This window comes from Ceratotherium simum, chromosome 38 (assembly GCF_057802395.1).
Source record: "Ceratotherium simum simum isolate JZ-2026a chromosome 38, ASM5780239v1, whole genome shotgun sequence".
Taxonomy (NCBI): domain Eukaryota; kingdom Metazoa; phylum Chordata; class Mammalia; order Perissodactyla; family Rhinocerotidae; genus Ceratotherium; species Ceratotherium simum.
In genome coordinates this window covers 1,996,169-2,059,316 of record NC_141937.1, presented here as the reverse complement: position 1 = coordinate 2,059,316, position 63,148 = coordinate 1,996,169, and the positions used below count along the sequence as shown (strand labels likewise).

The following is a 63,148-nucleotide window of genomic DNA, read 5'->3' as shown; positions in this document are numbered from 1 at the left end:
TGGAGGTTTTGGCCAGAGCAATTAGGCAAGAAAAAGGAATAAAAGGAATCCAAATAGGTAACAAAGAAGTGAAACTCTCACTATTTGCAGATGACATGATTGTATATATAGAAAACCCTAAAGAATCTGTTGGAAAACTATTAGAAACAATCAACAACTACAGCAAAGTTGCAGGGTACAAAATCAATCTACAAAAATCAGTTGCATTTCTGTATGCTAATAATGAACTAACAGAAAGAGAGCTCAAAAAGATAATACCATTTACAATTGCTTCAAAAAGAATAAAATACCTAGGAATAAATCTTACCAAGGAGGTAAAGGACCTATACAATGAGAACTACAAGACATTATTGAAAGAAATCCATGATGACATAAAGAAATGGAAAGATATCCCATGCACATGGATTGGAAGAAGAAACATAGTTAAAATGTCTATATTACCTAAAGCAATCTACGGATTCAATGCAATCCCATCAAAATCCCAATGACATTCTTCACAGAAATAGAAAAAAGAATACTAAAATTTATATGGGGCAACAAAAGACCCTGACTAGCTAAAGAAATCCTAAGAAAAAAGAACAAAGCAGGAGGCATCACAGTCCTTGACTTCAAAACATACTACAAAGCAATAGTAATCAAAACAGCATGGCACTGGTACAAAAACAGACACACAGATCAATGGAACAGAATTGAAAGCCCAGAAATAAAACCACACATATACGGACAGCTGATTTTTGACAAAAGTGCTAAGAACATACAATGGAGAAGGGAAAGTCTCTTCAATAAATGGTGTTGGGAAAACTGGACAGCCACATGCAAAAGAATGAAAGTGGATCATCTGCTATCGCCATTTACAAAAATTAACTCAAAATGGATCAAAGACCTGAAGGTGAGACCTGAAACTATAAAACTCATAGAAGAAAATATAGGCAACACACTATTTGACATTGGTTATAAAGGAATCTTTTCGGATGACATGCCTACCCAGACTAGGGAAACTAAAGAAAAAATAAACAAGTGGGACTTTATCAGATTAAAGAGCTTCTATAAGACAAACGAAACCAGAATCAAGATGAACAGACAACCCACCAGCTGGGAGAGAATATTTGCAAAACATACATCTGACAAGGGGTTGATCTCCATAATATATAAAGAACACACACAACTGAACAACAAAAAAACAAACAACCCGATCAAAAAATGGGCAGAGGAAATGAACAGACACTTCTCCAAAGACGATATACAGATGGCCAATAGGCACATGAAAAGATGTTCAACATCATTAATCATCAGGGAAATGCAAATCAAAACAACACTTAGATATCACCTCACGCCCGTTAGAATGGCTATAATCACCAAGACAAAAAACAACAAATGTTGGAGAGGATGTGGAGAAACAGGAACCCTCATACACAGCTGGTGGGAATGCAAATTGGTGCAGCCTCTATGGAAAATGGTATGGAGATTCCTCAAAGACTTAAAAATAGAGATGCCCTATGACCCAGCCATCCCATTACTGGGAATCTATCCAACGAACCTGAAATCAACAATCCAAAGAAGCTTATGCACCCCTATGTTCATTGCAGCATTATTCACCATAGCCAAGAAGTGGAAGCAACCTAAGTGTCCCTCGACTGACGATTGGATTAAGAAAATGTGGTATATATACAATGGAATACTACTCAGCCATAAAAAAAGACAAAATCGTCCCATTTGCAACAACATGGATGAGCCTGGAGCGTATTATGTTAAGTGAAATAAGCCAGAAAGAGAAAGACAAACACTGTATGATCTCACTCATATGTGGAATATAAACCAACACATGGACAGAGAAAACTGGACTGTGGTTACCAGGGGCAGTGGGGGTGGGAGATGGGCACAAGGGGTGAAGGGAGTCATATATATGGTGATGGACAAACAAAAATGCACAACCCAAAATTTCACAATGTTAAAAACCATTAAAACATCAATTAAAAAAAAAAACTGTCAAACACACCTTTTAAAAACCTGCCGATAGCACAAATAATCACAACAGTCCGAGGGGCACTGTCATCGTTGACCCCACTGGGTCCTCCGTGATCAGTCGTCACGTGACTCCGTAAGACACTCCCGCTCTCTCCACACGGCCGCCTGGAGTCTGTGTCCTGATTCTGGCAGTTTAAAGGCATTTTCCCTCACAGCTTGTTCTGCAACACGAAGAGGCCCAGGGCTGAGCCGCGGGAGCTGCAGACTGGGAGGTGGTCCTGCGGGTCCCGCCTCGGCGTCGCCAGCCTTGTTTCTCTTCAATCCCCACATGCCTCTGGCACCGGGGGATGTGGTCCCAACATGATGTGACCTCTGGCCCAGGACAGGGTGAGCTGGCAGCCGCAGGGGTCCTCCTGGAAGCGGCTGCTGTCCCCATCTGGCTGGCGGTAACCTGACTGTGACCCTGTGGACCTCTCTCACCAAACCCGCCTACATGCGTCTCCAAGGCTGCTTCCCCTTGGCTGTATCCCAACATGCCCGCAGGCTCCTGGCTCCACCCGTGACCACAGGAGGGTGATGGAACGAACGCTGGTGGAGAGACAGCAGGCCTTAACCATTTACGGTTAAAAAGTCTTAGTTTTGCAAATTTTACAAAACTATGTAACAGTGTGAACACACTGATGGGGCCCAAAGCTTAATCTTCACTGGCCCTGCGGTCAGTTTGCCCCTGCCTGGTGGAACAGAGAGGCCAGCCTCCTCAGAGTCCCTGGCCCTTGTGGGCACCCCCTGGCTGCTCGGCTTGGGAGTGGTCTCCACTGTAAGAGCCCGAGGGTGAGGCATGCCCCAGGGTCTCCTGGGTGCAGCTGGAGGACGGCCTCCCCATCCTCAGTCAACCCGCTCTCTCCTCTGCCCAGTCCAAAAGCCTACACAGCAGTTTTTGGGTGCCCCGGCCATGGAGCAAGCGGGATTTTCTGGAAAAAGGGCGTCCAGTACCCTGGATTCTGTCTCCCAAGTGGGTGGTTGAGCTGGGTGATCCGGGGCCCACAGGGCATAGGAGAGGAGGTCACAGAATGAAGGTGGCTGGTTGGACATGCACTCTGGACTCCTGGGCCCGTGACTTCAGCGTGCTGGGGGTCTCCCGAAGGCAACGGGCCCCCCTGCACCAGGGCTGCCCTGGTAGCCCCCCAAACAAAACTGCCACCGGGTTCAATGTTATGTCCCACATCCCAGCAGGGCAGCAGCCGGTGCTTCTCCAGCTCACACCCCAGAGTGGACGGGGTGGGGACTGTCAAAGATGAGGTTCCCAGGTCCCAGCAAGACCTGCTGGTCAGCCCAGGAGTCGGCTCTGAACGAGCCCTGGGGGGTTCTCATGAACATAGACCTGCTGGTTTGACCTCGGGGCTCCACCAAACCTGGCAGGGCCAGGCTGGGGAGGCTTGTGGTCATTTCCAGCCCGCACTTTCCTGAGCCAGCTGCCCATTCCTCTGGGCCCAGGGGGAACCTGACTGACAAGTGTGGAGGGAGACACACCCACCCCCCGGGGGTCCACACCCCCCCCCCTGCTGAGTGGTCCCCCCATGCCTCAGGGTGCAGGTGAGTCCGTCCACTCAGTAGTCCCCGCCGGCCCTGACCTGCCTTCTCACGCACCATCGTTCCCTGTTACTCAAGACCCAATTTCCTGGAAAATGACTTTCGCCTAAAAGACCATTGGTCTTAATCTACACAAAAGGAAAAGGTGGTTTTTCCGACTTTCCAAAGAAGCCTCCTTCCTCTCCTGGGAGGCGTGGCTGTCACTTCCCGGGGTGGGGGTGGGGGGCGACAGGGAGGGGGTGGAACCAGGAGGGAGGCATGGGGGCAGGGGGGCAGAGGTCAGAGGTCACGGCCAGCCCCTCTCAGCCTTTAATTGTCCTCCCCACTTAACCCAACAAGCAGATTACCTGGCTGCTAAGGGACATTTGGCATATTTTCCACGTGTCCACAAGGCCCGGAGGAAGGACAGAAACAGGAACTCCCAGGAGGGTTCCCAGGGTTTCTCAGGGTCAGCCAGCGGTCCCTGCTGCCTCACGTCTGCCAAGGACACAGGCGCTGGTCCCGGCCTCCCTCAGCCCTCGGTGCTGGCCACCGCTGAGTTAGGAATGGGGGTCAGAGGTGACAGGAGAGGGCAGCCTGGACGTGAGGCTCCTACCTCCACTGAGAGAGGCTGGTCAGAAACCCCACATGTGCAGTCCCACAGCCAGGCCCCCTCAAGTCCAGGCCTGTCCTCGGCACGCCCAGGTCCATTCCTGCACGCCCAGGCCTGTCTCCAGAAATGTCCCCGGAAATGTCCAATCCCACGGCCATGTCCCTGCACGTCCAGGCCCCTCCTGGCATGTCCAGGCCCCAGGGCAGTCACCACTCCAGGAGCCACGGTGTGCCGCCAGCGCCCTCTTGTGCCAGCAGAGCACAGGTGCAGCCAGGCTCCAAGCAGACACCCAGTGAAGGCCTCCCTCCACCGCTCCGTGTCAACTCGCCACATCTACCCACGTTCTGCGTGCCTGTGTGCTCGCCTGTGCCTGTGGGTGTGTGTGTGCGTGGGTCCTGGCCCCACCAGCTCATGCCTGCCCCACCCTGATGCTCAGCTCCCCTGACTGCTGCCTTCTCTGTGCAACAGCAAATGGGTCCGTCGGGCTGGGCTCTCGTGCCCCAAGTTTCTTTAGCAGAAAGAGAGCCACAGAGCTTAGATCAGGGAAGACCCAGCCCTCTGTCTACTGTGGGGACCCGTCTTAGCACGACTTCAGAAACGCACAGGACGGCAGGACTCAGGCCCCAACAGGTCTGGATGCTCTTCCTCCATCCTCAGGGCCTGACCACACGCTCGGCTGCCCCTCCTTCACCTTCTTGCTCTTGTGGCCCCCAGGCTCGGTGACCTCGGTGGCCCTTTGCCTGGGGCGGCCCAGCTGGGCATGTGGGTACCTCCGGCACAGGGCACTGACGGGCAGCCCAGGAAACCCGCGACACCACCGCTGACTCTGGTCCTCACCGTGCACCACGTCAGGGGCGCTGTCCCCGCCTGGCATCTGCCCAGGGCTGGTGCATGACCTGCCTCGGCGACGTCTGTTTAACGAGGAGAGGGCTGCGCAGATGAGGCCACCTCGACCCCTGGCCACCTCTGCCTGGCCTGTCCCCCAGGACAGAGCTGCCCTTCAGCAACTCCAGACCACAGATGGAGGTGGGTTTTTTTGCCACGCTTCTTTAAGAAACGAGTTAGATAAATATTTGCTCCACGGAGTGTGGGCTAGTAGCCCCTCCATGTCTCTCTGTCCATGCAGTGGTAGGACACGGTGGTTGTTCACAGAGTGAAGCCCTCAGTGGGCAGCGAATGTTCCTCAGGCCCAGCCCCCTGGCCCGCCCAGCGCAGGCTGGCTCAGGTACCAACACGGCGTGTTTGGGTTCTTTATTACGGGTGCCGGTATGTACACACAAGGCTTCCTTTCACAGCAAGGACCGAGAGTCCAGCCTGGGCGACATCCACCTTGTTACGCACCCCTGCCCCCTCCCCAGCTCAAGCTTGGCCCTCCATCTCCAGAATGAGTGTGAGATGGACACGGCCCCGCGGGGGCTTCACAGCACGAGCAGAACAGTGAGGACGATGACGTCCCAGGCACAGGGCTGTGCAGGGACATTGAGTGCTTGGAGCTGACAGCAAACTACAGGTCAGTCCGTGTAGATGAGGATGACAGCAGGTATGTGTGTGTGCGGATCCCCTGCGAGGGGAGACGGCCGAGGGGTCCACAGGTGAATTAGGTCACACCACACCCTGGTGCCCGTCACGAGCCTCAGGCTGGGAGGGCGCTGTCACCCGTCGAGTGCCACCTGCTCCACAGTGGCCCTCCCTGGAGCCTGTGGAAGGAACACAGGCCCACCTGGGGTCAGGAGGCGGGCAAGGTGCAGCACAAGCCCCGCCTTCCACCTGGGGACACAGACGCCAGTCTGCTAGCGCCGGCTCCCTCCACCCGCTGACTTCAGCACCAGCAGCTGCCCTTGCTTCCAGGAAGGCCACCTGCAGACAGGGCCCTGGGGGCGGGGAGGGGAGCTGCCTCAGCCCTGGGGAAGGTGCCCTGACTGAAAGGAAAGCACAGCCATTAACGACGGCCAACCCTCCAGGCCTGCCGACACTGCCGCGTGTGTCCGAGCCCAAATAGGACCCTGGGGCTGGGCCACGTGTGTGCTGTCACGCATGCACAGCCTGCTCTTACCGCACCCACGGTCAGGCCTTGACTGAAGGTCAACAGGCCCTCAAAGCACAATTTTCCAGGAATCGCTCTCGGCATAAACTATAAAGCTCCACCCCGCTGTGAAGGCAGCTGTGGAGCCGCCAACCAGAGACATGGTGGAAGTGAGGAAGAACGTCTCCCACCCAGACTCCTCGGGGAGGGAGGGGCGGGGTCAGGGCCCCTCTAGCCCCATCTGTGCCCCCACCTCCTATCCAATCTTCTGACACCAGGTGGGGGTGCAGTGGCAATGACCCCTAAAGGGTGACCAGCGCTGACCCGGGCTGGGAGCCCTGCACGCCCCTGCTGCCGGCAGGTCACAGCTCTTTGGACTGGATGGATATTTAGGGGAGGAGGTGGGAAAAGGACACGGCGTTATCTCCTCGTTTCAAAGCCTGACTCGTGATGGAAAGAAGGAAGACACTGAGGCTCTGTGCAGGTCTCCATCCTGTCTTGGGGCGCCTTCTTCGGCAGAGAATGAGGTGTATCCAGGATACAGATGGCTGCTTCGCTTGTTAGCCCAGCCACCTTTCTGGCTTCCTGCTGCGGGACTTTATGAGCTCCACAGGGACCAGGTGTCCATGTGGCTGTGCGGTTCAGGGCCTGGTGCCTCCTGTGATGTTGGCACTCTGTGGATGGTGGACACCGCCACGTCTGAAGTGGCAGAGCTGGGCCCACACCTCACAGAGGGGCCTCTGTCCATGGGCCCAGGACTGTGAGCAGCAGGGATCGCAGAGAGGGTGGTCCAGTGGGAGCCCGTGGCCAGCGTAGTGACAGTGACTATGACCTTGAGCTCAAGGACTCCCAAAAGGCTTTCACACTTGGTCTGACCATCCAGCAGGGAGTCAGCGACAGAGGGAAGCCCCAGGGGTCTCACCAACAGCTGGGGGCAGCTAGGACACCTTCCCTCCCAGATTAGAATGGGTGAAGGACTGCCCCAGGGGCCAGCACTGCCCACCCCCTACTCCTCTGGAGACCGGCCGACCGTGGCTTCGCCTCCCAGAGACCTGGATAGAAGGAGCATGGACCTGCCATGGTCGGCACAAGAAGTGGGACCTACTGGTCACCTCCAGTCCTGAAGTCAGAGCGGGCTCCACACCTCTGACAGGAGGCGATGCAGGAGAAGTGGGCCGGGAGTTGAGAGGGCGGTGCCTGAAGCGTCGGTCACCAGGCGGTGGGTGGCGGAGCCTCCAGGGCAGAAAGGACGAGGGCCAGAGGCTCTCCTGAAGTAGGAGGCTGGTGAGGCGCGGATGGAGCCGCACCGCGTTGACGGATGGACAAGGCCGTTCTGCGTGGATGGAGTCGTGCAGTGTAGACGAGCTGTGCCATGTGGACGGAGCCCCGCGTGGGCGGGACTCTGCAGTGTGGACCGAGCCCCTAGTGGGCGGAGCCGTGCACTGTAGATGCAGCCCCTCGTGGGTGGAGCCGCGCGGCGAGGCGCCTACACCACGAACTCCTGCGGGAGCTGGTCGTGCCCGAGCAGGTGCAGGGAGAGGCAGTTCGTGGACGTCCATCCGCGCGGCGTCGCGGGCCCCAAGGGGCGGCTGCGCGGGGCGGGCGTGGGGCGCTGGTCGCCGAGCGGGCGCGCGTCGTCCACACTGCGGCGGGGCCGGTCCTCCGCCTTAGGGACCTGCGGGAGAGACCTGTCTGCAGCCGCCTTCCTCCCCTCTCCGGCCAGTCTAGGCCGGCCCCTCGGATCCCGTCCCGCAGCGCCCTTGACCTGACCTCCCGCCCGCGCGCAGGCCTGGGGCCCTGGCACGTGCTGTTCCGGCTGGGGATGCCTATAGGCTTCCTCGCGGTCCTCTAGGCCGCCCCCCGAGTCGCCTCTCCCAGAAGATCCCTGACCCCTGTCCTTACTCAACCGCCTCGTTCCAGCCATAACACGGCTGAGCCGACCCTCTACTCTGTCTTTCTCTCCAGCCCTCCCCCTCCTGTCCCCTCTCGGAGGCCACTTCCATGGCAGGGAGGGTGCTCTTGTGTCTGCGGGCCACCTGACCCATTCGGGGAGGCACCCCCACGGCAGAGCCCACCCCCTGTTCCGAGGAGACTGGGGCCACATGTCCCTAGGTCGTTGTTTTATTTTGAACTCATCCGGATTATTACTACTTGATAGATTTCAGGAATAAGATCTGGAAGTATCGTTGGAGTCAGGAACAGCCCCCATCCCACCATTTCCTGTGTGAGGAAACTTGTCCAGAGCCCCAGCTTGGAGGGGCCGTTGATCATCCAGGTTAGGGTCCAGCTGAGCGCCCACTACACAGAAGTGAACTAACTGGGCTTCTGTGCCACAGGGCCTGAGATCTGAGACCACCCACAACCCGCAGGGAGCTCAGCCCCTGCCGCAGAGCAGGCAGCAAGGGTCACGGGGGCTGCCCCTCACCCCCCCACAGAGGCTCTGGGGCCAGAGCGCCAGCCGCTGGGGGCTGACCCTGCCCAGGCTCCTACCGGCTCCCCTCTCCCTCCCCGCGTCTACTTCCGTCCCTCTCTGTGAGTCAAATCAGATCCTAATATTCTCTCTCTTGCCAGGGGCTCCACCCCCAGGTCAGCTCCAAGCCAGGCCGGGAACCCCCAGTCCACCCCGTCCTCTCCCTGGCACCCCAGAACCACTGGCTATGGCCCCTCCTTCTGCACCTGGAGTAGTCCCCAGAGCCCCACACACGTGCCCACCACCCTGGATGGTGGATGGTGGAGGGGGACATGGCCACGCAGTGAGTGGGCAGCCAGGAAGGAGCCCCACACACAAGCCGGCTCACTCAGGTGCTGAGGCGAGGAGAACCAGCCCCCGAGCTGCCTTGTTCTTTGAAAGCCCCGTTCCCCTACTGCCCGTTCCAGGGGTTGATGCCCAGGGACCCTCGGGTGGCCTAGGTAGGCTGTGGGTCCCTGATGGGGCTGGCCGGGAGAACAGGGAGTAGGAGCCGGGCCTGGGGCTGCCTGGCCCACAGCGGGGTGGGTGGGGGTCGTACCTGGTGCAGGGCCTCGGTGCTCCGGCCCCTCATCCTGAGCAGGGTTACCTGCACCACCGACAGGGGCTCCTGGCAAGAGGCTGCGAGGAGGCAAGTGGGCATAAGCAGGGTGGAGGACAACCTCCTGCACCTCTCTGATGGCAGCCCACCCCTCACTGTGCTTCTCCCCTGGGGACCCTCACTCTGAGATGGGGCCCGGAACCTCTGTGGCCCCTGCCTCCCCTCCTCCCAGGGCTGTCAGAGCCGCAGAGAGGTGGGCCTCCCACCCGAGGGCGGTGGTGGGCAGAAGGACATCTGTGATCACAGACGTGATCAGCATGTTCCCCACGCAAGGGGTCTGAGTCCCCTTTGACCGTGGTTTCCATGGGGCACACTGTGGGTCACCAGGTTCCTCCTCGCTCAGGTGGTCCCCGCCCATGGAAGTGAGAGCTTGGCCCAGCCGCATCCTTGCAGGGACCCCTGCCCGTGGGCTCACACTGCCCTGTCCTTCCGCACATGGCTGCTTTGGTTGACCAGATGCCCTGATGCCTAATCAAAACGGGCTTGGACTGGGCAAATATGGTATTGCGATTATTGTTCACACTGGAGTGCAGACCACACGCTTGGACAGAAGCTCAGAGTGAGGCCAATCCATCCTTTACCTGTGACCAGACACTCAGAATGTGAAAGTGGATGCAGCAGGTGAGTGACCAAAACCATCTGATCCTGGGTGGCCCCAGTGGCTGAGTGATGCTGAGTGACACTGGGTGACCTGAATGGCCTGGGTGGCCCTGGGTGGCTGGGCCTTGAGGTCACCATGTTCACTCATCACGTCCACTGTCAAGGTGGGTGCTGCAGACGCTCAGGGAGCAGCAGAGCCGAGGTAACCCTCCTGGGGTGGCAACGGAGCTACTTCAGGGCCCTACACGCCTGGACCGAGTGTGGAAGCGTCCCTGAGGACAAGGAGCTCACGCTAACGGTCCCAGGACTCCTAGGAGTGGCTGACTGATGACTGCTCTCTCGTCGTGTGACTTCTACTGAATCCGACTGTAACACGAGAAACCCGGCTGAGGCACTTTCTGATGGCTGGACCATAAATGGGACGTGTCCAGGGGCCTCCTGTGACCAGCTGCAGAGAAGGCTGGAGGACGTCCACCTCACCACACCTTCAGGGAGGACCCCGTCCTGCCATCTCTGACCCCAGGCCTCAAGGCTGCCCGTGGTGGTGGGGACCCCCGTGTCACAAGGTCCCCAGGAGTCACAGTCACATGCACCTGTCCTCTCTCAGGGGAGGCCCCTGTTACCTCTGCGCCCACAGTGATGGCTGAGCCGGGGACTGGCCGGGCCGCACACTCACCGTCCCCCTGGTCCCGGGTGTCGCCCTTGGGCCCGCCACCGTCCGTGCCGCTGCTGCTGTGGCTGGCGCTGGAGCTGCAGGACAGCACCTCCCCGCCCAACGCCTCGACCACCAGGGGCTCGTCCACCGACATCTCCCGGGGCTCCACAGGCCGCGATTCGGCCTCCATGCCCGACGTGTGGGAGCTGCCGTGGCTGTTGGCCCAGAGGAGCGAGAGGCGGTGGGGGGGACGCTGCCTACTGTTCCCGCTGTCCCCGCTGCCAAGGGATCCAGGGGGGCCCCCGCCAGCTGGGTCCAGCTCCGTCTCCATCTCCAGCGAGTCACTGATGTAGGACTCCCGGTAGCACTTCTTCTCTGCGCAGGGAGAGGAGGGGCCGCAGACGTGAGCGGGCGTTGGAGACAGACAGAGGTGCCGCCGTGTTCCTGGAGCCCCAAGTGGCCAACGGTGGCCCTGGGGTCCTACCGACTGCCCATGCCCTGAGCGGGCACTGAGGCCCAGGAGATGCAGCGTGAGGGGAGGGAAGCATCGCCCAGAGATCAGGGCCCGAAGTGTCCACGGTTACAGCCCAGGCCACCAAGGTGGAACCTGTCACCCGCAGCTGGCATACTCCTAAGATGTGCCCTTGTCATAATTCTCCCCAGGCTCTCACGTCATTCTCAATTTGAGGGCCCCTAAGTGGCCCCCACATACCAGCAGACATGCACACATGCACACAGTCACACACGCCCTCACACGTGCACACACACACACACACACTTGTGCATGCACAGCGGGACTTCCAGGAACCGCGGGGGGTTACTGCAGCCCTTGCATCGCCCACCCCTGGGCCCGCCTGTCGGCACCTGTCGACTTGGACAGTGCCCACCTTCGGCCTCCTCCAGCTGCCGCAGCCGTCGCAGAACAGGCTGCAGGGTGAGGTGCAGCTGATGGCTGGTGCTGAGCAGCTGAAGCAGGTGGCGGGAGCGCGAGGCGCAGCCCGTGTAGTACACAAGCTTCCGGGCCGAGGGCAGGCCGTCCAGCCGGATCTCGAACTTCTTCCCCTGAATGAAGAAAAGACAAGATGTAATTTTACAAGCAAGCCCTAGGACGACAGGAGAGAGTGTCTTAAACATCAGCCATAACCCAAACTGGGAAGCTGCCTTTGTTTCTGTTTTGCAGGTAGGTTTTTAGGGTTCCTGTAAGGCGGGGTGCACACCATTCTGCACTCAGTTATGAGAGGGCTGGGCACCTCCCCTCGGCCGACAGCTGTGTGGGGGTGCACGTGATCCAGGACGGGACGCCAGGCCTCAGTTCCACCATCCAGAGAAAGGGCCGGCAGTGAGCCTGCATCCAGGGCCCTCACTGCCCCTCCCTCCACCCCGAGTGCCAAGCCTGGCCCAGGGTGACCACGTGGGGCCGGGACTACAGGAACGGGGCGTCTGGAAGCCGAGGCCAGAGCAGTGCATTTCTGGGACTGCTCCTCATTTCCTGTTATCTTCTTCACACGGGAGCCAGAAAGTGGGTGCAAAGTGCCAGGCCTGGGTCACCCACTGCCAGGGTCTTGGCTGTGCCTGCACCTCACGGAGGACAGAGGGCCCAGTAAAATCCCCGAAGGACAAGCGTCCACCGGGCTGCCCCGCTACCACCTCAGCCCCATCAGACACGCACCAGGAAGGCCAGCTTCCCTACGTGGGACCAGGGGAAGTCGCAGAGCAGCTGCGGAGTGTGGTTCACCTCCTGCAGAACAGCAGGGCCGGCCGTGTCCAGAGGGTCAGCCAGACGAAGGCAGCCAGGCCAGCCCTGGAGCGGGAGCGGGCGGGGAGGGAAAGAGGGAGGGAGGAGGGCGAGGGGCTCCCGGGGCCCCGTCTGTCACCTGATAGACGTGCATTCCTTTCAGGGTCAGCCCCAGCACAATCGTAGGCCATTCTTCCTTCTTATCCTAGAAGGACACGACAGAGGGGAGAAGAGCCCTGTGCTGGGGGTGGGTGGGCCTCCTCACTGAGGGCAGGGTGTCGTCAGGCCAGGGGCGCCCGAGGTCCCCTGTGCCCCCGGCTGAGGCCCAGCTCCCCCGGCCCCTCCCATTTCCCCTCCAGATCCGGAGGCCTGTTACCTCCCCCCTGCTTGCCTCCTGCTCACACTTTCCCTCTGCCAGACCCCTGAGCGTCTCAGACCCCGACAAGCCATCATCCCAGCTCCCTCATGTGTCGGGCCTTCCCCAGAACCAAAGCCACGTCCTATGTGGACACTGGCAGGAAGACACCGGGGCCAACCCTCACAGACAGCCTCGCCTGTCCCAACACTAGCGGGGACAGCACTGGCCACAGGAATGCCGGGCGGGGTTGGTTCCAGGACACTCCCTACAAATTTAATTTAACCCGTCCACACTGTAGAACCACAGCAAACCACCACATAGACGCCACTTCCACACACTACATCAGCCATGTGTCAAGACAGCTGTTCCTCCTGTCCTGGCATCACAATGGTCACAGGTCAGGCATGGGGGCACCGTCCCTCCTGTCCTGGGGTCACATCTGGTCACAAGTCAGCCGTGGGGGCACCATCCCTACTGTCCTGGTGTCAGGGTGCTGGTCATCAGTCAGCCGTGGGGGCACTGTCCCTCCTGTCCTGGGGTCAGGGTCCTAGTCACAGGTCAGCCGTGGGGGCACCATCCCTCCTGTCCTGGGGTCAGGGTCTGGTCACAGGTCAGCTGTGGGGGCACCCTCCCTCCTGTCCTGGGGTCAGGTTCCTGGTCACAGGTTGGCCGTTGGGGCACCATCCTTCCTGTCCTGGGGGTCAGGGTCCTGGTCACAGGTCAGCCGTGGGGGCACTGTCTCTCCTGCCCTGGGGTCAGCATCTGGTCATAGGTCAACCATGGAGCTCTGTCCTGTCCAGGGTCAGCATCTGGTCACAGGTCAACCACGGGGTACTGTCCTGTCCAGGGGTCCGTGTCCTGGCCCGTGGGCTCCACTCATCTGGGGTGCGCCTGGACTCCCATCTCCCCCAGCGGCTGCCTGGTCTGACCTTGTATAGCCTGAAGAAGTGGACGGGCACGTCCTCGAGCCGGCAGGCCTCCCTGATGAAGCGCAGCACGGCCTCCTTGGGGCTCAGGCCCCGCTGCTCGCGGTGCATGGCGGGCGCGTGCCTGAGGATGTAGGCGCTGCCCCTCCTGCTGATGATCTGGGGAAGGAGCCACAGGCACGTCAGGCCTGCCTGCCCTTCCTCCTGCCCCTGCTCCCCGTGGCCTGCGCCCCACGGCCGGGCCGGAGAGGAGGCTCTCTCTGGGCAGGGGAGCCGCGGAGCCAGGGCGGCCTTACCCACTGCGGGAAGTAGGCGTGTGGCTCGAAGTACCTCCCGATGTGGGCCGGCTCCCGGTGGTTGCCCAGGTCGGCCTGCAGCCCGTAGGCGGCCAGCAGGAAGTAGGCCTCCTCCCGGTGGGCACACTGGGACCTCAGCACCCGCTCCTTCAGGTGGCAGTAGTACAGGTGCCTGGCCCTCTTGTCCCTGCAGGACGCAGGAGGTCTTGGTGAGGTCCCGCCACAGCCTGCGGCCCTCCTGCTGCCCCGCTCCCAGGCCCTCCCTGGGCTCCAGGTAGTCATGTCCTTGTCTTGTCACACCACGGGCCACACAGCCCTCCAGGGAAGCGCCCACGAGCAGGGCTATCTGAACCCGCTGGTACCAGGGCAGACCCAGTATACAGACGCTCATTCCCAACAGGCGAGCCCTTTCCTCTGTTCATTTCCCGACAGCCACAGGGAGCCGGGAGACTCAGCCCTGGGAAGGGCAAGTTCAAGGTCTTCTAACACTGCTGACCACAGTTGGCCCCAGGGCACAGAGTAGCTACCCTCCATCACCCCACACCTCCAGTTCTCCCTCCATGACTTCTCCCGAACCTTCCTCACAGCCACACACACCCTCACTCTCCAGAACCTGCCACACAACCACACACTCTCACATTCTAGAACCTTCCACACACCACACACCCTCACTTGCCAGAACCTTCGACACACCACACACCCTCACTTTCCAGAACCTTCCACACACCACACACCCTCACTTTCCAGAACCTTCCACACAACCACACACCCTCACTCTCCAGAATTTTCCACACAACCACACACCCTCATACTCCAGAACCTTCCACACAACCACACACCCTTATGCTCCAGAACTTTCCACACAACCATACACACCCTCACACTCCAGAACCTTCCACACAACCACACACCCCTTCCTCCCCGTCTCTTAACCTGAGAAGGCTTGTGGAGGCTGCCGGCCCACCTGTACCTACTCAGGGAATTCCTGGGGACACAGGGCCTCCTCACCTGCCCCTGGTCTGGGAGTAACTCAGGTCCCTGGAAAGTTCCAGGAAGCTCTGAGTGACCCTACAAGTTCTAGGGTGGATCTCTTGAGAAAGCAGCTCCCGTAACTCAGAAGGAAGCCCACCAGGTGTGCTTGCTGGAAACCTTTCCCACCCAGGCCCAGACACCAGCAGCTGTGCAGCTGAGAGCAGGAACACGCCACGTGGAAGGAGAGCTCCAGTGTAAAATGGAAATCTTCAAACCCTCCCAACACCCCTCACGTGAAAGTACCCACCCCAGAGAATGAAGACGCCTGCGCGTGAAGAAGCCTTATCTTTGTGACACAGCCTTCACATATTTCGGTTGAGCAGATTTACTGTGCCCCCCAGCCCCAAGGCAACAGCAGAGTCACGTTCTTCATATGACTTACAGTTCCCCTTGGCGGAGTTCCACCATTCAGAGAATGCCCTTTAAAATCAGTCAGCGATTACCTTATGAGCCTTCCATTTTCCACGTAGTATTGCACTCTGAGGAAGGCCACGAAGGGGGCACCGGATCTCCCATTTCCCTGTGGGGTGGAAGCGTAGAGAGAAGCAAGGCCATATAAGCCGCCCTCAGCGGACAGTGGACAGTTGGATGGTGTTCTCAACAAGGTAGACGCCTGACATCATTCATACCAGCTCTCAACTCACACTCGGGTCTTAGCAGCTGGGGCGGTGCATGATTCTATCTGAGTTTGTTAATAGGAAAAACCAAGTGGAAAGTTGTCTGTAGCATTCAAGAGCATTCACCTACACCACCGTTGGGCTGGCTGTGCACCATGGCCGACCCCACGAGAGGCAGCCCCAGGACTCCACAGGGCGGCAGGCATGCCATGCATCCGGACTGCCCATCTGTGCAGAGCAGGGACCACTGCACCACACGCCGTGTCCTGGCCCCAGCGCCAGTCCCAGACACGGGGTGCCCCTTCTTGGGGCTCCAGCAGGGGGCCCTCCTGAGGCGCCTCCACCCTACCCCCCACCTACAGTTTAACTTACTTGATGCATTTCTCTCTTCCAGTCCTTTGAGAAGTATTTGCTGAGCTTCTGCTCCAAATCCATAAATACATACTCGTTGTCTAGAAGGAGACGCAGGGCCTTCATCAGAGCATCCCCACCACCCTTGCGTCACCATTTAACAACGCAGTGTGGCTGAGAGCCGGCTGACGTCCGACCAGAGCAGCTTGTGGCTGCTGTCTCGAGGTAGCAGTCTGAGAGAGCGGGTCACTGTGTCCCAGTGTCAGACATGCTGGCTGCACAGGACGGTTCTCCCAAGCGGAGGAAAGTTAGACATTGAAACTAACACTTGCTACTGGGCACAACGTTCGGGAAGGCAGTTTGACAATCCATGTCCACACGACCTAACCCCCAACCCCATGCCCCTCTCCCAGCTCTGAACTAAGTCCTTTAAAAATAAAATGCCTGTAAATCTGGACCCAAATCCACCAGCTTCAGGTCAACAACGCATGTTAACCTGGCTGTGCTGGGAAGGGGATCACAGGAGACACTTCTTCCTAAACATAAGTTTCTGCATTTTTGGACTGTTACAACCATGTATTTCCTTTAGAAGCTGGAAAAATGAAACAATTATCCTAGAGAGGAACATAAACCCAGAGGGCCTCTCTCTGTTACTGTCAGGGCTGAGGGCCGGCACAAGATGACCCATGGGCCCGTACACGCTGACGAGGAAACTGTTACCAGGAAGGGCCAGGAGCAGCCGCTGCAGGGGTGGTGGGAGCCGTGGCCGAGCCTGACGGTGAGAGCGTGTCAACAAAGCTACCTTGCAGGGTTACTCTTTGCCCTTTTCTGTGGTCTGCGACCACCCCGAGTTCCAGCTGCCACCTTGCAGGCCCCTCCTTGGTGACAAGCAGAATAGTCTGACACGTGGGCCCTGGGCTCCGCAGGCGGCGTTCGCGCGTGTAGACACAGGGCAGGCCCAGTGTCCGGCTAGTCCTGGCTGTGACGGGGACATCTGGAGAGGCTTCCTGCAGTGTTGGGGAGTTGAGGGATGGGGCTCACCTTGTGGCCCAGTAGCCCTGGCCTCGGGAGGTGCTTCCGGGGTCACCGGGCACAGCGGTCCACCCAGTCCTTGCCCTGCATGTGGGGCCTTCTCTGACAGGTGGGTGAGACAGGAGGGAGGTTCGCTGTGTCTCCTCATTCTCATCAGGATTGGACATGTCTCCTGTTGTGGGCTGAACTGTGTCCCCCAAATTCACAACGTTGGAGCCCCAACCCCAGCACCTCTAAATGTGAATTTGGAGACAGGGCCTTTACAGAGGTGATTAAGGCAAAATGAGGCCACTAGGGTGGTCCCTAATCCCATATGACTGGTGTCCCTATAAGAGGAGGAGGTTGGGAACCAGATAAGCACAGAGGGATGACCATGTGAAGGCACAGGGAGAAGACGGCTGTCTGCACACCAGGAGAGAGGGTTCAGGAGAAACCAGCCCTGCCCACACCTGATCTGGGAGCTCCAGCCTCCAGGACCCTGAGACAGTGATTCCTGTCCTCTGAGCCGCCCCGTCTGAGGTGTTTGTCACGGCAGCCTGAGCTGACTAGCACAGGGGTCTGCTCCTCCCAGGACTCCAAGGACGTGACAGAGACCATCTCACACAGCTCAAGGGGCCCCAGGACATCAGTGCTCGAGCATCGTCCCTCCTGAGGGTCCTTGGGTTCCAAGCTCCCCGTTCACGACTTGGAACCTGGGGCTCTGAGATGCCACCCCTGCAGGGCCTCGTGCCGTCTCCTTCCCCTCCAATCTGACCACATCCGCTGGGTCCCTCACTCCCACCCCCTCCCTGCAGCTTCCAGTTGTTTCCTGACACTAAAAAATAAACAGAGCCCTGAACCAGGTGACAGGAAATACCACCCTCGAGTGCAGTCCCCAAAGAAAGCAGGAAGGAACCCAGCCCTCCACCCTGCCCAGGCCACCTCCTTGCTCCCCTGACAGTCCTGCTGGCAGGGGGCAGATGCTGGATCAGAGCTCTTAAATGCAAGGTGCCCTTAAGTGGGTGTTGGATAAATAAACTGTGGTCCCTCCAGACAATGGGGTGTTACTCAGTACTAAAAAGAATTGAGCAATCAAGCCATGAAAAGACATGAAGGAACCTGAAATGCATATTACTAAGTGAAAGAAGCCAATCTGAAAAGGCTGCAGACTGTATGATTCCAACTATATGACATGCTGGAAAAGGTAAAACTATGGAGACAGAAAAAAATATTAGTGGTTGCTGGGGTGTGGGAAGGGAGGGATGAATGGGCGGAGCACAGAGGATTTTTGGGGCAGTGAAATACTCTGCATATACCATGAGAGTGGATACATGTCATTATACATTTGTCCAAACCGATAGAGTGTACAGCACCAAGAGTGAACCGTAATGTAAATATGGACTCTGGGTGATCATGATGTGTCAGTGTTCGCTCGCCAATTGTAACCAGTGTCCCACTCTGGTGGGGAAGTTGTAATAGGGGAGGCTGTGCATATGTGGGAGAAGGGAGTATATGGGAAACCTCTCTACTTGCCACTCAATTCTGCTGTGAACCTAAAACTGCTCTAAAATAAAGTTTTTTAAAAAAAAATCTTAGCGTCTCTTCCAAGTCTAAGACTCAAAGCTCCCGAGGGAGAGGCCGGACTTGCAGCTCAGTCAGTCACAAAGATCCCAATTTGCTTTCAGATGCCTTCAGCACAGTGAGGACCCTGGTCCCTAAGACACTGGCTGTCCCCACAGTTTTAAAAATAATTCACATAGGAGAGAGGGCGTGGTTACTTCCAACTACCTGTCGCAGCCTCCAGGGCCTGGGCAGGGCCCGAAAAGCCCACCGAGGCTCCTCCTTGGAGTTCTGTGCGTGAGGCTGAGAGCAAGGGACCCCAGAGAGCCCCTGCCCCGTGGTGGGGGTATCACTGTCCACGCCCCACGCCCAGGGGACATCCTGCGGGGGAGGGCTCAGCCCCACCATCCAATCTGCCTGCCCCCTCCACCCTCCCCACCCTCCCCACCCCCGGAATGCAGCTGCATTCCAGACTTAATGAAATTTCGGGACGTGGGCCTTGTAATCCCAGGCCTGTGGGAACCAAGCAGCCCCCGTGTCCCCCCAGGAGTGGGGAGAAGAGGTATCTTTGCAGAGTCTGGGGTCTGCCAAGAGGCTGGCCCTCAGGAGCGGGAGCCCAGGGCCCTGCTCCTCCCCGCAGGTGGGGCAGAGGCCCCCACTGCCTGCCTGACCTTCTCAGACCCGCTCTTTCCTGGGTGAGGGTGTGGACTTCGAAGGGTCTAAGATGAGTCCTTCTGGAAGGACCTCCAACCCGCCGCAGGGTCCCCGGGAGGAGGGCGATGCAGTTTTCATTGAAGACCCACTTTTTGTACTGTTGACTCTTTACCATGCGGTGTCCTATGGTTCCAACACTCTAACTAGGTGATCACAAAAAGTTACATGGAAAGTCAGGTTGAACGAGGTCATAAGGAGAGCTGGAGAAGGAAAAGCAGGGGTGGACGCGGAGGGCAGAAGAGGTGCCAGGACTCCTCGAGGGCTGAGGGTGGAGGGACGACGCCCGCCCCCGCCCCATGCCAGGGGACCTTCCCAGGGGAGACGCTGCCTCTCGTGGATCCCTCCTCCACTCTGCTCAGTCTGCTGAGACCTAATCTTGCTTGAGATGCTCAACACACGAACGATAACTTTTGAAAAAGCATAAATGAAAGTGTAGATGTTGGTCAGACGCAACGACCAGTGCAAACAGGGTGGGGAGGCGCCCCCAGGCTGTGTACGCGGTACACGGTGGGGCGTGAGTCCACTGCCGTCAGGCAGCTGCCGCCCTCTGTTAAAACCTGAAACGTGTCTATGTTGGAACGTGTGAGCCCACTTCTAAGATTTTAATTTAAGGTCATAATCTCACAGTGTGAAAAGCTGTGTTCTATATAGGATGCCCATCACAGCACACCTGATCCTGGAAGAGGGGGACAACTCTCGTGGTCCTGTGGTCAGAGGTGGGACGTACATAAATGGAATTCTGGGCCGCCTGTAAGAACGAAGATGCATAAGCTCAGAGTTCTAGACCAGGCTGAGCATGCAGGGCTGTCTGTCCCGGAGATTCTATTGAGGTTACAGGGGTGGGTGACAATGGATATACAGCAGCCAAGATTTTGGAAAACAAGAGATAGAAGCCAGAGTGTTGGTGGCTGCAGTGAGACACGGGAAGGACAGCTGCAAACCCACGGCTTGCAGGTGCCAGTAGATCTGAGCATGAGCGGGGCTGGGGCTGCCAGCACCAGGTCCCGGAGGAATTCTAGGCAATTCTAAAATTGTGTGGACAGCAACCACGACTCACCTGCCACATTGCTAAGAGCCCCCCTGAAACACAGAAGGAAAGGCATTCTTTCTGGAAGGCTCCCAGGCAGCAGGTGGCAGAGAGACACCTGAGAGAGGCCAGCTCAATTCCCCTTGGTCAGGGCCCACTTCCCCCGCCGGGGGAAGCTCACCGTTCAGTGTAGGGGGACGCTTTGGGGCTTCCCCCGACTGAATGAGAGTAGTGTGGTCTCCGTGCAGAAAACCCAGAACACAGAAGGCAGAACGGAGCAGAGACCCAGCACACCACCATCCCAGGATGGCTGTTTCCACCATGTTGGTGACTGCCCTTCTACTGTTTATTTGATCCGCAACAAAATGGACCCCTCCTCCATTGCTCCAGGGTTTCCGGGGCATCCCCCAACTCCCTCTTGATTTCTTCTTTTGTTACAAGACACTTTAAACCGTCTACTAAATAAGAGAATAAAAGATCAAGGTGGAGACACTCGACTTTCTTCTCACTTTCCTCCAGACTGATTTTCTTTTCATTCTTAAACCCGTGGAGGGGTGACACCAGCCACAGACCCCAAGGACAGAACCGACTCCCTAAAGTAAGCATTGTCGTCTTTGTAGTGAATCTCACCACTATTGAAAAGCAGAGCACCCTGTGGCCCTTTGTTTATGGGAGAACAGCTAGAAGGAGAAGGGGCCATAGCTCCCACCCCAGAACAACCCCACGCCCCTCAGAGATGGTCCCGACGACAAGCCCTGGATGGGGGCCCTGCACGGCTGGCAAAGATGCCGCCCGCCCAAAGAAAGCGCCTACCCCAGGGCTTGGGGTATTTCTTCACTCCTGCGTCTGGAGCCACAACACACCCACCCACTGTACCCGAGCCCGGAACACTCCCCGCATGCCTGTCCACGCACGTCCCATGCCCAGAACCCCAGCGGGGCTGTGGCAGGGGCAGGCGAATGGGCTGGCAGCTGTGCAGAACGAGAGGGGCCCTCCTCTAAGCCCCTGAGGGGGCCCGAGCGACGCAGGCTCTCAAGTGACGAAGCTCAGGAAGAGGAGGGCACTCCGCCCCCCACGGCGTCCCAGAGGGGCAGGGCCCCAAGCCCGCACCCACCCCAGGGTCGGGTCTGCAGGGAGTTCCACCACGAATTCACCAAGTATTACTGCCCCCCCCCCACGCTTCCTCACTCAGGTGGGCTCAGTCCTGTCAGATGAGACCTGTGCCTGTGAAGCCAGTGGGGTCCCCAGCCCTCTGCCTCCAGGCCCCCCAACTCGGCCTCCTCCAGGGCCCACCAGCAAGTCGAGGGGCTTTCCACAGTGATGATGACCTCAGTCCCATGAACAGGACGATTCTAGAACAAGATGACAGGTACAAAGCACGAGACCCAACCACAGGCACACACCCTCCTCCCCAAATGAGTCAAGCTTCTATATAAACACGAGTTTCCTCTGATTTGTTGTCTGTGTGTCCCCAGACACAGAGCAGCTGGCGTCCAGCGGTTAAAACAGTGGTTGTGGACAAAAACGTTAAATTGGGGCAAAGCTACCCATTAACTCAGCTTTCCCTGCAAACTGGGAAAAGTCCACCAATATTAAAATTTAACAACAAAAGCGAAATCTGCTGCTCCCAGGTATGAACCACACGCTGGGTACCGAGCCCGCCTGTCTGTAATGTGTCTTTCTGTAGTTCCCATTCTGTCTGAGCCCCAAAGGGTCAGGGGGCCCCAACTCCAGAACCTTGTCTGCCAGCCGGGAGCAAGGAAATCCAATGTGGGAATAAGACTCCGGGACATCACGTAGGGGCCGCGCAGGATTGCGTCCTTCAGGAAAAATACTTTACAATCTGCAGGACAAAGCTGCCACAAGGCCAGGGGAGGGACCAGAGTCCTAGTGCCTAGTGGCCCCTGGGGGGCATCCCCTTCCCCTTCTCCCCCCTCCTCTCTCACTTGGACACTGAGGAGGGATGCTGGTCCACCCCCCGCGGCTGGGGGCAGACACCAGAGGACCAGGCAGAGGGCTGGTTGTGACAGAGCTGACATGTTTCATCTCCATCTGTCTGTCTCCTTACCTTGGTTGGGAAAGGGGTGCCCTATACTGATAATCCCAGAGCCCCCAAGGATAGATGAGAGCCACCCTAGCCACGTAAAGAACTGCACGCAGGCAGCACCACCATCTGCTTCTGGGCACAGCCAGGGGCTCACGTGCCCTAGTCTGAGGCCACACGCCCGTCAGAGTGCTGTGCGGGGCGGCACTAGGGTCTCCCCACACAGGCAGCCCCTCGGCTGCACCTCTCTCCCACCCGGCACTCGTCCATGGACGCTGGGGTCTGCAGAGGCCCGGGAGCTGGGGACTCACAGAGGGCCCCGGGGCAGGGAGATGAGGCCGGCTCCACCCCACCTCCTCCTGCCAGGGCATCCACTCCTAGGTTTCCTACACAGGAACCAGGGAGGTTTCCTCGGACCCAGGGTCTGCTACAGACAAACGTTTCCAGGACCCCTGGTACAAATGGCTCCCAGAAGAGCAGATCAAAGGAGTGGACCTAGCCTGCCATTCCAGAAAGGGCAAGAGCCAGTGAGGGAGTCTGCTCTCCCATCTCTCCTGAGAAGGGAGAGTGAGTGCATGTGAGCATGCAAGTGTGAGTGTATGTGTGTGCATTTATGAGTATATGTGAGTATGTAAGTATGAGTGTGTGCAAGTATGTATGTGTGTAAGTGTATATGTGTGTGGATATGCAAGTGTGTGCGTGTGTGTATGTGTGTGTGTGCGTATGTGTTTTAATGTGCGTGTATGAGTAGGTTAAAAGTGTGAGCACCTGCGTGTGAGAATATGTAAGTGTGCATGTGTGTGCATATGTGCCAGTGTGACTGAGTATATAAGTGTGAGCGTGTAAATGAGTACGTAAATGTGTGAGTGTGTGTGACTGAGTGTGTATGTAAGTGTGTGCGCGAGTGTGCTCAGACACAGCACAGAATCACCCAGACAGCCTGGGTGCTCACTGGAACACGTGAGCATGGCGTGGGCACCAGGCGGAGGCCTGGGGTATCCTTCAGACTCAGCCCCCCGCCCCCGCGGAGGCCGCCCTGGGTGGTGGTCCACCGGGTGGGGTCGTTCGGGGCAATGCTTGCTTACTTCTGACCACGCTGAGGCCAAAGAAGTGGGCATCCCGGATGCTTGTCAGGTCGCACACCTGCTGGAAGAGCTCGCGTCCGGTGGCCTGCACCTGCGAAAGAGGCAGGGGGCGGCTCACCACCTGCTCGCCCAGCACGTCCCCACTGGTGTTTGCTCTCAGACGAGTCCTCACGCACCCCAACAGCTGATGTACCATGAAGGGGGTGTCCCCATTCCCTGGATCACCAGACACCTGCTCCCTGGAGAAGTCCCGTGTGGGAGGGCTTTGTCTCCCAACACCTGCCCCCCCCACCTCACTCGGAGTGTCCTACTTAGGGACACTGCTTTGGGACACTGCTTTGCCACGGAGGGAGGAGGGAGCAGGACCGTGTCTGCAGGGTGAGGTCAGATGCTGGCTGACGTTCCCCGTGACCACAGCTTGCCCTGAAAGTGACTGCTTGGGAACTGCTCTGTCCCTGGGGTGACCGGGATATGGGGAGGACCGTAAGAAGGCGAGTGTGGTGAGGAGGTCACGACTGTGCACGTGGGATTAGCCATGTCTCTGGGGCTGTGTGGTCCTCGCAGACATGGGGTCATCAGAGGCTATGATGAGGAGGACTCATAGCAATGTCTTAGGTCGCTATCTCAGATTTTTCAACAGCTGGATTATCTGGTGGGAGTTTGCAGAAGAGCCACACCGTTCTGTCAAGAGAGCTTTGATCCTGACACCGGGGCTCGGGTGTCAGCCTCCAAAGAATGCTACAGTTTGATGCTTGGTCTGTGCTTTAAACAAAGGTGCTATGGGGGCTGGTGGCCTCAGGCTCACAGACATCAGCACTAAGGTTCAGAGTTCAGTGGCCTCCTGCTGCACCATCAATGAGGGATCACGGACAAGTGCTCAGTAAGGGTGTGTTGAGTGAATTGATGAATCATGAGTTATGTAATTAGCATCCCTTATAAAAGAACAGCCTAAGTGATGTGATGGGTAGAGGCCAACAGGGCATCTCCCCAACACTGTCACAGGGAACCCCAGCTGCTGGCTGCGCAGCACGGAGTGGCTGCCCCCCAGAGGGAGGCCAGGAGCCCCGGGAATCCTCCCCCTGGGCAGGTGTTTAGGTCCCTGCTCTCTTCTGCACCTGCAGAGGCGGCAGGGGCCACACGGGCATCACCAGTGAGTGTAGGGTGGGAGGGCGGGGACGGCGGAGCAGGAAGGGAGAGGAGGCCGGTGGCCTCCTGCCTCGGGACAGCGCTGGAGGAGGATGTCAGACAACAGTTACATCCCTGAAGATGCAGGTGCCGTCGGGGCATCAGGAGCTCAGGGAGAACTCGGACACTCTCGACGCCCAGAGTGGACAGTGAGGGATAAAGAAAAGGGCCGAGGGGACGTGTACACACACTCGCCCAGTGCTACATGAGCTGTGCGCCTGCGTGGACCGGCGGGAAGCTTTGGCATTTGGGGGTGGAGAGTGGTGCACAAATGCAATTTCTTACTTCCTAACGGTGTCACCTTCCTAGGAGAACAGACCTGTGGCTCTCGTCTCCCAGGTGGGAAGCCTCATGGTCATCCGAGGACGGAGTGGAACCGGCCTGGACTCCCATCTCCCAAGTCTGAATCTGACTCTCCAAGCGCACTTTAGCGTTTGTGCCAGGCCAGGGACACAACCACATTCAGACCTTCCCACCCAGGTCGTGGGAAGAGGCTTGGAACAAAACTAACCCAGGAGGATGCCAGACACTGTGGGACCAGGCAGGGCTCAGCCCCAGGACACTGACACTGTGGGACCAGGCAGGGCTCAGCCCCAGGACACTGACACTGTGGGACCAGGCAGGGCTCAGCCCCAGGACACTGGACACTGGTGGACTGGGCAAGTGCTCAGCGCCCAGCCACAGCCATGGGCTGGAGAGCGAGAGGGAAACCAACACTGTGTGAAGGTGGCCAGAGCCAGAGTCAGTTTTCTCTAACTGTGGGGCGGTCAGTGTGGCGTCAAATAACAGGATCCTGTTAAAGAGGGAAGGGCAGTGAGCACACTGGCCATGCACGGCCCCCACATGGTCCCCACACGGACCCCAATGTCCCCATGGTCACCCCTGGATACATGGCTCCATCATCCCACTTCTCCCACTGTCACCCCCTGCTCACCCTCTGGTTACCTCATGGTCACCCCGGCCCCTGCTCTCCTCCACGCTCTCCTCCATGCTCACCCCCACAACCAGCCGCAGCTGCTCCCGCGTGGGCAGCAGCACCAGGACATCCCTGTGTTCCGTGGTCATCTTGCTGTCCCAGGGCCGCTCCCGCCAGCTGCACGCAGGGTCTCAGGACCGGACCCCCTCCATCGCCTCCTGTAGGAGAGAACTCGTCAGGGCAGGGCCAGGGAGGGGCTGAGCCACCGACAGCCAGCGTGCCCTGGGAGGGACAGGGAACATGTGTTACCACCTGTCGGGTCCTATCCCCGTCTGGCCACTGGTGGGGCACACGGCACGCCCACACTCACCCAGCTGCAGGATTCCTGGGGACCGGGCGCCTTGCTGAGCTCCTGGCTGGGAAAATGCCCGAAAGACGAGCGGGGCCAGGAATCCAGCCAGCGGCCGTGCCAGGACAAGGTCCAGGGTTATAAATAGCTGGGACGTGTGGAGGTTGGTTGGAATGCAAATAAACAATGTCAGGCCAGCATCCGCCCTCTCTGCCTCCAACTGACCCGACCCCCGTGGACCACCTCGCAGTCCCCCACAGCCTTGGCTGGGTGGCCCTCCTCCTCCTTCCCAGGGAACCAGAGAAAGGGCTGCGCAAAAGTCCAGACGCAGGCGCCAGAACCAGGGCCTCCGCTGAGGTTCCCGGAGAAGATGTGGGGGAATGGGCGCAGGACCCACAGCACCCAGAAGGGCACCTGGAGTACTGGGGTGTACACCTGGGCCCCCTGCTGCACCATCCTGCTCACGTCTGCTCATGGAAATGAATCGTTGAGGTAGAAACACCAGTCCCAAAACAAACTCGCTCTGATTCCCTCTAGTAGCGGAAACTGATGACAATTCTGTTATGGCTCCTGGCCTCGGGTCGCCTCCTCCCTGCCCCACAGAGGGTGATACCTGCTGCAGGTGAAGGCGGGTCGCTCGGGGAGCACAGCCCCGGCGGCCATCCTCTCCCAGCGGGGGTGGGCTGATGCCTGGGGACTCTGACCCGCTGGGAAGAACAGCGGCTCCAGGCCCGGCATCAAAGGGGTGGGGGCCCAGAGGAGGCCACTTAACCTTGCGAGTGACCCCCTTTGAGGACGTTCCGTCTCCCTCAGGCCTGGCCAGCACGCTGGGTGTTCCTGTTACCAGGTGAGTCCAGGGAGGGTCCCGAGATGTCCCCCATTTGGAGCGAGCCTGAGAGGCTTTTATTTGACAAACACAAGAGGCTCCCCAAGGGGCAGCAGGGCAGGTCCCAGGAAATTCATCACGGGACATACGTGCATCCCTTTAGCCAGCACCCTAACAATTCTTAAAAAGGCAGAATAGCCCCGGAGAACAGACGCTGGATCTCAGGATATCCTGGCACGTGTGCTCCTAGTTGCTCAATTCGCTGGCTCCAACGGCCTGCGACCCGCTGACTGAAGGTCACCGGCGATGCTGTTACAGTACAGGACGGTGACAAATGCTCCTTTCCTCGAGTGTCTGAGCACACGGAGGACGGGAGGCAGCACCGCGCCTCTGCAAAGCACACAGCAGCTAGCAGGAAGAGGGCAGAGTGACAGTCGGAGGGAGCCTCCGAGGCTGGGGAGGGAGGGACACAGAAGTAGAATGTTCGCCCAAGGACAGAGAGCCGGGACCAATGTTAGCCTCCCCTGGGCAGTAATGACCCACAGGCCTGATGCATTTGGCCTCGGTTTTCTCCTCTGTCCGGTGGGGTGATGGTGCCCCACTTGCTTGTGTGGGGGCTGGCATGTTTTAGGTGACGGTTAGCAGAAGAGCTCCAAACACCTTAGTGAGAAGAAAAAAAAATGAAGAGACCCCTGCGTTCTTATTGGTAAGAGCAACTAAGAGATGCTCTGAACCATAGGGGGTCTCCTGCCCCAGATCCTGCCTTCCCTCCAGACGTCTCCCAAGGATCCACAATTTGGTGTCAGTCCCAGGGCCAGTGAAGTGACCGCACTGTGTCATGGGGAGCGAGGTCATTTCCTGGGAAGGCTGCAGAGGCTCCACCGTCATGTTCTGTCAGTCCAGGGCTGCTTCCCGTCACCGCACCTTCCATCAGTCAAGGACCACAGTTATTTGGCTTCTCAAGAAGGTCAGAGCTTTCTCCTTTGAGAGAACAGAAATGTGGCAAGGCCCCCAGATAAACATGACTTCTGAACACTTATTGTTTTCTGAACTGACCAAGTTGAAAGCTGCTGATGTGCTAAAATCTACTAGAGTTTGTGATCTCAGGGCTTGCGGAGGAGCAGGGGGATACCATGAGGGAAGAAGGAGGTGGCTGCCCTGAACCCTGAACAGTCCTGAGAGCCCCTGCCCGGGCCTCCTCACAGGCTGAGCCCTGAGATTTCTTCTCTGCCCAGTTCTCTTTCTTCTGGAGAGTTGGTCTTCCTCTTCTATCATGAGATGGGCCTGCTAAGAATGTTCTGGAAATAGCTTCTGAAACATAAGTTCATAAAGTACATGATTCACCAAAAAAATGCAGGAAAACCATTCAGTGATAAAAAGGAATAAAGTACCAGTACGAGGACGAATATCAAAAATCTCATGTTCCCCTGGAGAAGCCAACCTGAAGGACACGTCTTATATGATTCCACGAAACGTCCAGAAAAGAGAACACCCACAGACACAGAAAGTAGGTTTGTGGCTGCACACAGGCTAGAGGTTTTCTTTCAGGGTGATGCAAACATTCTACAATTAGATAGATGTGGTTGCACAACTCGTAAATTTAGTAAAATGCATTAACTTGTTCACTTAAAACGAGCGTATTTTACAGTATGTAAATCATGCCTCAATAAAGCTATTAAAATACATAACAAGTTATAAAATAGTAGAAAACACAAAAGTCACTCAATAGACGGCATGAGATGCAACCTTTTGCCAGAGCGGTGTCCCTTCCCAGCAGGTATGTGTGAGTGTATGTGAGTGCATTGTGTGTGTGACTGTGTCTGTGTGCATGGATGGATATGTCTGCAAACGAGTAAGTGTGCACATTCCTGTATGTGCGTGTGTAAGCACGTAGCCTTGATGACAGAGGACACTCTCTCCTTGAAGTCCTCCCCTGCACCATTAGTAACACGTGTTTATGCTTTTCCACACGCCTGGGGCCAGGCGAGCCCTTTCCTGAGGTGGCTGCTTAGGGTCATAATGACAATTTTAGGGATAAGGAATCTGAGTTCAAAGGTCAAGCTGCTTAGTGGCTGTGATGGGGTCCAGCTATGCCCTCCCCTCTACCTGCCCCCCCACTGCCCAGCGTGCACTTTGCCCCCTTCCCCTGGCGCCTCACGCACCTGACCCGCTTTGTGTCTAGTGGCGAGAGCCCTGCACTGCCCACCCGGCCCTTCCTGCCCTGCGGCCAAGGTCACAGCCCCTTATAAAGCCCTTCCTTTATTCTCACTTTTTCACATCATGCATGCTCGCTCCATAAGTAGGGAACCTGAGGCACAGAGGAGCGAAGCGGCTTGTCCAGGGCCCCTGGTCACAGCAGTTCTAAGACCCAAACCTGCAGAGACCCTTCTAGAATCATGTGAAAAGTGCTCCTGATCATGAACAACTCCAGCACGATCCCCAAATTCCAGGATGACCGAGGCCAGCGCGTGGAGAAGCGCAGGGGTCGGACTGCTGCCCAGGTGCACCACGTCGCAGGATGGGACTCGGCAGGGCAGCGGGAGCGGGGGACCCCACGCCGGCGCAGCGTGGCAACAACGGACACTCTCGCCATCACCCTGAGGGCATCCAGGGCCTGTTTGCATTTGGAGCCGGGACAAGCTGGCCCAGAGGGAGGAGGGGGCAGCCGGGAGAGCCACTGCTGACCAGGCAGCGGGAGTCTTGCTTGCTGCCCACTCAGGCCTCTTGACCTCAATTAAAACATGACTCCTGACAGCAGGCCTGGAGGACGAGCACAGCCCACGCCCCTCATCTGTCCCCCACGAGCTGCGTTTCCTTTACCTGCCCTGTGGCTCAGGTTCCGCAGTGACGCGGGGCAGGGAGCACCGGGCCTTGGACAGAAGGGCCCGAAGCACCGTCATTTCACATGTTCCTCATTTATTGGACAGCAAGCGCAGCCCCCCATCCCTGCAGGTGGAAGGGGGCTCCTGGGCTCACACTCAGCCACCTGCAGGCCTCGCACGGCACACTCAAGGGGCGCCTCTGGGTGATACTGTCTGGCCAAGGTCCAGGGACACGATGGCGACAGATGAGGAAGGGAAGGGGCCTAGGGACCCGCAGGAGCCAGATGCGCCATGTTACGTGGCTGCAGCAGGATGAGGGCTGTGAACATCGCAGCCACGGAGCACCGAGGCCCTCCGGCCCCTGCGGAGGGACCTCACAGGGCACAGCAGAGACCACTGCCCCCCACGGCTGTGCGCAAGCGTCCCTCTCTGGGCGACACTGTAGAACCGAGCCCACATGCAGTAACTGGAAATCTCCCCGAGACAGGCCCTGCTCACGGCTGCTCCCTGCCCGGCAGACACACTGGGAACCCCCACTCCATTGTGTGGGGGCCCTTGTCTGGGCCTACGTGTCGGCTTGCTCCCCCGGGTCTTGATGCCACCTGAGACCACACACAGAACACATTGTGTTCACGCTTCTTTCAGGAAAGGGGTGACACAAAACAAAAAATTGGGGCAAACGTGAGTGTTATGATGTAAAGTCTAGCTCGATGACGTGTGCCTTCTGTGTGAATTCTAACAGAACGGTTTCTGTCTCAGAGAAATGAACCATAGTGAACCAGTGTTCTGAAATCAGAAAAACTAGCCAATCTATTTAACAAAAGATAAAATAAATGAATTAACCAGAACAGGCACAGCACCTGAGTAACCAGCTGGAGCGACAGCGGCCCTCAGGCACGAGACTGGGTCTGGAAGAACCTGCCGTGGCATGGAACACTCAAGTGCCTGCCGTGTGGGACGTGGACAAGGCAGGGGGCCCGTCCCTGGCACTGAGGTCACGGCGTCTGGCGTCAGCAGGACCCAGGCCCTGAGCTGCAGGGGTGGACACCACAGGACAGGGCTGGCAGACAGGGGAATCCGTGGTTCCGGGGCCAGGAGAGGGAGACATCTCCTCCCTTTTCTGCGAGGTGGGGGAGCCCCGAGCCCTTTCCTGTTCCAGCTGGGGACACGGGTGCTGCTGCCTGAGCCATCACCCTCCATCAGCAGCTCCCGTAATTCGGGCAGCAGAGGACCCCAGGATCGCCGTGTGTCAATCCTACTTGCTCCCCAGGGGTGACTGGGTGTTTTTTCTTTAGTTCGTTTCCTCTTCTTATTTACTTGTTTTTTAAAATTACTTTATTGAAGTCATATTGGCTTATAACATTGTGTAAATTTCAGGTGTACATTATCATATATCAGTCTCTGTACAGACTGCATTGTGTTCACCTCCAAAAGTCTGGACCAGGTTTGTTACTGCTTGGAAAGAAACAGCAGGACTAGAGGAGGGAGCTGGAAGAAAAGGAGTGAGTCAGTTAATTACAGCAGGGACAGCGGCCAGGTCCTCCCAGCCCTCTATGGCGGCTCTGAGCTCCCGTTTCCCCTTCAGCAGATTCTCAGAATTCTCTCGCTGCACGTCTCCTCTGTGCCAGGTACTCCCACGCACAGACGCCAACCTGGCCACCACGACTATTAGGGTTTGAAGGTGTCCCCCCCACAAACGCCCAGGAGTAAGAAGTTAGCTGTGAACAGGGTGCTGGCTGCAGTTTGCCCCAACCCGTACCCAGCAGAGGGCAAAGGGCAGAGGCTCGGGAGAACTCTGCACCCTGTGCCTGCAGGCCAGGCCAGTGGGAGGGCTGTGCAGACAGACAGACAGACCTTCTGAACTTGAGCTCCTTCCCACCTTCACCCCCTACTCCACACCTCAGCCACAGGAGCACCTGCCTTCCATTCTGTTTAGTGGAGGTGAACACTCCCAAATATGTAAGCTATCCAAACAAAGGTGAGGTGATTTATTTGCCTGTCTGTCTGCCGGGTTACTCATTTCCCCCCTCGGGGGCCTGCCTGCCAGCTCTCTTCTCAGTAGGCCCTGACTGCAAATGCCCTCGCTGGGAACCAAGTGGTCTCTCCAGTCTGACCCACAGGGACACTGGAGGTGTGGCTCAGGAGAAAGAACTCTGGAAAGTAAAACGAAATTTGGCAAAAGGTTGGCCCAGGTGTGGAGGCCATGTGCCGGGGGCTGCGTCTCATCTGCGAGTTCAAACTCGGATTCACCACCCGGCAGCTGGGTGACCTGGGCGGGGAGTCCCTGGGTCTCTGCATCTTCCTTTCCTTGGTTGTTAGAGGGGGATTGTAATCGTTGCCTCACGTGTGTCACAGCACCTGGGACTTGGTTACCGACAGCCCCCCACGGTGACTTCTAGAGGAACTGCCCTTGGTGCTGACAGAGCAGTTCCCCTCCTTGGGGGGCCCTGTCCTCCTCCTCCTGTCCAGGGACTGGCCTCAGGAATGCGGCTGGGACAGGCTCTTTCAGCCTGGGGACATGTGTGGCTCCTCCCCTGTGAAGCGGAGGAGGGAGGTGGGGGGTGGTTGGGTCCCTAAGGGTCTGGTGTTTTATCATCAACACGGTTTACAGTTGCTATGGTGATAGTTAAAAGCAGCCTGGCTTTTAATGCCTTTTATTGTTGCTTTTAAATCCTCTACATACATGGTACCCCTTACTGCCTGCACCAGGGCAGATCCCCCACCTGCCCTTGGGTCCCCCAGAAGTCCCCGAGGGCACCTTGCTGGGAGGGGAGAATCAAACGTAGACGTGGCCACGGCAGCTCTGCTTTAGATGGAAGTGCTGCTCAGGTTCCATTTGGAAGCAGGACTCCGCCACTAAAACGAGTGTGAAGACCTCAGCAAAGATGAAAAGCCACGGAGCACGCAGCGCTGGCCGAGTGAGCCCTCCCCAGCTCACTCCAGCACCACCGGCAGGATCCACTCGTCCGTTTACTCGGGAGACATCTGCTGAGCCCCACAGCTGAGCTGCCGGGTGTTGCTCCCGTCACTAGGAAACAGAAACAGCCCCCAGCGATGACACTCCCTCCTCCACCTGCCCAGGACAGAAAACCTGGCGGTCACCTCGTTTCTTTTTCTCTTCCGCCCCAAGTCCAGACAGTAGCAAATTCTGATAGTTTTACCTTCAAAACACCCAGCACCTCTCTGACCACGTTCCCCACCTCCACCACCCGGTCCACACCTCTCTCAGCCTGGACCATTGCGACGGGCTCCCACAATCTCCTCCTCCAGCCTTGCCCCCCGTTCTCAACACCTCAGCCCCTGAAATCTTGCTAAACAGAGGGCAGATAACTGCACTCCTGCTCCAAGTCTGCAAATGGCTCCTCCTCCCGCAGAGGAGAAGCTGGAGTCCTGACAGTTACCACGGCCTTCAAGCACTCCAAGGGCTGGCCCTGTTTGCTCTCTGGCCTCCCCGCCTTCCTGTCCCTGGACCTTTGCATGTGCTGTTATTCTGCACAGAGGCTCTATTCAGCACATCGGCCTGGCACCTGGTGCCTGGCTTGAGCTCTCACTGCTTTCAGAAATGAGCTCCCAAGTCTCATCACTGGGGAGGCCCGTCCTGACTCTGGGGTTCTCACTGTTCTCCACAGAGCTGAGTGTAATTTACTTGTCTATCGTCTATCTCTCCCTGGAGGGAATCTCCACTCGCTGCTGCTTTACTCAGAGCTGTATCCCCACTGCCGGGAGCAGTTTTCGGCCCACTGTTTGTACTCAGAAATCTGGGCTGAGTTAGCAAACACCCACGTCATGCCTCGAATGTTTGCCAGTTTGATCCTCAGCCATCCTCTTAGGGGACTGTTATTTCCATTTTACATATGTGCAAACTGAGGCTCACAGAGCTGACCCTGGAGTCCACGTCTCCTGGTTCCGCCTGAGGCTTCTCTACCAATTTCACTTCTGGCCTGTTTCTCAGGACCTGGGTCATCAAGAAGCCCGGACCTGCCTGGCCTGAGCCGACTCCCGCGAGCTCCGAAGGAGCCGCAGTGTCTCCCAGGCGTGCCAGGCCCTGGGTCCACGCCTGCACTGCCTTGGGCTCCATGGGAAAAGATGCCCTGCGAACTACAATGTGTTAGCATCATGAACGTGTGCTGCTAACTCTTCAAGGACTTGGTGGGAAAGACAAAAGACACCCCAAACCTTCCTAGTTATCAACACAACTTCTTGGTAACAAAAACGTTACTGTCAACCCAAACTCCTCTCGACACACCACTCTTCAGAACCGCGGGGCTGGACAGATCTGGGGCGTGTGGCCCGTCCCACCCAGTGCTCCCAGACCCCTCACAGCCAGGCTGGAAGCCCAGGCCCTGCTCTGAATCCTCTCCCACAAACTTCCTGCTGCACCGCGGGAATGCGGCTCGGGCCCTTTTCCACCTGGAATGTCCTCTCCACTCTCTTCTTCCCATCCACAGCCTCCCTCGTCCTGGGAGGACTCCAGTCTACCTCAGCTTCCCCACGAGTCCTCTCCTCACCCTGCCTTTCTTGGGGGTCCTCAGCACCTGTGGTCCTCAATCCCACCTCTTCCATGTCCCCCTGCCCCCTGGAGCATGTTCTCCAGCTCACAGGCATTTACGTCACCTGGAGGGCTTACTGCAGCCTGGACACTCTGGAGCAGGCCCAGGAAGCTATGAGTGGGCCCAAGAATCTGCATTTCAAGCAAGTTCCCTGGTGCTGCTGATGCCCCTGGTCCAGGAACTGCGCCTTGAGAACCATTGCCGCAGAGCGACACGAGGACCCAGCAGGCACCCACAGAACTTGAAGGAATTGCGGTGCCCGTCTGAGGGAGGGGCCCTACATCTACCCACTGCAATGCAAAAGTTAATCAGAGTCGAGAGGCCTTTGTCCGCAGTCCCCTGACCCTCCACAGGCCCAGTCCTACCCCCAGCCTCCCTCACTCCGGAGCAAGTGTGCTGTTACGAAGAAATTGTGTCTGGAGTGGGCGGCCTGAGCAGCGAGTCCCCGGTCTCCACCATCGGTCCTGTGCCGGCTCCCCTGCGGCTTCTTATCCAGCCCAGCCCATCTCGCCTCTGCACCTCGCACTTCCTGGCCTTGGCCGAGGCTGCTCTCAGTACATCTTAGCGCGGTGATCTTTCACTCTTGTCTCAGCTCCCATGTGTTTCCTCCTGAGCCTGGACGGAGCCGAGATGATCTTTCTTATTTCTTCCTCGTTACCTGTCTCGCTCACTGTGAGCAGCTGCTCCACAGTACAGCTTGTCCGTCCTGGCACAGGTGCGTCCCCATGGCTTTGACAAATGCTTTGGCCGTATTGAGTTCCCAAGAAAGACCTACTGAATGGATGGATATCTGATGCAATTAGAAGGCCACCATGACCTCCATGCAGCTGTCCCGTGAGGCAGACCTGGCCAAGGATGAGATGGACAAAAGCAGCCTTGACTCGTACAGAGCACACAGTGTCCAGTCACAGAAAATGGTTCCTATGACCCAGAGCTGTGAGAACTCAAGGTCATATTCCTCTTCAGAACTCAAGGTCATGGTCATCATGTATACTCCCAGACTTTAGAACTCAAGGCCGTGGCCGCCACACATGCTCCCACCCTTCAGAGCTCAGGGTCGTGGCCATCACACATGCTCCCACCCTTCAGAGATCAAGGTCGTGGCCATCACACACGCTCCCACCCTTCAGAGCTCAAGGTCATGGTTATTACACATGCTCCCACCCTTCAGAACTCAGGGTTGTGGCCATCACACATGCTCCCACCCTTCAGAACTCAAGGTTATGGTCATCACACGTGCCCCCGCCCACCACCTATAGTCTGAAGAGAAGCACCATCAACTGCAGTGAACCCGCCTGTTCGGTATCACACTTGGCCATGGCCAACCCCAAAGGGAAATGTCACTGTAGACCACGATGAGGATCCTTCCAAGTTTATATATTTGTTTAACTTTACAAGGTGGCTCAGATTTCCTGGACCAACCCCAAGGTTTTCACTTGCTCAAAGTCATAGCAGTATCCTAGAAATGTAAACCAAGACAAACTCACAGTCTCTTTACAGAACCTCCAATGAGGTTCTTAGATCTTTGCAGCAAGCAAACCATGGGATTTAGAGGCCAAAAAAGTCTTTGGAGACTCTGCCAACTGTGCATTTGTTTACAGTGGAATAAACATAATATGGACCTTCATAATTAGAGAGCTGCTCTTCAGAATGATCCAGAGCGTTCTGCTCCTTCCTTTAGGAAGCTGAGTTCTGATGCAGGTGGACCCCAAGAGATAAATTCCTTTTGCTGGAGGGTGAAATGAAATGAGGTTTTCTGTTTCATCATGTCATGTGGTGGTGTGATTTTAAACAGCGACCCTCAGCACTTGGTGTTCAGTGTGGGGCATTCACAAGAGATGCCCGCACTCTGTAGGTGACCTGTGTTCCCACCAACTGCTCACTAGAGGTGACCTTGGGTGAGTTAGTTAACTTCTCCAAGCTGGCGGCCCTTGAAACCCCTGCCTGCTCGGCATACCCGACCTGGGCCTGTTACATCCTCCTGCCCTCTTCTCAGCCAAGGGGTAACCTCCGGGGAGCCTGGCTAACACCCTATATTTGTAATTTTATATTTTATTCAAATATAATAAATTTTATATTTCATTTCTATCTTTTGTATTTATGCTTTGAACTTTTCCAAATGCTTTCACATACACAATCCATTATGACAAAAAGGCTCATATTACTTCATTTTACGGTTGGAGGAAACCAAGGCCCAAAGAGGATAAGAGAATTGCCCAAGAACAGAACCAATCAATGAGCATAGAACCCAAATACCCAGCCAGCACTGCTTCTCCCCTGCCCCACAACACTGTGGTGCCCGTCTCTAGTAAGGCTGGGGACTCCCAGCCCACGCGCCCAGGGCAGGCCCTACACTCTCAGGGGCCTTGGCAAGCTCTGGACCAGAGACTTCCTGGGTGCAGACGTTCACGAGGCACGCAAGCGGACAGAGACCTCCGAACCCCACAACAGCAAATGAGGCGGCTCCCGCAATTCCAGAAAGAACTGACCACAGACTAGTCTAATGGGCGGGGGCAGTGACTGGCCGTTCTGGACTTAACATTATGTCTACAAACCAGGGGTCAGAGCTATCAAAGGGGCACTGAGCAGCCAGAAAACGTGGCGTTTCGGCCACCATGAGACAAAGCGCTGACACACCTGGCAGAACCAGGCACAGGGCAGAAGTGCTGCCCACGTCAGTCCCTTCCCTGCTCGCGGATCCCGGAGGGACATCTCCTGCGGAGGCAGCACAATCCTCCTGTATGACTGACACCCGCTGGGCACTGGGACCACCACAGAGTTGACCTGCTAACTGCTCACTGAGTGAGTGAAATAGAAACCTAAACCGGGCTTTCTAGACGTCGGGAGCCCACAATTTAGAAAGCATGGTGCGGAGGGAATGCTGAGCCTCTGGGTCAGGCTGGCCCAACCCGAACCCACTTCCACCTCCTTCCCTGTGAGCCTGGACACACCTAGTCACCTCAGCCACCTGGCACAGGCAGGCTGGTAATAAACGGGGGCACCCACGCCACGAGTCTCCGGGCTCTGAGACCAACCAGGATCTCCTCATCGTCCTCCCTCTGCTGAGAGTGTGCGGGCTTCCCTCAGTGAGCCTTACAAAATCGAGCCCCTGCGCCACTGGGAGCAGCCCAGGCCCGGTGCTGTGCATACAAACCCTCGCTGTGTAAACGGAGAAGCTGTGCTCTGTGCCAGGTCTCCTTCGGCAAATGAGGAAAACAGCCCCGACACAGCCCTCTGCATTTCCAGCATCTTGAAAGAGACCATTGATCCAAGTTGTTGTCGATGGCAAAGAACCAAGAACAATTTCAAATGTATATGAACTTCAAACCAAGAGTATCAGGTTGAATTTTTAAACACACACACCACTATTCATGAACTTTCGCCTTTCTAAGCCACAACACAGCCGGTCATGGTTGGGGGGTGGGCAGGTGTAGGGACCAGCTATCTCAAATCGACAGCAGATCCTGTTTCCCAGGGCGCAGATCTGGTTTCTCCAGACACTGGGTATTTCTCAAGGAGCCTCCAGTCCTGAGGGAGCACAAACGCCCACCTGAGAGTCCAGTCTCAGGCCCAGCACAGAGAAACAAACACCCTCTCTTTCTAGAACGCAAAGGAAGAATCTCGACAGCACACTCTCTCAGAAAGCCGAGAGAGAGATCAACTCAGACAGGTGCATGGGAACAAAGGGACCCTGGCCTCCGGGGGAGGTGGCAGCATGGGTCACCCAGGCCGGAGGTGGAGGGACAGAAGGGAGGCCGAGTGCGGGCAGTGGGACCGGAGCACCTCTTGTCGGGGACTGGTTTGTCCGGTTCACTAGCTGGTCACCTGGCCAGACCTCTGAGGGTGGAGCCAACACTGGGGAGAGGGACCGATGCCCAAGTCAGGAGGGGGCTGCAGGCTGACCTAACTGTGGGGGCCGGCCCCTGGGGAGAGGGTCGGGGGAAGAGTGTGTGCCACTTCGAGGTAAGATGACGGGTCATCTTACCCGTCCCACCGCAGATGGGGCCTGATGTGCCCTGAGGAGGCGCCCAGGCGGCATGCGGCAGGCCAGCCATGTGGAGCTTGGGGGAGGGGCGGTGCCCTGGGCCGGACCCAGGGAGGGGTAGGTGGATGGCTGTTGCCTTCAAGGCTCCTCGACTTCATGGAGTAACACCTGCCAGACCTGTGAAGCCTCGGAATAAAACCTTTTCAAATGTGTTTCCCTTCCTCTGGAGACGGTGCAGCAATGGGGCGGCACTGCTCTTGTGGGGACCCCGATTCTGCTGAGAGAGTGTGTGCTGCCCAACAACACCCTCTGCCCGGGGAGGGCAGATGCCAGGACTTCTGAGCTTCACTTGCTGGTTCAAAAGCCAAATCAAGTGCTCGCCCCGGGACACGGAAGCCCCCATGGAGGATGACTCAGAGAGCAGCTTCGTGCTGCCCATGCCCCCGGGTGGGGGGTTGAGGGAAACTTCCCCAGAGTGGAGGCCTCTCACGCAGGTGGGACGCCCTGGGGTCTCAGTTACATTTATTTTGCATGTCCCACAGGGACCAGACTTCCTAATCCCTACTATGACCCTGCAAGGTTATGAGGGGGTGGTCAGTAAACCCCCAGTGTCCCGGCAAGTCCCAGCCCTGCCTGCTGAGCTCCCGAGCGCCTGGCTACACTCCAGTGGCTGTTCCAACTTGTGTGATCATGGCCCGCAGTGGATCAGTTTACAGCATGATCCAGAACACACATACACATGTGTGGACCTATGTAGGAAATGGGAGGCCACCAGCTTACCCTCACTTGGTATTGTGCCCTGATCAGATCTGATGGGCCTGGGCCTGAGGGCTGCCCAGGTGACTCAGCTTCAGACCTCCAATGGTTCTGGAGGAGGTCACTGGGAGGATGTGACGGCCGGCTGACCTACAAGCTGCACCCAGGCAACTGGAGGCTGCTCACTCCTTCTCTGCCCTTGCAACGTATGCTCTGCCCATCGTCCCCACACTAGGAGCATGTGCTGTTGAGAGCATCCGGACGGCACACGTGACTGAACCCCGCTAAGTCCTCTAAGTAAACTCTTAAGATTCTGGCAGGCGGGTGTGGAGACCTACTCGTCTTGCAGTGCCCAAGACAGGCTTGTATGTAAGTTTCCTAGCTTATTACACCTGCCACCTACCCGTCTGGGGTGGTCTGCCTTTCTTCGGTCTCTCCTTGTGCTCTGTGTACAGGATACAGTTTCAAATTTCACTTGGGGAACTCCAGAGGTTTCAAAACCACAAACAGCGAAGCGTGGATGGAGTCTTGGTGAATGTTGCTCCGTGAAATTGCTGTTTCTACTTTATGAACGTTGCTGGGGCACAGTGTAAACCTTTCTTCACTAAGGGTCACAGCCACAAACATTAGCTGGGACCCCAGTGCCCCCTAGCACCCGAAGCGGGATAACAGGGATGTGCTCACCCATGAGAACCAAGCATGGCATCGCCCCTGCACAGACCCTCGCTCCCGAGGACCGTTAGTTTATGTGTCCACATGGCCAGGCCACGGTGCCCAGAGTTTGGTCAAACACCAGTCTAGATGTTGCTGTGAGGGCATTTTTAGATGAGGTTAACATTTAAATGACTCGACTTTGACTAAAGCAGATGAGCTTCCATAACGTGGGTGGGCCACATCCAATCAGTTGAAGGACTTAAGAGAAAAAGACTGAGGGCTCCTGAGGAGGAAGCAGTTCTTCTCCAGTTGGCCTTTGGACTCCAACTGCAGGATCAACTCCACCCTGGGTCTCCAGCCTGCTGGCCCGAACTACAGATCTCAGACTCATGGGATCTGGTGCCCTGGGTGTCCACGGGCACTCTGTAAACATCTGCCCCTTCCTCCTCCATTAAATCGTTGACTGAAGTATCCCGGATGATGACCACCTTGTGGTCACTGCAGCCTAACCTGACATGGTAGTCACGAGTGTGGGTGATGTCCCGGGAGCCAGCCTCCACCCAGACCCCTTCCATGAGGGGCTGCTGGTTGCCATCCCTGGGTGTCCCCCGAAGGGCTCCTGGAGGAGAAGCCTGAGAGATGCTGGGTCCTGGCCCTCCACCATCAGCAGAACACTGAGAGCCCAGGGGTAGTGTGAGAATTCAAGGGCTGAGAGCCCTAGAGGGCTTTCTCCAGTGCCCGGCACACCATCTGTTTTGTCATCATCATCATCATGTCAAACATCTGTGTTATCATCTTGACAGTCACTGGCGCTTGCTCAGGGAGCTGCCTCAGGGAACAATTAGTACCATCTCGGCCTGGCCAGCTCACACCAGCCTCCCACCAGGGCCTCCCAGCGCCAACACTGGAAGGCAAAGGCTGCGCAGGGGCGGAGCCGAGGGTAGCAGGTAGCCGTGCAGTGGAAGGGCTGGGAGGGGCCCCTGGCAGACTCCCAGGTCACCCTGATGCCCCCCACGCCCCACCCCCACCCTAGGGTCACATCGCATGTTCAATAGGATGGGAAAAGAGCTAAGACTGAGTGACCATGACACCTCTGTGAGCGACAACTGCACTGGGACAACAGGTGCCACCTGAGGACGTCCCAGGCCTGTGGTCCTGCCCTCACAGAGTGGAGACCTGAGCCGCCCTTCAAATTCCAGCCACATTACAAACAGCAGGCAAAATTCCTGCTGGGTACAGAGGGCTAGTGTGCATCTTAAGGACGACACTTCAAACAAAATCGAAGGAAGCGATTCTGGGTAGGAAAGTTCTTGCAGCGTGGGACACCGCTGTCCTAAGAATAGGAGACTTCAAAACAAACGTGACACCCTGTGGATGTAAAGAAATAGCTCCTCCACGCCTCCAACAAAGAAACCACTTGTGCAGCATCAAGCAACCTCTGAGTTGTGAAAACCCCTCCCTGCGCCCCCTCCCCCGAAGGTTTCCTGGGTTTCTAAGCCCCACCCACTCGTAGGAAGACCTCTCCATAGACCTCTTGGGGGATTAAATCCCAGAGCCGTGCTGGCACGTCCCTCATTTCCTGCACCTCATCCACAGGGTTTAACCCGCTGCACGAACAGCGCGACTCAGCCAGAGTGGCCTGAGAAAAGCTCCTCAGAAGTCTTGTGCTTCTAGAAGAAATGAAATGCAGACCCTCTCCAGGTCCCTGTCAGGAGGAGGGTGGAGCGCAGGGCTGAGGACAGTCAATGCGGGCAGACCAGTTGACCAGTTCTGGCTCACCTGGGGCTGGGTGAGGGTGACAGGTGAGCCGGCTCTGCCCTTGACCTGGCCAGCAGGCCACCCGCCCTGCCACGTCCTGCTGAGAGGCACAAAGAAGTCCTGGGGTTCTCATCTTCCTTGGAGTTTGGGGGCCTAGGATTTCCTGCGGTTTAAGTTTGTCTCTGGTTCACTGAAGGGGTTTGGCAGGTGCCGGGCCAGAATCTCGGAGAATCAGCACCTGGCGACAGTCGCTGTCTCCGGAAAGGCCGCTCTTCCCTCCGCTGCCGCACCAGGCCCTGTGCGCACCGACACAGCCGCCCCCGACCCGGAGCCCCGCCTCTGGGCACCTGTCCTGACCGCGGACCTCGCACATGCCCACTGGCCTCTCAGTGCCCAGAGCCCGGGAAGGGGGCGCCACAAAAATGCCCTCCTGAGCCCCAGGGGGCCTCCACTTCTCTTAACCAAACCCAGGTCTGCAGGTGGCCGAGGCCTCTTGGGCCCTGCTGTCACCAAGACCCTGGTCGCCAGAAAATCCTTGTAAAGCCCAAGAGGAGCAGACCAGACACAACTATGTTAAGTGGGGGGTGACTTACAAGAGCCTCCTTTTGTCAAACGTGAAGAACACCCACAGGAACGGGGCTGGGCCCTCTCCCCGGCTTCCTTCTGCCTGCCTACCTCTGCCAGAAGGACAAGTGGATCTGCTCCTCCCTCCCCCTGCTGGAATTTGGTGGGTGGGAGTGGGACCCTGTTCATTTTTGTCTCCCGGTCAGCTTTTTGTTAATACTTAATTGTTGTGGGGGGGGCGTGGCCCCACAGAAAAGCGGATGGGCCTGTTTCAGGGCCACCCAGCTAGCAGCTCCCCTCTGCTCCCTGCCCACAGCCTCCCTGAAAAGCCCTCTCAGGTGGAAACATGCATGCACTCACCCACTGACCCCACAGGATGCCCTCTGACCCCACACTCACCTCTGATCCCAACCCTCGCAGACCCTCCCTAGCTCTCCAACTACCTTCTCCCTCATTTCGGCTCCAGCCTCACTTCCAGGGAAGGAAGAAAAGAGGAGCTTTGGACCCACACCTTACTGAACAAAGGAAATATTCTCAACTTTGTCGTTAAACTCTAGAATGTCACTTTGTCGCCTTGTGTCAATACTTCCCGCTACACCCCCACACAAACCACCCACACAACCCGAACTTGCCGACCTGGCAGGTCCAGTCCTGAGATTGGCCACCCCGAGGTGGCAGCTGCCTCTCCTGGGAGCTTCGCTCTCAGCGCATCTGGTGACACAACCAGCCGCGCGTGCGGGAAACAGGACGCTCTTCGGAACCTCAGAAGATCCAGGGCCGTCTTAGGCAACTTTCACAGTCGAGCCCTCTGGAAACACGCTCAGAAAATCCCAATTTCCGGCCACACCTGGATCGAGGGTGCGGCGGGGAGGGAATAAAGCAGTCTGCACCTGCCCCGGGAGCTCGGGAGCCCGGGCGGGGGAGGGGGGTGTGAGAAACAGAGGGGGCACGGGAGAGGGGAGGGGACAGGGGAGGGGAGGGGCCGGGCTGCTCCCGAGAGCCCGGCAGGGGCGCGCCCGGGACAGCTCGGCGCGGAGCAGGGACCCCCGACCCGGCATCTAAGTCAAAAGCCACCGAGGGGGCGACAGCGTCCCGGGGGAGGGTCCCGAACTTCCAGCTCCAGGATCTAGGGGCGCAAACCCCGAAAGGCGACGGCGGCGAGGGTGGCAGCCGTGGGCCGGGTGTCCGCGTCCCCCGGGACCCCCGTCTGCAGGCAGCTCGAGGGCGGAGCGCCCCCGCCCGCGGAGACGGACGGCTCACCTGCGGGGGTCGCAGTCGGGGTCCCAGCCGGGCTCACATTTCCGGGTCTGGGTCGGGATCGGGGACTGGGTAGGGATTAGGCTCAGGGTCCGGTTCTGGGTCCAGCTCCGGGTCCAGCTCCGGGTCCAGGTCCGGGTCCGGTTCGGGGTTGGGGTCTGGGTCGGGGTCAGGATCTGGGTTGGGGTCCGGGTCGGGGTCTGGGTCAGCTTCCGCGTTGGGGTCCGGGTCGGGGTCTGGGTCAGGTTCCGCGTTGGGGTCCGGGTCCCGGTTCGGGTCGGGGTCGGGGTCGGGGTCGGGGCCCGGGTCCAGGTCTGGGTCCTAGGGCGGCAGCGTGAACGCAGCCGCCGCTGTGCTTCGGTCTCGGTGGATCCGCGCGGCGAGGCGGCGGTTGAGCGCGATCCCGGGGTGGGGTGGGGGGGCCGAGTTCTGGATTGGCCTGCGCCGCCCTCCCCTCTCGCCCCCTCCCCTCTCCCCGCCCCCTCTCCTCCCCTCCACCCCTCCCCCTCTCCTCGCAAGACTGATGGGAGGGGCGCGGCCTGCCCGGCTTGCTGCGTGCAGGATTAGCCACGCCGGGGGTCAGCGTCCCGAGGTCGCACTGTCTGGGAGTAGCACGGTCCCGGGGTCACCCCGGCTGGGGCCCTCCGCTGGCACCTCGGACTCGGAGAGGCGAGCGCACGTGGCCCGAAGCTCCCCGCGCCGAGGGACCCCCGTTTGGGGCGCGAACTGAACCCCACTCGCCGGGATTCTGCGTTCCTCCGCGGCCGGGACAGCCGGCCGGAAACGTCCGCCCCCTCCTCCCGCCCCCCAGCTCCACGATCATTGGAAGCGCCGGGTGGACAGCGGTGCAGCTCAGAGGGCAGGTCTGCCGCGAGCTTCTGGCCTGCGGGAGGACCACGAACTCACTGAGCAGGACGCCTGGCGGGAGGAGTGGGGAGCCCGGCTGTTACCTGGAGTGATGGGCGCGGGTTCAAGAGCTGTGGGGCACGAGCTTATGCAACAGCAGGGGGCCCGAGGAAGGGCTGTCCTCAGGAAGGGTGGGATGTGTCCACCAAGACAAAAGGAGATCCAGAGCCTTGGGACCGGCTGGGAGTGAGCAGTTCCGAAGTCCTTAAACTTCACTGACTTCCGGCGATTTACCCGGTCACCACCTCTGGGGGCGACCAGGGAAGATCTCTGATGTGGTGACATTCGCAAGAAACCTTTAGGAGCGAGGGAAGAACATCCCCAACCATGGAGCAGCCAGTGCAGACGCCCCAGGCCCGCTGGGGGCTGAGAAATGGCACAGTCAGGTTTGGGTCTCGACCCACCTCCCAGGCTGTGCAGATCCGGGCAGGTTCCTGGCTAACGCTCTCTGGGCTCCCCTGAGCTGAGCATCCCTGCATTCTTTCTCAGTGAGGCCGCCTCTGACGATCCTTTCTCAAATGTCTGCTTCTTTTTTTTTTTTTTTTAAAGATTTTATTTATTTATTTTTTCCCCCAAAGCCCCAGTAGATAGTTGTGTGTCATAGCTGCACATCCTTCTAGTTGCTGTATGTGGGACGCGGCCTCAGCATGGCCGGAGAAGCAGCGTGCCGGTGGGAGCCCGGGATCCGAACTCGGGTCGCCAGCAGCGGAGCGCGCTCACTTAACCACCAAGCCACGGGGCCGGCCCTCAAATGTCTGCTTCTTATCCCCGCCTGCCCCCACGCTGTCTCCTCCCAGCTTTGCTTTTCTTCCTAGCACGTGTCTTCTAGTACATTACCCGGTTTCCTCTTTGATTTTGACTGACACCCCCGATTACAGTGTAAGCTCCACCAGGACAGAGATTTTTGTCTGTTTTGTTTACTGCTGAGACCTGAACAGCTAGGAGCATTGCTGGCACCGTACAGTTGGTGGTTCAGTGAATAAGTTCATGCATCAGGGCCAGGCTCAAATGCCACAGCTGGGGTCAAGCTTTCCCCAGCTCCATTAGTGGAGTCTTCCTCGCGACTCTTTCAATACTCAAGTCAAAGCTGAATTCTATCATAGATTCCCTTACCGTGTGATTTTTATGCATTTCCCCCATGAACCCTGAGAGCTCCTAGTTGAGGGCAAGCTATTTTCTAATAATGCCAATACTAAATGTGCAGTGTTATATAGAATTCTGCAAGGCAGGAGCCAGTCTTTCCATTTTACAGAGGACGACACTGAGGGTTGGAGAGGATGAAAACCCCAGTAAGGCGGCACAGCTAAACAAGCAGGAAACAGACTTTTCCCTGCTCCCACGCCTGGAGAAGATCCTGCTGCCTCGCATTCGCTGTTCACTGTGGTACTCGACGCTCAGTGAGCGAGCCTCGTTAGTTGGCAGGCAGGAACTCGTTGAATAAGTGAATTTATTACCAAACCATTATAAATTATACTGTTACATCCATTTAACTTTATACCTCTCAAAACAGTCATATCCATTGTGATCAGTCCAAAATAAAAATTGACAGAGGCACTATTGTGCACGTGGATTCTGGAGGCTGACTTTGGGGGTCCAAACTCTGGCTCTGCCGCTTTCTTGCTCTGCGATCTTAGGTTACATAACTGCTCTCTGCCTTTGTTTCTCTCCCTGGAAAATGAGGTTAATAATAGTACTCACTTATAGGGGTCTCTGAGGCGTCATTGAGTCAGTATTTGTGTAAATCACTCAGCAAGTCCTGGCACAGTCAGGACTGTGTAAGATTTAGCCTCTCCACTTTCTTCTACTCAACGAAATAATAGGCAACAGTGCAAACCAACAACGTAACACATGCGCACTGCGGGGCACTTGGCCTTACAGAGAGCAGCTCCTGTGTGTCCTAAGTGACTCCTCCTTTTTAGCTCCAGCAGGAACAGAGCACGTGAAGGAAGGTGGCCCAGGCCACCCATGAGCTTGCACAAGAAGGACAGAATGGATGGTCAAGGGCTTGGTGCTGACGACAGATGTCACAGACCAGCGCCTTCCAGAAGCCTCTGGAGGGTGTTGGGCCAAGGTGTAGAGCTGTGTGGAGAGTGTGCGTTGTATCCGCCCTGCGTGTGTTCTGGGTTTTGTGCGTGTTGGTTTATAAGCTGGTAGGAAGGCGTTGCCATTTCCGTATTTCCCCAGCCACATCGTCAGAATCCCTGACTTGCCATCTCAGTCCACCCTGTTACACCTCGCATCCATTTCCGGGAGGCCTCCATCTGGTTATTTCCCTCGTCCTGTCCTCAGCAGGGACTGAAGGGACTCCAAGTGATGCACTGGCATGTGTTTGCAGTTGTCTGTGATGGCTTCTCCTAGTCAAATAGCTCACCGTTTCCTCCCTTCCTCTCACATCTCTTTGTTCTCGGAATAGTCACAAGACGCCCTCTCTGCAAGAGTAACGTGTGAAGTTATTTTGTAAAAGATGGCATAAAATGCCACGTATTGAGGTTAATGTACATGAACAATATTTACACAAAGCAATAATTATTTTACAGACTTAAAGAAGGTAAATTAAAATTTTATTTGTGACCTTTTCAGTGTCACAATAACCGGGCAACAGTGATTGGACTTGGTCTAACATTATAAATGCACAGCTTCATCAATCTTCATTTTACTAGAAGGTGCTGAAATCATAGAGGTTGATGCCGCCCTGACACGTGGCTGCTTTAACATACCTGGTTCTTCAGTGCCAGGTAATTTCTATGTGACATTTATATGCCAACATGGCAAATGATTCTTAACCTTTTAGTTCAGAGTTTAATGATTCTCTTTCCCCAGAAGAAGATATAAAATTTCCATGTCTGCAGAAGAGGAGGAGGAGGGCAGGGAAATCATTTTAAAATATATATATTTACAGAGAAAAAGGTTTCAGTGGAAATACATTAAAATATATCAAAAGTAGTAAGATTTCAGGGGTTTTTTTGCTTGTTGTCTTTTTTTTTTTTAATGAACTGTTATTATTTGTGTGGTAAGAATTAACAAAGAATGAAAACAATAACGTTGTTGAAGAGTGAACACTTTAGTTCCAGGAAACAAGGTAAATTGCTGGTTGATTTCTCTATCTTCCGGTTTTCGGCTACAGAACTAGGGTAGAGCTCTAGGATCACTCTGCAGCCTTGCCTCAAAGCATGAAGCTCCAGCTCCACCCTGGCCCCAAATCTCACTTTTGATCAGTCAGTTTCTAGAGATTCCCTGAATAACTTCCCACAAAACACCTGCTGGTTCCACATCAGTAAGGGCTTTTCAGTAAGATTTGGCACCAGGCGTGTTTTGTCCTGTGGTTGGCCCCATGGCCTTGCCAAGTGATTTTTCCTCTTCAAGGGAACAGTTGTCAAGAAAATTTTTTTTGTTTTTTCTCTTAAAGGGAGCAACAGGAACTCTCATTTATTGCTAGTAGGAATACAAAACGGTGCAGCCACTTTGGAAGACAGTTGATGGCTTCTTATAAAAATCAAACATACTCTCACCATATTATGCTCCTTGGTATTTACCGAAAGGAGCTGAAAGCCTGTGTCCACATACAAACCTGCACACGGATGTTTACAGCAGCTTTATTCACAATTGCCAAAAGGTGGAAGCAACCAAGACGTCCTTCAGTGGGTGAATGGAGAAATAAACTGTGGCACACCCACACAATGGACTGTCATTCAGCAATTGAAAGAAATGAGCTGTCAAGCCATGAAAAAACACGGAGGAAACTTAAATGCATATTACTAGGTGAAGAAAGCCAATCTGCAAAGACTGCAAACTGTATGATTCCAACTACATGACATTCTAGAAAAGGCAAAACTGTGGAGACAGTAAAAAGATCAGTGGTTGCCAGGGGTTCCGGGGGAGGGATGAACAGGTGGAGCACAGAGGATTTTAGGGCAGTGAAATACTCTGTATGATGCTGTAATGGTGGACACATGTCGTTATCCATTTGTCCAAACCCACAGAAGGTACAGCACCAAGAGTGAACCCTGAAGTTAGAAGAGAGTATTTTGGAGACTTGAAAGAGGAGTTACAGAAAGAGGTGATGGGGGCATTTGAGGACAGGGGTGTCAGAGGTCTTGCCCAATGGCTGCTCCGTAGGCGGCAGGTTCCACACCAGACAAAGGGAGGTGAAAGGCATGGCATCCATGCTCCTCCACTGGGCAGAAGATGGAAGGAGGTACGAACAGCAAACCTGGGAGGAAGGCCACCCATTCCTCAGGTTGGGGGTCTCTACAGGAGGGAAGAACCAGGAAGGAGGAATGGAGGATGGAGGATGGAGGAGGAAGGGGTGTGGGGCTGACTGCAGACCCTACATGGTCCCACCTCTCAGGCCTCCTGGAAGAAAGTTTCCCTTTCATTTTTAAAGCCACATCAAAACAACTTGAAGCCTTTGGGGACAAAGTTCCCTGTGTCCACTACTGGTGGACACGTTACCAGGAGAAACATTACTCCTTCGTATGGATTCCTAACAAACAGGCTGTAGGAGTTTGTTGTGAAGCAGAGTGAGCGAGTGCACTGGGATGTACTGAAATCATTCCTGACAGCTGGGATTTTATAAAAGTTCTATTTGACCCTTATATAAATTTGGGAGCCCTTCATCAGGGCAACTTAAGCAGAGGTGTGCTCGTCCTCTGGAGGAGATTCTGAGTGGGTGGGTGTGGGTTGTGCCCAGGGGCTGTAACACATCCCTCCAGCTCTCCATCCAGGTCTAAGCTGTTTCCTCATTGCTGGAGAATCTCTATTTTCTATTTTATTCTTACACACTCTCACTACATAGCATAAAGAATTCATATTTTAAGTATATATGTATTAGGATAATCTGAAAAAGCATAAGAGAGTTATGTCTTCACCAGCTTGCAAATGTCAAAATCATGATATTTTCACCATTCCTTTGATAAAAAATGTTTTACTTCTCATTTGTAGGATGTTTTTGCAGGGGGATGGAGATAGAGAGGTAAATAGCATTATACTGTCCTATGAATTGTTTCTCACAATTTAAAGAACAAAGTACTGGGGAAGCAAGGGCAGTGGGAAGGGGGCTCTGTGATCATCTCAAGGCTTGATGGGGCTGGAGATGCGTTTCCAAGACAGCGCCCTCACGCAGCTCTTAGCCGAGACCTCAGTGCTGCACTGTGTGGGCCTCTCCACAGGTGGTTTCAGTGTCCTCACAACATGACAGCTGACTTCCCCCAGCAAGAGGGTCCGCGAAAGGAGCGAGGAGGAAGTCCCAGGGCCTTTTATGATGGAGCCTCCAAAGACACACACTGCCATTTCCCCTTTATTCTGTTTGCTAGAAACAAGTTGGTAAGTCTAGCCCATGCTCAAGTGGACGGAGGAGCAGCAAAACATCTGTGGATGTGTTTTAAAATCACCACAGCCACCCAGCCAGCTGCAGTGGATGATCTCTAAATCGGCACCGTCCACTATGGTAGCTACTAGCTGCATGTTGCTACTGATCACTTGAAATGGAACTAGTCTAGAGTGAAATGTAGCATAAGTATAAAATACGCATCAGATTTTGAAGACGTAGTATGCAGATAATGTGAAATATCTCACGATTTTCTCAATCCTGGTTACATGTTGAAATGATAACATGTTGTGTTGCTATTGGAAGTGCTGCTCTAGGCCATGCTTCTAGATTTCCAAGCCCCACGGGAATCTGCCCCTGACCTGGAGCTCTCCTTTTGTTTTTTGTGAGGAAGATCAGCCCTGGGCTAACATCTGCCAATCCTCTTTTTTTTTTGCTGAGGAAGACTGGCCCTGGGCTAACATCCGTGCCCATCTTCCTCCACTTTACATGGGACACTGCCACAGCATAGCTTGATAAGCAGTGCGTAGGTGCTCGCCCGGGCCCAGAACCGGTGCACCCTGGGCCGCCACAATGGAGCGTGCGCACCTAACCGCTTGTGCCACCGTGCTGGCCCCCTGGAGCTCTCCTTTTGCTCAAGGACTCGGCCCTCACTGTGCCCACTCTCCACAAGTAGCTCAACATGTATTGGAAGGTGGCAATCTTTCAGAAGGCTGCGCGTATGCTTGTGAAGTTTGGAGGGACCACAAGTCAGGCTCCGGAGCATTTCTTGGGGTGTCAATAGTTCAACAAGACTTGGGGTGCTCTGGAAGCCACAGGAGGTGCAGAGGCAGCAGACAGGCCAGGATTCCTGCTGGTAAGGGAGGTGGGGATGGGGCAGCATTCACCCCAACCTGTGTGGACACCTGGAGCTTTGGATGGGGACACGAAGGACACTATTGTGAATGTTGTGGCCAGTGAAGGTGAATGTGGCCTTATATGGGAATCAGATTGTTGCAGATATTATGAAGTTAAGATGAGATCATGCTGGGGTAGGTGGGCCCTAATCCAATATGACTGGTGTCCTTATAAGAAGAGAAGAGACACCAAGACAGACAGGGAGAAGAAGGTCATATGATGAGAGGCAGAGATTGGAGTGTTGTATCTACAAGCTAAGGGGCGCCAGGGATTGCCAGCTACTGTCAGAGCCGTGAAGAGGCAGGAAGGATCCTCCCCTGGAGCCTTCAGAGGGAGCAGGGCCCTGCCCACACTCGATCTCAGCCTTCTGGTCACTAGAACTGTGAGAGAATGGATTTTGTGGTTTGAAGCCCCTCAGTCTGTGGTCCTTTGTTACTGTGGCCCCAGGATGCTGATATAGACACCATCTTAGATGTCACTGTGGTGTGTGGCCCTGGGCTCTGGCTCAGGGCGGCCCAATCTGGACAAACTGGTGGTCCTTTTACATGTGAACAGCATCAGGAGTCAACTGCTGGATTCAGCTGCCAAGGAGCCAGAGCTTCCTCAGGGGACATTTGCAAATTGAGGCAAACGTGAATCCACTTACCACATTTTCTGGATTTTTTGTGTGTGCTGGAAATAGACACAAGGAAGTTGTGGTTAGGGTGTGGCTTAAATTGGGAGGAAGGTAGCAGCAGTTTCAATTCCAGCAAACTCATAAAAAATTGCCCATTCTTTAATGATTGTTCCAGGAGATGCTTGGGAACGTGTTGAAGGCATTTGCTTTTTACTTCAAAAGATACAAATTGCAGCTGGGTGTCCACTGTGTTAGGTTGTGGTCCCTAACAAAGGACCACAGACTAGGGGCTTAAAACAACAAGAATTTATTCTTTTATGGTCCTGGAGGTCAGAAGTACAACATCAAGGTCTCGGTAGGGCCACACTCCCTCAGGAGACTCTAGGGAACGATTCTTCCTGCCCCTTCCAGCCTCTGGTGTGGCTGGCATCCTTGGTGTTCTGTGACCTCCCCCCCCAATCTCTTCCTCATCGTCACATGGCCATCCTCTCTGTGTGTCTCTCTTTTCCTCTTCTAATAAGGACCAGTCACATTGGATCAAGGGCCTACCCTATTCCCGTATGACCTCATCTTAACTAATTACGTCTACAATGACCCTATTTCCGAATACTGGCACATTCTGAAGGCCTGGGGGCTCGCACATCAACATATCTTTTTTGGGGAGGAGGGACACGGTTCAATCCATAACATGCACTTAAAGTAAATCCCACATCCCTCCTCTTTTAATTCTGTGTTGCTCATGACCGGGGATGGGGAGGGTGGGGAGGGTGGGGGGGGGGTGGGCGGCTGCTCTCAGAAGGACAAGGTCAGAGGGGAGGCAGGGCAGAATAGAGAGGAGGAGAATAAAAGCTGCATCCCAGGTGATTTGATTTGTTCTTTTTATTTTTAGGCTTAAAGTGGGAGTTGGCAACACTAATGCCATGAACCTGGTGCCCTGGTTTCTTTTAGACCAAACTGGCAGTATTTTCTAGGAACAGACGTGGCTCCTGCCCCAGCTGAGCCGGGAGATGAGCTGTCAGCCTACGGCTCTTACTCCCGAGAGGACAAGAGGGGCCGGGCTGGCTGCCCCTGCCTTAGTGATGAGGGATAGACTTTACCTCTTCACTTGGCCCCCCAGTGGCATGGGGAGACACTTCCAGCTCAGAAACAAAGTGACATTATCAGTGCCATCAGATACTAGTGAGTGCTGGCCATCAAGTGGAAAGACTTCACAGTGAAATTTAAGCCCACACTCTGGAGAGGAAGCCACGCTGTCCACACCTCCACTGCGGGCGACGAGAAATGACACAGAGACCCGTTTTATTGTCTTCTCATTAAACAAAGAATGACATCTCGTTGGGACCAGTGTCTGAGGTTTCACTCAGCTCAGAAAATAAACCAGATGGAACTCACCTCTATCCTCCTGTCTGGAGGTTATGATCACAGTAGACGTGGTAGACGATCACAGTAATGTGCCCTGGGAAATTAGGGGTTCCAGGTGTCAAATGCCTACATATAGATCCTAAGACACTACAATTAGAAGCTTTAAGAATGTTATCCGTGGGGCTGGCCCCCTGGCTTAGCAGTTAAGTGCACGCGCTCCGCTACTGGTGGCCCAAGTTCAGATCCTGGGCGTGCACTGACGCACCTCTTGTCGGGCCATCCTGAGGCTGCGTCCCACATACAGCAACTAGAAGGATGTGCAACCATGACATACAACTGTCTACTGGGGCTTTGGGGAGAAAAAGGGGGGGAAAAAAATGGAGGAGGATTTGCAATAGATGTTAGCTCAGGGCCAGTCTTCCTCAGCAAAAAGAGGAGGATTGGCATGGATGTTAGCTCAGGGCCAATCTTCCTCACACACACACAAAAAAGAATGTTATCCATTACGAAGGATATCTTTGTGAAATACGTGGCACACCTTTCTGCCCACCTAAAGAGTATACTAACCATATTTTAACTTGTTTTTTATTAATCTGGCTAATTTTTCTTAAATTTACTACATTGCACAGGGGTGTCCTCAGAGATTAATAGGGTGCCATGCACTGACTGTACCTACACCAATGGCCCCAGGCTGCCATATCGCTTTTTAAAAAAACTTCTGTTTATCTTTTATTTTAACTTTTCTTCCTCTTCATTATTAGCCTGCCAGTCATCATTTCTTGGGTAATCAGTATCTGTCCCTTAATTTCCTTTTTCTAGTCTGCGGTGGATTGGAGAACCAACGCAAGAAGGATGCTAGAACAGGGCCTTATATAATGGGTTATGGCTCTGTGTGAAAAGCCCAGCTTTTCTTAGGAGAGTGAAATGAGTTACCTTCTATCTGATCTTTGGGAATTCTTTTTTTTTTTTGGTGAAGAAGATTGGCCCTGAGCTGACATCTGCTGCCAGTCTTCCTCTATTTTGCATGTGGGATGCCACCACAGCATGGCTTGATGAGTGGTGCATAGTCTGCACCCGGGATCCAAATCCTTGAACCCTGGGCTGCTGCAGCAGAGCGTGTGAACTCAACCACTACAGCACCAGGCCAGCCCCCAGGGATTCTTTTTTTCAATCATTCGGAGAGATCTTCTCAGTCTCAGAGAGATCTTCTCAGTCTATCCCTTGTGGGGGAAGAGGGAGAATCCCCTTGTGCCCTTTCCCTTAATGTTCTTATGGCTGACCAAATAATTAATGACAGGTTATCAGGAGAAAATAATACCAAGTTTAATAACATGTATACATGGGAGAAACCAGGGACACTGCGTTTCTCAACACAATAGCAGAAATTCTCGTCTTAAATACCATCTTCAGCTAAAGACAAAGGAGAATGTTGGGAGTGGGGGGTGTCAGTTACAGGAGATTACCACTAAAGCACAGTAAACAAGAGTAAGGTTATTATGCAGATTTAAGGCCTCACCTTCCACATTGATAAGTTTCTAGAAATGAGGTCGTCCCCCCTCTTCCCAATACAGAGAGGGAGATATCTTTACAAATGGAGATTTCCCTCATAAATGTAAATGTTTGTCTGGCAACTCCTCGCAGGGCCATCCAGAGAATGTGGCCAGAGAGACAGAACTTCTGATAAGATGGGCTTGTTGGTGCCTTTCCTATTGTGACATCTATTTTACATTATATTATAGCCATCAGATAGAAGATCTGTTCCAGGAAGGAGTTACTATGTCAAATTCTTTAGGCAGTTAGTGGAGGAGGTCAAATGTCCGTCAGAGAAAACAATCAAGGTAAAGAGATATATTCCAGGGTGGCCAAACCTTGATCTCCCACACCCTTTTTTTAAAAAAAATTTTATTTATTTATTTATTTTTTCCCCCAAAGCCCCAGTAGATAGTTGTATGTCATAGCTGCACATCCTTCTAGTTGCTGTATGTGGGACGCGGCCTCAGCATGGGCGGAGAAGCGGTGCGTTGGTGCGCACCCAGGATCCCAACCCAGGCCGCCAGCAACAGAGCGCGCGCACTCAACCGCTAAGCCACGGGGCCGGCCCTCCCACACCCTTAATTCTTGGTTGTGTTTGCAGAGCTGAGCTTATCTAACAGTGACTTTCAGATCAGGCAGAAATCATCATATTTAGTAAAAACATGATATGTGTGTTGTTTCCACCCATAGAAAGGGGAAAAATAACGCAGTTTTGGATGATTTCAAGCCTTTTCTACTCAAATCTCATGTCAGATTGAGGATTTGTGCAATTCAATCAACAATCATTTACCGAGTGCTCATGGTTTGCTCCAGCAAAGGGGCAAGCATGCCGTGACCCCCGGCTCATGTGCTCCAGTGGGGCGGTGCAGGAAATAAGCTACTGAGAGTGTTACGGGTTACACAGCATGAGGAGAAAGAGTATAGGACCCGAGATGGGAAGTGACTGGAGAGCCTGCTTGGATCTGTTGTAGAAGATGGTCTGTAAATGAACTCACTGCCTTGCTTAATCAATATGTAAACGATGTAGACTCTTCCGTGAGAACCTCCAAGCCTGGGCCCCGTTTCCTTCCCGCAGCCTCCAGCAGATGTGCTTCCAAGCCGATGAGGGCAGGACCAACAGGACCTGCCCACGACTCAGTGTGAGGTGAGAGGGGGGTCCAGGACGGCTCAGGTTCCTCACTCGGAACCGGTGAATGTGGGCTGCCTTTGCCCCGGGGAAGGCTGGGGGACCGGCGGTGAGGGTGTCGAGATGGGAGTTAGCTTCTGGACCTGTTGTTTTTAAGATTCTTTGAGATATCCAAGAACTCTATTGCAGGCAGTGTGCATTGCTCCTTTGGAAATTGTTGATATTAATGAAGATATAAATTTCACAACATGAGTCAAATTATGCCTTTTTACTCACTTTTAATTGTTTAGTACTAATCTGGTACAATATTTTAAATAAATTAATGTTATCATAAAATTATGCAGGAACCAAACTTCAATGCACACATCACTGAAACATCACTGATGGATTATGAAATTATTTCAAGAAAAAGAATGTTTACAAAATAATATATTATTAATGTTAAAATAAAGAAGGCAACGTCTCTTTACATTTGATGGCAAGTGTGCCAACAAAGAAAATAATAGGAAAAGAAAAAAGAAGACCCATCTAACTGTAATCTTATGTTCAGCCCATCTCTGAAACACAAGAAAATTTCAAAATCAATTTCACTCTATATCAGAAAAAATGCTAATTTTGAAATAAAGTTTCAAAATACAGAAAGAATTTTTCTGGCTTTTACAGGTTTCCAGGTGACTTATGGAATCTGAAAATTAGATGAAATGAGACATTCTGCCACCGTGTAAAAATGTGTCAGCGTTGAATTTACTGCTGAACATCGTAAGAAGGTGAGAATGACCGGTGCCCCATATGAAAATCTGAACACTTTAGATTGTTCTCTAAACTTGACTATGACCCCTGTTACGGGACTATGACGTAGTATAGCAATAACTTAATGGAACTATTTCTAAATAACTTTGAATCTCTCAGGACACATACAACTCTGCTAAAATCATTTGCTAGTAGAAAGTGTGGTTTCTCAAAATTTACTTAAAATGACTTGTGCTCGAGCCACAGTGTCGCCAAAAAGGCTGTCAAACCAAGAGATGTGTTATAAAAGACAATATTGAAGCAAGTAAGTAATGAAATGCACTTAATGAATTTTGTCTCAGTGAAAGCAAGACGTATTTTTGTAACAGAATATTATATCCTAGTGACTTAGAGTTTCCAATTATTGTGATTAAAAATTAAAATTTTTTATTATTTCATATTTAATAATTGAGTTTGTATACTTTATACTGGATGACTTTATGTGTTATAGTTTTTGTTGAGAAATAAATAATACACTGATAGAAACAAAGTTTCCTTAAGGAAAGGCTTGCCTTTTATAATTCACACTGAGGTGTGGGCTAGTTGCTACCTTGAAATGGACAATATTATAATCTGAATCAGAATTATTAAATGGATTGACCAAGAATTTAAAATAATCATGTTATTAAATATATCTGATAAATAAATGGCAAGCAATAGGATATATTGGAGCATATGAGGAAGCCATTTGGGGTAAAATTAATTCGGCCTGAGTTTGTTTTTCCAATAGGGCCTGTCACCTTCAGACATGCATTGTGTGTCTGCTTTACCATGTCCCAAAGAGAATAGTAAATGCCCTTAAGATAAGGATGCAACTTCCTCCACACTGGCATTTCCTTAAGGATAAACATTTCTCCCTAGGCTGGGATTTGATTGCTGCACTCATCCTGTGACCACCCAGCTCGAGACCACAGACCTGACACCAGCCACGCCCATCAAGACAGCAGACCTGCTCCCTGCTGTGTCCATCAATAGCTATTCTGGCAGGGAAGTCTGGCAGGTCAATCTTGTGGCTATAGTAAAAGGGATATTGCAATCCTATGTGATACATGCTCTTTGACGGTATATAACCGCTCTGTACACCCCACTTCTTCGGTGCCCTTCCTTCCTTAGGGAAGGAAAGCCCCGGGCCATGGTCCTCAAAAGTTGGCTCATAATAAACTCACCCCAATTTTGATTTATAGGTTGATTATGGATTATTTACGTCGACATATCTAACCAGATAAGGAAAATATTATCAATATGAAATAAAAACAAGAAAACATGAAAAAAGACCAAGTGGAATTGTTGGATCTGCACCCAATTCCCATGTGTGTGTGCAGGGGGGTGGGGATGGGGTGTGGGGGTGTTCTACAATTCAACTCAATTCTGGTACTGTCTGCCTGGAGATAGCATCCAATCCCACAGGGTAAGGGCTCAGTCCCACAAGGCTGCCCCCCAACTTCAGACACCAATTGCTAGTTCAGGTTGTCACCTGTGCTCTGGCCAACAGACTGTAGATTGAAGGTTCCCACAACCCCCTCCTTGGGTTCCATTAATTTGCTGGATCAGCTCACAGGACTCAGGAAACCAGTTAAACTGGTTTAACCAGTTAAACTCAGGAAACTCACTAGATTACCAGTTTATTATAAAGGAGACAGCTCAGGAACAGCCAGACGGAAGAGATGCACAGGGCAAGTTATGGGGAAAGGGTGTGGAACTTCCATTCTCTCTGAGTGCCACTCTCCCCCAATCCCCACGTGTTCACCAAACCAGAAGCTCTCCAAACCCATCCTTTGGGGTTTTTATGCAGACTTCACCACATAGACATGATTGATGAGCTCAGTGGCCACTGTTGATTGAACTCAGTCTCCAGCCCCTCTCCCCCTTTGGAGGCGGGGGTGGGACTGGAAGTTCTAGCCTCTAATCACCCGGTTGGCTCCACCGGCAACCAGCCCCCCACAGTCGCCTCATTCACATAACAAAAGACACCTTGTCACTCTCAGCACTTAGGAAATTCTAAGAATTTTAGGAACTCTGTGCCAGGAACGAGGACAAAGAGCAAATGTATGTTTCTTATTACAAATCACAATATGACAAGTGGATACGTACAAGATAAATTAATAAGGTAGAAAATCAGATGGAGAGAGTTCTCAGGAGGCCACAGGAAAAAATAAAGAAACAAAAAATGTACATGAAAGTAAAGAGATACCAAGGGTAGAATAAGTGCCATCTACAGCAATCTATCAATGCCAGGTTCCAGGAATGCCAAAAAGAGCCTTAAAAAAAATAGGTGAACTATTTGGGGGAAAGGAAAAAAAAAACGCTGAATGGCCTCTGCTTCAAAGCCGCAGGGTGAAAACCAGAGAGATGCGGAGAGCCAAGCGCATCTGGACACTCTGCAGTGACGCATGAGCAGAGCAAAGACGAGGATGTCCCAAAGGTCCAGGGAGACAGAGGGGCGCCTGGTCAGCTCAGACAGATGGGAGCGGAGTTCCTGAAAGGCCCAGCGAACAGAGCGAAGTTCCCAGAAACGTGCTGGGAGGAGGGTGAGAAATGGGCTGCGGGTGAGGGCCCTGGCGGTGCGGGGTCCGTGCGGGGCATTTCAACACTGGCCGTAGCATCCTGTTCTTGCTCTCCATCCAGAGGGGCCTGTGCCCTCAGACAGACCTCATCAGTGCGGTTCCTGGTCGGGCTCAGTGCCCACAGGCATCTTTCGCTGAGGATGCAGGTGCTGCCTGGGACATCGCCACCCCCATTGCTGAGGGACGGGGTGGAGGACCTCAGCCGGCTCCTACAGCCTCTCTCCCGTGTGCCCTTGTCGCCCCAGCCAGCAGTGAGGCGCAGGACACCGCAGAGCTCCCTGTGCTCTGAGGTCCATCCACACTGGGCACTGGGGTGCAGGGGCGCCCACAGAGCTCGCCCGGCCTCGGGCCCAGAGGCTGGAGCCTCCTGGGGTGTAGAGGTGGACACCCCCAGCAGCTGACCACAGCTCCTTTTCACTGTGACTCGGCACTCACTTAAGGCCACCTCCTGCTCTAACCCCTCCACCACACGTGCGAGCTCATTTCCTCTCCGGACCCGAGTGCAGCTCAGTGACCCTCAGAGACATAACTGGAGCTCGGCTCCAGCTGAGCCAGAGCAGGGCACGTGGGCAACGGGCAGAGCGGCAGCCACATCGAGGTGGCCCCAGCCTTGCTGACTCTGCACAGCAGTGACCCAGGGCACCTGTGTGCCACTCAGAGCTCAGGCCAGCAGCCAGCTCCACAGGCTGCCCACACACGCTGGTGACAGTCACTAGTTCTTCCTAGAAGCCACTCGCCTAATTGCACAAACCAGTGAGCAAGGGTCACATGCTCGGCAGCTGGGTTTGTGGCCAAAGAAAATGCTTTCCTCGTCCCGGTGTGTGTCCTCCTGGGGCGGGGATGGCCAGGTCGGCGTGTGTTAGGATGGATATCCAAACGTTGCTGGAGCTGGGATTTACTCACAGGGCTCCATGGCGGCCACCGCACCTGTGGGCACCCCCGCGGTCCTTCTCAGTGTCTGCCTTGCTGCATAGCTGTTCACGCCTTCATGCCCCGTCTCTCCCCTGCAGGCCCCCGAGTCGCCCTCTGGCCCTGTGTCAATGAGGATGTCTGGGGTGTGACTTCAGAGCCTGGTTTGTCTCAAGAGAGAATCAGACGAGTGGACAAATGTGTACCTGAGGTTGCCGGGCGACGGGCAGGAGAACACAGGATGGTCCTGCATCTAGACTTGCCGTTGGTCAGGTGTGAGCGTTTCTTCGCTGGACTCGAGGGCGGGTGCTCATTGAAGAGTCATCTTCTTGGGGCAGCAGTTTCCCCTGAGCACAAATGTTCACTCAGAAATGATTTCAGAACTGACATCGTCCCAGGAGAAATATTTTACAATCTAAGTCCCCTTTGGAACAAGGCAAGATGGCCCTGATGTATCAGTCAATCATTGCAGAAACACAGATTTTAGAGGAAAGTGACATTGGCTTGGAGACGACATTCTGTGGGGCTTGTCTGCTCTGCCTTCTCACGAGATGACTCTACTGTGGAGTCTGTGTCTGCTTGATGGATTGGGCGAATGATCTTCCAGACAGAACTGCTCGTCTGGCTGGTGTGTGTGTGGGTTCCTCTGTGTGTGTGTGTGTGTGGTGTGTGGTGTTTGTATGTGACTGTGTGTGTGGTGTGCAGTGTGTGTGATGTGTGTGGTGTATGTGGGAAGTGTGTGTGTGTGTCTGGGTGTCCTGGGGGACACTGAGGGACACTGAGCTTGGACCACTGTTTTCAGAGAAGATGATGGCTGGCCAGGAGAAGCAGGCCTGTTTGGTGGCCAGGGTGGCACCCAGGGTGGCAGGGTGAGGACTGGGAACAAAGCGTCCACTGCTGGCTGTGGCTCCAGGCTGGACAGATGTGCAGCTGATTGTGATACGTATATTTAACTTTAAATTCATTTCCAAGCACTCAATCAGCAAACCAGGGGGTCACATACATGATGGTCCCTTTTTGTCATGCTGTTTGCAGACCTTTCCCTAAACTCTGGTTTCCAAAATGAAGGGTATTTTATGGGAAGTAATTGGACTATAAAAACTATAAAGCTGTAGTTTAAACCTGTGGTTCTGGCAAGACTATAGAGAAAGAGGTGCCTTCAAATATGCTGATGTCAGAACCAACCAGCACAGTCATTGCTGTGGGCCGATTTTTTTCCCCCAAATTCATGTGCTGGAGCACTAACATCCAGGACTTCAGAATGTGACTGTATCTAGAGACAGGGCCTTTTCAGAGGTGACCAAGGTAAAACGAGGTCATTAGGGTGGCCCTAATCCAAAATGACTGGTGTCCCTGTAAGAAGGTGAGATTAGGGTGCAGACACGCATGGAGGGATGACCATTTGAGGACACAGGAACAGACAGCCGTCCACATGCCAAGGAGAGAGGCCTCAGGAGGATCCACCTTGCTGACACTTGGAGCTCATACTTCCAGTTTCCAGGACCGTGAGAGAATAAATGTTTGTTGTTTAAGCTGCCTGGTCTATGGTGTTTGGCATGGTGGCCAAGCTGACTAGCACAGTCCTATTTGAGACAATTTGACAACTGTAAAGAGTCACTAAAATGTCCACACTTCTCATACCCATCCCACTCCTGGGTACTTATCCAAGGGAATAATTTAACAAAAGCTTTAAAAAATGACACACACACACCCACTCCCATGTTCACTGCAGCATTGTTCACGGTAGCCAAGCTATGGAAACAACCTAAATGCCCATCAGTGGATGAATGGATACAGAAGATGTGGTACATACTCAATGGAATATTAGTCAGGCATGAGAAGGAAGGACATCCTGCCAATTTGTGACAACATGGATGGATCTTGGGCACATTAGGCTGAGATAAGTCAGACAGGGAAAGACAAATATTGCATGATCTCACTTATATGCAGAATCCAAAAAACCTGAACTCATAAAAACAGAGGGTAGAATGGTGGTTGCCAGGGGGTAGGGGTGGGGGGTAAGATTGATGGTGCTTAAGGGTACAAACTGGCATGAGTAGTAAATAGACCATAGAGATGTGATGCCCAGTGTAATGAATATAGGCAACTACATTGTACTATAATGGTCAGACTTACTAAGAGACTAAAACTGATTATCTCAAGCACTGAAAAGAAAGGATCATTATGTAATGTGATAGAGGTGCTGGCTGTCGCTACAACAGCAATCCCGTTGCAATACGGAAATGGACAAATTAACAGGTTGTGCACCTTGAATCTACACAATGTTGCATGTCAAATATATTCCGTAAAAAACGACATATACAAATATGCTCATCAAATGGGTATTTCTAAGAGGGAAATGATTAATTGTTTGTAACAATGGAAACATTGTATAAACGATGCGATAAAGAGCAATAGACTATTATGCAGTGGTTAAAATTGAAATATTAGGATTACACCATATGAAATTATTTATAAAGAAATGGCCAGGGAAAAGGGCAAGTCCAAATTCCACCCACTGCACTCATTATTACTAAAATTATGTGAAAAATTGTACAGAGAAGAACAAAGATCTAAAGGCTAAATAATAATTTTAAAATATGTTGCAGCTCTACTTCCTTTCAAAATTTCTTTTTATCTTATAAAAGTTTTTAATATGTGAAAATACTTTTAAAAAGTAGAGTGAAAAGCTAAGGGCAGCCTCAGTGCTCCTTAGGAGGTTTCCTCCAGAGGGGCCCTCAGGTTCTCTGCTAACCACCCAACTATGGAGGGCACGCCCTGCTCATGTGTGTGCATACGTGTGTAAACACATGCACACACGTGCACGCACAAATGCCTGCTGCAGACTCTCCTTCCTCGTGACAACAGATACAACCATCCTACACAGAGTGCTTTGAATACATAAAAAAATAATAAACTCTGACCATCTTGGGTTTGCACATGCAGCTTAATATTGGGAAATGCATTAACATAATACATATATCAAGAGGGCAAAGGATTAAAATTATATGGTAATTTGACAGTTGTTCCAAAATCACTTGTTAAACTTCCAAATATTTTCCTGATAAATATTTGATAGAGTTGGAATAGAAGGACAGTTTCTTAAACAGAACACTCTCTACACCAACTGACACCATTCTCGGCAGTGAAACGTTAGATATACGCCCATTAAAATTATAACGGGGTGCCCGCTACTATTGCTGAATATATATCACATTATTCTAGAACCTCCAGAAATGCTATAAAACGTGAAGAGGAAGTAATTGGCACAGTGTTAGTAAGGAAGACACAACATTATTATTAATTGCAGATGACGATCATTTTGAAAGAGAAATAGATTGCAATTCTTCGCAAAATTATTTGTAATTCTTTGTAAAAATTACTTTACAGGTGTATTGCATTTCTAATAAAAAATTTCAGTGAATTTTTTTTTATTTTGACAAAGAACAAATGGGTGAAAATAGCCAAGAAAGTGTTGGAGGAAATGAGGAGCGAGAGGCATGTGGTTACGGTTGTTTTATTGCACGATCTTGAAGCTGCACTGATTGAAAGTGTGCGAGAATTGGACGAGAAGAGACCGACAGGTCCAGCAGCATGAGTGTGGACAGATGTGGATCCCAGAATACGTGCTAATTTAATCCTGATAACTTGACATTATAAATCAGGAAAGCGAGGCTATTCCGTAAGGGGTGCTGGGAACACCACGCGAACATCAGGAAAAACTAGGTTCTTTCATACCGTACCCTAAAATAACTTCTATGTTAATCAAAGAGCTAAATGTAAACAGTAAACAACAAGGCAACAACAGAATAGTCCTGGTGAGGCATTGTCCCAAGCACTTAGCATGTGTTAACTCAAACGTCCCTATGCAAGAATGCTTGAGGCGTGGTTATTTTTTTTAAAGGATTCAGTTTATTCATTTATTTATTTGTTTATTTATTTATTTATTTATTGTGTGTGAGGAAGATCAGCCCTGAGCTAACATCCATGCCAATCCTCCTCTTTTTGCTGAGGATGACCGGCCCTGAGCTAACATCTATTGCCAATCCTCCTCCTTTTTTTTCCCATTTTTCTCCCCAAAGCCCCAGTAGATAGTTGTATGTCATAGTTGCACATCTTTCTAGTTGCTGTATGTGGGACACTGCCACAGCATGGCAGGACAAGCAGTGCATTGGTGCACACACAGGATCCTAACCCGGGCCACCAGTAGAGGAGTGCGCACACTTAACCGCTAAGCCACGGGGCCGGC

General features: G+C 54.2%; 2 protein-coding genes across 3 annotated transcripts; both read right to left on the bottom strand.

The window, feature by feature from the left end:
* Nucleotides 1-3,730: 3,730 nt before the first annotated feature.
* Nucleotides 3,731-42,943, bottom strand: FRMD1 (FERM domain containing 1). Of its 2 annotated transcripts, XM_087425008.1 has the most exons (13): nucleotides 42,251-42,396; nucleotides 25,431-25,568; nucleotides 23,250-23,340; nucleotides 15,830-15,909; nucleotides 15,284-15,360; nucleotides 13,809-13,995; nucleotides 13,516-13,671; nucleotides 12,368-12,433; nucleotides 12,163-12,231; nucleotides 11,381-11,555; nucleotides 10,515-10,868; nucleotides 9,179-9,258; nucleotides 3,731-7,845 (listed from the first exon to the last, which is right to left on the bottom strand). In XM_087425008.1, exons 2-13 carry the CDS (start codon nucleotides 25,497-25,499, stop codon nucleotides 7,657-7,659), a joined length of 1,593 nt encoding a protein of 530 aa, XP_087281134.1. In that variant the 5' UTR covers nucleotides 25,500-25,568; nucleotides 42,251-42,396; the 3' UTR covers nucleotides 3,731-7,656. The 2 variants fall into 2 exon arrangements, with proteins under 2 accessions (XP_087281134.1, XP_087281135.1); XM_087425009.1 differs by lacking the exon at nucleotides 12,163-12,231 and having other exon boundaries at nucleotides 42,251-42,943.
* Nucleotides 42,391-49,240, bottom strand: LOC147912226 (uncharacterized). Its single transcript, XM_087424952.1, has 4 exons — nucleotides 49,168-49,240; nucleotides 43,609-43,754; nucleotides 42,875-43,192; nucleotides 42,391-42,461 (listed from the first exon to the last, which is right to left on the bottom strand). Exons 1-3 carry the CDS (start codon nucleotides 49,238-49,240, stop codon nucleotides 42,908-42,910), a joined length of 504 nt encoding a protein of 167 aa, XP_087281078.1. The 3' UTR covers nucleotides 42,391-42,461; nucleotides 42,875-42,907.
* Nucleotides 49,241-63,148: the final 13,908 nt, after the last annotated feature.

Bases quoted from the DNA above. Each gene is read 5' to 3' on its own strand.
- LOC147912226 (XM_087424952.1), bottom strand. From the start codon at position 49,240: ATGCAGCTAGTAGCTACCATAGTGGACGGTGCCGATTTAGAGATCATC. The intron at 43,755-49,167 runs GTGATTTTAAAA...GTCCTCCCGCAG, and splicing joins CAGCTGGCTGGGTGGCTGTG to GCCAGAAGCTCGCGGCAGAC. The intron at 43,193-43,608 runs GTGGGGTTCAGT...CTGCCGCCCTAG, and splicing joins GGAACGCAGAATCCCGGCGA to GACCCAGACCTGGACCCGGG.
- FRMD1 (XM_087425008.1), bottom strand. From the start codon at position 25,499: ATGACCACGGAACACAGGGATGTCCTGGTGCTGCTGCCCACGCGGGAG. The intron at 23,341-25,430 runs GTGAGCATGGAG...CCTCTTTCGCAG, and splicing joins AGCTGCGGCTGGTTGTGGGG to GTGCAGGCCACCGGACGCGA. The intron at 9,259-10,514 runs GTGAGTGTGCGG...GCCTCCTCGCAG, and splicing joins CACCCGGGACCAGGGGGACG to CCTCTTGCCAGGAGCCCCTG.